The 58,630-nt window shown below is 47.3% G+C and overlaps 1 protein-coding gene across 1 annotated transcript; it reads left to right on the top strand.

The window, feature by feature from the left end:
- Positions 1 to 9,607: 9,607 nt before the first annotated feature.
- LOC8039939 (cytochrome P450 3A24) lies at positions 9,608 to 53,335 on the top strand (the record flags this gene model as incomplete). The annotated part of the gene is given in 11 exon segments (XM_040208595.2): positions 9,608 to 9,898; positions 15,641 to 15,737; positions 16,390 to 16,442; positions 17,082 to 17,178; positions 25,888 to 26,004; positions 35,229 to 35,317; positions 45,657 to 45,802; positions 46,022 to 46,149; positions 46,329 to 46,473; positions 52,159 to 52,319; positions 53,244 to 53,335. Coding segments are annotated over 11 exon segments (1,199 nt in total), but the record flags the coding sequence as incomplete, so codon positions are not given.
- Positions 53,336 to 58,630: the final 5,295 nt, after the last annotated feature.

The following is a 58,630-nucleotide window of genomic DNA, read 5'->3' on the forward strand; positions in this document are numbered from 1 at the left end:
CAATAAGACAATATCTAGTGCGCTCCAGATTGTTTGGGCTCATTAGATATTGCTACAAATGTGTTCTGGTGATGACCTACACGTGCCTTCTTAAGATACTCGATTAATTTATTTTTTGTTTGTATTTAGTTTGGTTTGGTCCCTAACCCGGATGAACTTCTCCATGGGTTGTTTCCTTCTATAATTTTTTTATACAGCTCTCGAGTAACCCACAGTTAGCGGGACTTTCTGTGTATCCTTACAGGCCAAAGAGGGAATAGCTACGTGTTATTTTACGCATAATATGTTATAGCACAAATTTGGTTCGTCGAGGTTTGCCAGGCTCTGGAAAAAGCCTGTAAAGGCCTTTTACATCGTTTCGGAACAGTTCAGCAAGCTGTAGTTTACCGGCGAGAATATTTATTTTTCTGGGTTGGTTTTCGGGTTTCACTGTGTGGAAGTCAATGAATTTCTATGTTTTGTCTTTTCCTATATTGCTTCATAGTGTTGACTTGTCTCAATTTTGAATGTCCTGGCTAGATTTGTCGGTCCTGATCATTTCCACTTTTTGTTTGAGGATAAAAACATGATAAGAGTTTCGCTTCACCTTTTTAGTACCTTGTCATACTGCTTGGAAATATGCTGAACAGATTCGTCTATCTTGCCAACCGTTTCCTTTATCAACATCAAAGCATTTACTTTGCTCTTAATTGTAGGTATTTCTGCAAGTTTTTTAAAATTTATTTTCTGTTAATATTTATTGAAAGGCAGCCTCTTGGTCGGGATTGCGCCTTCCAGCCCTCACGGCCCGCGAGCGCTCAAAGTTTCGCATGTTTGACATTTACAATTATTCTTTTACACGTCTATTTTTGCTTTGTAGGTTGTTTTGGAAGCGCCCGAACATGAACCTAAATAATAACCATAGTTACACACCGAGCATGTTAGAAACAAGCTATTATCAACGAGTGACTTATTACAATACAAGAGCAAATCGGATTCAGTCATTACAAAAGCAGAAAACAGACCAATAGCAACAGGAGCAATGGCTATTACGAAAGAGGGAATAGAAAGCGGGAATAGCCAGCAGTAGGAACTATGCCAACCTGGAAATTTCGAATTCAGAAGTTAGTACCAGGACGCTGTCTCCGCTTCCCTCGCCGCTGAGCAATTGCTCAAATGAAATGGCACATGGAGCGCGTCTCGTTTCGGTTTTCCCTTCGCAGGTTCAGCAATGAAAACATGGGATCCATTCGGCCGTACACTTACCTGCCTTTCGGCGCCGGTCCGAGGAACTGCGTGGGGATGAGGTTCGCCATCCAGATGGTCAAGCTGTGCCTCGCTCACGCCGTGCACAACGTACGGTTTGTGCGCACTGCCAAGACCCAGGTGTGTGTTACTATGGCTTTTGGTCAAAATTAAGTGCCCATTGAGACGAAATGTCCATCGAGTCAAAATGTCCAATTGGTCACGTGAGACGCGTGTCAAAATGTCCATTGAAAACGAAATGTCTAATCGGGTTGAATTATCCATTGAGACGATATGCCCAATAGGGTAAAAATGTCCACCGAGTCAAAATGTTCATCGGGTCGAAATTACGACCGAGTAAGAATGCCAATCGGTTCCTTTTGTTCTTGTTTACGAGTTTTGGAAACCCGACAAACTGTCCACTCTAAAAACGCCCGTGCGTCTTCTTTCCCACACAACACTCGGAGAGCCAATCACCGCAGCTTACGGAGGCAGCTCAGCGAGTGACAATGCAGAAACATACGTTTAGACCAAGAAACGCAGTCCGAGTTGTAATATTAAGCAATCCAAAACATCGCGTTTGCATTGCTTAATGTCACAACTCAGGCTGCGTTTTTTGGCCTAAACATATGCTTCGGCATCGTCATTCGCTGAGCTGCCTCCGCAAGTTGCGGTGATTGGCTGGCCGAGTGTTGTGCTGAAAAATAAACCCACGGCCTTTTTTTAATTTTTTTTTAGAGTATTCGAAACCCAGAAAACAAAAGTGACTGACTGCTGCGAAACCACAAAGTGTGCGAGAAATAAGGGGTCTTTGAAACTTTATATTTCCACATACACGTTCTATGCCAGCCTTTTCTAGGTGTTTGACCAGTTGACCCAGTGACGAAGTGCCCTATGATGAATTCCTTTATTAGACCAATAGCCCTCCCACGAGTGCCTTTTACGCATTGTCTTTTAACAAACGGCCCGCCTCCTCCGGTCCGCCAAGTACGTAGAAGGTATGACGTGACTTGAGGCAACAATGTGCCTTTGTTCTGGAGCTCTATTTTAAAAGTGTTTGTTACAAACGTTGTAATGTGCAGCTCGTTCACTTTCAGCAGTAGCTAGCACAGTAACGTTCCAAATGTCAAAGTTAGCACAGTGGTGATAAAATTGTTGCCCGTCATTAGGAGCCAGAAAAGTATTTTCGAGTTAGTTCTTCTTTATTCGTATTCACTTATTCTTGACATTATCTTATCTAAATGACAAAAATTTTACAATAATTCTGTAGCATGTTTAGCTCTATCAAACCGCAGGTATACGACTAATATACAGCTCGTTTGCTGCTGTTTTTCTGAGCGCTAACATAATTAAAATTTACTAGAAATTCAGTTAATGTTGAAAACACTGAGAAAAGAGACTGTGGTTACTCTACGTGAGAGTACTTTCGCGAGTCCGAAATTTGGTGAATTTCTCCAGCTAATTTTTGAAATTAAGAGTGGTATACTTTATATTCTTTAGCGTGAGGTGAATGATTCGCAGGACTAGTTGTTCGTAATTGTTTTCAAAATGCTATATATTTGTGAAACTAAAGTCCGCAAACGCGCCCTATTTATTTTTTTTTTAGCTCGCTTACATTTTATATAATTTTAACACTTTTTCTTTGAGCGTTCGGCATCTTGTTCTTCCCACTGTGCACGTTCTGGAGGAGGTTGAGCGGTTCGTAATGTTTCTTTTATTTTTTTTTTTAATAGAAAATGCTCTTCTCTCCTAGACATTCGGTACAGCAAAATATGGTTTCTCCCAAGAATAAAAAAAGCCCCTCAGGTACGGGCAAGTGGTCAGATTATGACCGTTTGTGCAAGAACACGCGTGTATATAGCTTACATATGTATACAAGTCGGTATTAGCACCAGTGGTAAAATATGAGTCAACGAGGAAACCCGTTTAACTAGTCAAAATGTACATCGGGACGAAATGTCCATCAAGGCAAAATGTCCATCCATGCTATGGTCCATGTCAAAACGTCCATCGAGCCGAAATATCCGTAGAGTCCAATTGGTGAATACTGGTCATTTTGCTTCGATAGACGTTTCGTCTCGATGGACTTTGTGACCTGGGTTCTGTTGCTATTCCGGACCATGAACTGTGTCTTCGACTGGTGCGTGTAGTGTCCTACCCCGCCCATACATTAAATATGGTCCCGAAGTGGCAACAAATGACGTTGCGGAAACCGGCGTGTCATGCTGTCGGATGTCGCCATCCTGGTGGTGTGAGCTAGAGACTTCCTAGAAAGAAAGTACGAATGCACACGCGAATGTCGCTGTCATCGCGGAGTCACAACACCTGACTGCTGGGGCTTCCGCGGCCTGTCAAGCTTGAGAGTGACCTGCAGCCGAACAGGCGTCTGCGAAGTACAAAACGTTTGCCAAACTTTGTGTTCAAGAACAAAAAAAAAACTTTTTCATGTAGCGTACGTGTAACAAGCGTTACATACATAACTTTCGTTGTGGTATTCTGCTTGCGTTCCAGTAAGCGATACACAGTTAGCAACCTTTAGAATTTAACATCTGGTCTTTCTAAACACACCAATCGAGATATCGACATGAGATCGTAAGGTTTATATTTAAAAAAGCGTTTTGCGGTTTTTAAGGAAGCGGGTCTTTTTTACTTCATCTTATTTTCGGGCTATTCTGCGGTTTTCACTGACCAGGACATAAATTACCACGCGAAATATTACTTTACCTAATTAAGGCACTACTTAACCTTCCTCTGGTTTGTTCTATTTTTCTTGCGTATAGGTACCAATGGTTTTCCAAAGGGGCATCGGCCTGCTCAACGCAGAAGACTGGACAATCGGAATTCGGCAGCGTTAACTCGCAGACGCGACGCAGGCTGTCCTTACAACTAAATGCCAGCTTCTGGATCGCTCTTTAGCCATCGATCTACTCCTATACATTTAGAAATGCATGTCGGGTGTCCGATCCTTGTCTGTATCAATAAAAGGGCTCGGAGCATTTAGTTCCGCATCATTGACAGGAATGCCTATATGTCATACTCCGTTTAGTGACTGGCAGCCTTAGGAACACTGGGCGAGTACTATTATAGTCATGTGATTCGTTCTTCGGTGTTCTTATAGGCTGACTACTTAATCTCATTGGCTCCGTACCGAAAATGTGATGCTCAGACCAGAAATACCCTGCGTATCTTAAGAGGTCATTGACTATACGCCGAGCGAGTGTTCAAAAGCGCGTTTTCGGTGCATCGGAACGCAAGGGGGGGGGGGGGGGGGGGGGGGGGGGGGTTCGTAGCACTTATAGTTTCTTTTCGGGGGTAAAGAAATGCACGAGGTGAGCGATGAGCGTACAAACTAGCACTCCCTATGGTCTTCGGAACTTCTGATTGACAAAATTCTGACAGACAATTCTGACTGACTGTTTGGCCAGTGGCATTTTCTCTGTAATGTAAATATACGCGCCTATGCGTGACGTGGTCAGATGTCCAACACTACTTCATGTTCCTCGCCTCTGTATTATGTTGTAAGTACCGGTGAGTTTCAGTGGTATAGCTTTGCCTGCTCAAGAGAGACAACGTTGCATACAGAACTCAGCAGCGTTGGCTTGGTGATGCCGCAGGGAGTGAATGAAAGTTCAAGGTCTTGATATCCGTGATGCTTTGTATCCTCAAGTCTACGACGCCAATTCTCTACTTCATGACTAAAAATAAAGCCGGGTATTTTTTTAGGCTACAAGGCAATGACCGTCCCCTGGCTTCTTTTTTTTTTTTTTTCAATGTCGCATTTAACGTTTCCAGCTTTTTTGGATGTCCAACAACAACTGAACAAAAACATCAATATGTTCCTGGAAATATTTTAGACGACAGATAAAGTATTGGTAAGAGGCAATTGAACATTTGGGCGCGTATAGCTTTTATTTTACAGCTCTGTAGTTTCTTTTCCTTGAATCCTATAGGTCAGTTTAAAAATGATCAATTTTTGCTTTTCTTAACAAAATATCGTCCGATGACAAAATATCGTCCGACGTCTGATACCCAGGCAGTTACTGCCTGGGTATCAGAACGCAAATCAAATAAGATGTTTATATTTCCTTGCAAAGTTTTTATTCCACTGAGTGTAATGTTCGGCGAGTTCCCGGGACAGCGGGGCATTGACGAGTGCACGCAAGCTTGCCCAGTGTTCATCTGTTTTAATCTCGTGCGACGTGCTCTTTATATACCAGGTGTGCAGGGTTCGCCACCTGGCTGTCTATCACAGTGTCCCTGGAAGTTGGCAATGAAAAACCAGGAGGTCTTATATTTCTGGGAGGTTCTATATTTCAATGTCAGTTGCATGGCGCGTTTACAATGGTCGTAAAAAAACATATTTTGTAATGTCCACAAAACTTGAAAGTATAAAACAGAGAGGACGAGGACGGGAACAGGACATCTTTCATTTAGCAACAACATAGAATGGCACAACAATAAAACCGCCCCCCAAGGGTCTCAACGTTCTCAAAGAGGGAAAGGAAATACTAGTTATAAAGGAAAGGGAATACACTAAAAGAAAAGTTTAAAAAGCGCATCAGTAATCTAGTTATTTTCGATTACTTAGAATTAACCTTGGTCATTGTCAGTGATAATGCGGAATTATTCTTGTTTGCAGTCCAAAAAGGAATTGTACTATAAATATAAAAGTTTAAAAAGCTGTAGCGTCACGACGAGGTGTCAATATTCTAGTCATCTCTGGTGTTAAGAATTCGACCTCTGTCTTTGTCAATGATAATGAAGGTGCAGAAATGTTGTTGTTAACAGTCCCCATGGCAAATGACTCGATGATTTCTCTCCCAAATCTGTTATTGTGCCCGCCCAGTATATTAGTATTAGAAAAATGAGGTGTACAGTCATCGCATGTGCGGCTGTGAACGACAATGGGGTGATACGACTCAGTTGAAGCCTTTGATGCTTCCAAGTTATGTTCTCTGAGTCGGTGGTTGACGCATCTCCCAGTCTGTCCAATGTACTGACTGCCACAGCTTAGTGGAATTGAATAAACCTTCTTTTCTTCGCATTCTACGAACTTTTTTGCATGTTTTACATTGCACCCTCGGGGACTGTCGCTCCCATTAACCTTTTTGCTCATCTGTTTGAGGCGCATACGACAAGAAAAAACCACCCTCGTGTCAAACTTGGACGCGATAGACCTTAAACGGTGCGCGGAATTGTGCATGTAGGGAATCACAGCGAAACGACCTTTCTTTTTTGAAACAACTGGCGGAAGTTGTGGTTTGATAATGAACCTCTCAAGGGTAGAGCGAAGTAGGTCAGCAGGAAAGCCTGCTTTTTCTAACCTCTGCTGCTGCAACTTAAGGCTACTTTCCGAGAAATGCTTGCACGACTTGGAGAATGAGGACTTGAAAAGTGACCTTACTATTCCATGCTTAACGGACTTGGAGTGAGCACTGGTGAAAGGGAGGACTGGCTTCTCCGACCTCTGCTGGAAGGCCCAACAAACACCTGAGGAATGAGGATGCAATCGCAAATCCAGAAATTGTAATCCTTCCACTGAAGGATTTTCCCGGGTAAAAGTAAGCCCTGCCGCACAGTCTTTGAAAACTTCAAAGATGCTGTCAGCGGACGCAGCGTCTGGATAAATGACCAAGTAATCGTCAACATACCTAAAAACTAGGCAACCCTGGAAGGACTTTTTCAACTGATCGTTGATAGCCCTGTCAACAAAGAGAAGAAATATTTCACTAAGGACAGGTGCAAGGCAAGAGCCTATACAAACTCCCTTCTTTTGTCTGTAAATATTTCCTTCGTATTCTACCAAAGTGGACTGTAAATAAATATCTATCAGGTCGATGAAGCCCTCAACCGAAACACCGGAGGAATTTTGAAAGTCGCAAATTCCGTGTTCATGGATTGCATTAGTCACAGAATCTAAGATGAGTTTTGGTTCTAGGCTGTAATACATATCTTCAATGTCGAAAGACATAACTGAGTGCGGGATGGAACAAAAATGAAGCGAATCGAAGCGGGGGATTAATTCAAGGGAGAATGAGGACTTTTCAAGTCCTCATTCTCCAAGTCGTGCAAGCATTTCTCGGAAAGTAGCCTTAAGTTGCAGCAGCAGAGGTTAGAAAAAGCAGGCTTTCCTGCTGACCTACTTCGCTCTACCCTTGAGAGGTTCATTATCAAACCACAACTTCCGCCAGTTGTTTCAAAAAAGAAAGGTCGTTTCGCTGTGATTCCCTACATGCACAATTCCGCGCACCGTTTAAGGTCTATCGCGTCCAAGTTTGACACGAGGGTGGTTTTTTCTTGTCGTATGCGCCTCAAACAGATGTGCAAAAAGGTTAATGGGAGCGACAGTCCCCGAGGGTGCAATGTAAAACATGCAAAAAAGTTCGTAGAATGCGAAGAAAAGAAGGTTTATTCAATTCCACTAAGCTGTGGCAGTCAGTACATTGGACAGACTGGGAGATGCGTCAACCACCGACTCAGAGAACATAACTTGGAAGCATCAAAGGCTTCAACTGAGTCGTATCACCCCATTGTCGTTCACAGCCGCACATGCGATGACTGTACACCTCATTTTTCTAATACTAATATACTGGGCGGGCACAATAACAGATTTGGGAGAGAAATCATCGAGTCATTTGCCATGGGGACTGTTAACAACAACATTTCTGCACCCTCATTATCATTGACAAAGACAGAGGTCGAATTCTTAACACCAGAGATGACTAGAATATTGACACCTCGTCGTGACGCTACAGCTTTTTAAACTTTTATATTTATAGTACAATTCCTTTTTGGACTGCAAACAAGAATAATTCCGCATTATCACTGACAATGACCAAGGTTAATTCTAAGTAATCGAAAATAACTAGATTACTGATGCGCTTTTTAAACTTTTCTTTTAGTGTATTCCCTTTCCTTTATAACTAGTATTTCCTTTCCCTCTTTGAGAACGTTGAGACCCTTGGGGGGCGGTTTTATTGTTGTGCCATTCTATGTTGTTGCTAAATGAAAGATGTCCTGTTCCCGTCCTCGTCCTCTCTGTTTTATACTTTCAAGTTTTGTATCTATTAACCAACACGCTCGTTTTCAACTGTTTGTAATGTCATTATTCATTTTCGCAGACATGCATGTCGCGACGTCTATAAATGTCTGCAAGACATCTCCGCCAACTACCTCATGAAGAAAAGAAGCGAGTATCCCGCCCCCTTCTTTTTCCCCGGTTTGGGAAAGAAGGAGTGTCGCTTGTTGTTTTTGTTAACTTACTGAGAGCTTAAGAAACGCCGGGCGTGGCCTATTACCTTCCTACTTCGTAATTGGCCCTTCGACGTTCTTAACGGCCAATGCTGCAACGTGATTGGCTGTGGAGAGATCATTCGATGCTTGGGACTCGCCACGCCCCGCTTCTTTCAAACTGTCGACGACAATAATCACACAGTCAATTTTTTAAATAAAAATATAAATAATGTTTTCACGTTAAATAAAAAAAAAAAAGAAAACGTAATGAATCGTTTAACGTCATTTTTGTAATTAATTTTTTTAAATTAATTAATATCTCTTGCCTGACACTTTTTGATATGAAACAATGAAGCATTGTTTCGGACAAGCAAATTTGCCGCCGAGAAGATATCTGTTTTTTTCTTTATAGATTCTGTTCATAAAAAATAAAAAAGCGGCCTGTGTGAAGAAAAAAGAAAAGCGCGCTGGTGTACCCTTTTAAAGCGAGTGTGGGAGGCGATATTTTATTTATTAGAAATGTGTTAATAAAGAAGCGGTGTGATCCTGAATAATGAAGAAATAAAGTAAAAATCGCATGATGGGTGTATCCTTTCAAGGTAAGATTGGCAGACAATGTTTTGTATATAATAAAAGAATGAAAAAAAGAAGGGGACGCCCGCGATGCTTCACATTTGTCATCAAAGTTCTTCAAAACGCGGGACACTGAAAGCTATCTGATAGACGCGCGATTTTCTGTTTTCCTCAATTATTTCCAAGGGCAACTCACTCACGAGTCGCGTCGCTAGGCGACGACACACTCAGCCCACGCTCCGTCCACTGTCCTTGACGGACGACCCAGATAGGAGGGTCCGTGCCGCGTTCGTTCGCTCGACATCCGAATACAACGGTGTGTGTACATCGACAACTCCCGCTGGACAAAAATAGCCCAAGGCGCTGTCTCGCCGGGCCGTTGGGATCGCGTTCAGGGTATACGTCAGAGCAACTCCGCACACACTGTATTAAGCCGTCAGGTTCAATCGTTAGGCATAAAGAGCCTGGATTTAAGGGAGGAAGCAACTAAAATCACGAAAAGCGCTTGTAATTTAATGGCGGACACCTCCTTGCTGGTGCGCATGCGTGGGTTTTCACATGGCAAGGAGGATGGCTGGGGTAGAGGGTGAGCCAAGCCTAGAGATGCCTGCCGACGATCGACGCCTTCGGTCCCCTCCTTGCAACTTGTATTGCACACGCTGCCCATGAGCCACGTGACCTCGATTCGAGCAGTTGGAGAAACGCTCTAAAATGTAGGCACACTAGTCGGCCCGGTCATCAAGAAGCGGCGGCGTCGCTCACGCAACTCGCACGACTCGTTGACAGCAGTAATCATGGGCCTTCTAGGATTCCTTGGATTGCCGGACTGGATTATTTTATTGGCCACTGCTCTAGTCCTGCTGTACATGTGAGTATTTTCGCGCCTCTCTACTTGTGCGGATAGAGTTGGCATTCGACACACACCATTTTCCAAAGTGTTCGCCTTCGGCGTGCTGTCGTATTTTCGTCTGCTAGGTAGAGAACGCATTCTAGTGATAATAGTATGCCTGCGTTTGTTAAGCTGCCACTGTCAAAGCAAAGGACGTTTCGTGAAATGAGACCCCGCCCACCGCAACGAACATTGGCATTCATTTGAGATAACCGCTTGGAAAAAGAAAAAAAAGATAAGGAAGGGAACTGCCGGCTTAGTGAGGTGCACGTATTTCTGGCGAAAGCGCGGCGGTCGTGCCGTTAGGGAGTCTTCGTAGATCGTTTTCCCACCTCCGCTACGCTCTCCGGAACGAAGATGCCACTACTGCGCATGCGCGGCACTAGCCTTCTCTGCGGAGTTTTGGATCTCGTAGCCGGTTGCGGAAAACGTTGCGGGACTGCGGAAACGATCCACGAAAACTCCTTAGTGCGAACTCTTCGTTTGTGATCACGTTAATGCCCCTGAACTTGGCTTGAGGGCAGACGTCTGGAAAGCGTATTTCGATGAGGCCCATTTTCGTAGCCTCGTCATCTATTTACTTATTTGCTTTACCCTCAGGGCCCGAAGGCATTACAGGGGGGGAGAGAGAGAGAGAAAAAATTTTGGATCAAAACAATGTACAGATATTTACACTCAACAGAAAAATGATTGGTTAGAGCAGACCTAAAAAGTACACTGTTTGTGATGGATTCAATTAGTCCGGGAAGGTGGTTCCAGTTGAGGGACGTGCGAGGAAGGAAAGAAGAATGGAATGTAGATGTGATAGCGATAGGTACCTCAACTTTGTGCTGATTATCATGACGAGCAGAAATATAAAAGGAACGGTGATTAATTTCTCGCGAAGCACAGAGTTAGAAGAGTATATTTTGTGAAATAAAGAGAGGCGTGAAAAGCTTACGTCGCACGAAGATCGGCAGAAGTGACAAAGTTGATTTCATAGAAGTGACCCCAAATTTATAATGATAATTAGAAAGAATACAACGAGCGGATCTATTTTTAATGGCTCCAACGCGGTGATAAGATTGGCTTGTCTGGAATCCCAGACAAAGGCTGCATATTATAACTTCAATCAAACTAGAGTTTTATAAAAAAAAATTAGCTTGAGAGAAACAGGTGCTAATGAAAGGTTAGGCCTGAGGTATCCTAACATACGGTGTGGCGTTCCACTTCCACCGCCCGCCGCAGGTGATCGACCATACGACTCGTTCCGTGGACTCAGGCATAGTTTAGTACAATGACTGGCTGACAGGAGCCCGGAAGAACAAAACAGTCAATGCCCATGGCCCGGCTTGGCCGTCCTATTCCTAGTCGGTTAACGGGAATCGCCCCCCCCCCCCCCCCCCGTTAGTTTCGGCACTCGCCGCCGCGTGGCGGGCCAAGCACCCCACAACGGTTAGCATTAGAGGTGATATGCTGAACATGTGTTTTCCATGAGAGATTAGAAGTTATACGTGCTCTTAAGTATTTGTAAGAAGAAACCGTGTCCAGCTGAGCCCGATTAAGAAAGTAGTTGTGAGTTTCATGTGACTGGGGAGATACAGGCATTCTTCTTTAATTTGCTAGTATTAAGAGTCACAGACCATATTTCACACCACTGGTTGATAGCATTAATGGCAGACCGAAGCATGCTGTTATCATGATCATTAATATCTCATTGGCTTAGCCTTGAGCAGTAGATCGTCGTGACTGATATTCCCAGCTCTATGCACGGAAATGTCGCGCGGAAATGTTAAGCGTTATTATTTTTTTTCAGAGGGCACAGAAATATAGCGCGACAAGAAAAACAAAAGAACGAGAAAAAATATTAGTCGACTTTGTTTCAGAAGGAAGTAAATACACAAGGAAAGAAGAATTCAAGATTAGCCGAAAGCACACGTCAGAAGGACCATCATGACCCTCGTCGTTCTTAAATGGCTGAACATTCTGTTCTTTCGAAAATGCACACCATCTCGTTGCCCTTTTCTCGTGCGCATTATCGACCTTTGGCTATTTCTGGATGGGCTGCATCTGTTCTCGCATTGTTTATATTCATTTTTTTTCCTCTTAATTAATCTTTCCAGTAAAACAGAGGAAGGGAGAGTGAGGGAACGAAAGTGAGAGAGATAAAACAAATATAAAGGTAGTAAAAAAAATTTTTTTTTTTTTTTTTGCATTAGGTAGTTTTGGAAACGGGAGTGGGACTTGAGGCAGACAAACGCAGATGTCGGCTTACACTGAAAGCCATAATAGCTCGACAGTATACCCTGATGACAACGATGATGACGACGTAGTTTTTCCCTTCGAGGCGGCCGAGCTCGAAAACACTTTGTTGCAGCGATGACTTCAAGAATGCGCGCTGTCTAATCGTAGCAGCTGCACACAACATCCTGCTTATCGCTCGCGTCGAAAAGATAATTGCTTCGTGAATTTGTGGCCAACGGCGGTCATCTTCATCCCTCGCTACCCCTTCACATCATGCACAACGTACCACGGCGTCGCGGACGGTTTTCGCAAGTCATAGCTGTACCTCGCTTGAACGAATTATGGAGCACGAGCTTGTTTTGACTGTCTATCAAAATTATCTAGACTTAATGCGCAGGCCGTGGCGATGAGAGTACAGTAAAACCTCGTTATAACAAAACGGGATATAACAAACTAATGGATATAACAAAGCAATTATAATTCCCCTTGCTTGCTAATAGTGGGAAGAAATGGACATTGGCTATAACAAACTAATGGTTATAACGAAATAATTACGACCACTCCTTCAACTTTGTTATAACGAGGTTTTACTGTATGTGGAGGATAGGAGACGGAAAAACCGCGCGGGGGCGTTTTCGCGTGGAAAGTCTCGCATCTGCCCCACGAGTGGTACACCTTTAGCGCACCCCTGTGCTTCCCACGTGCTGTAGGTATTCTTTAATCGCTGATCTAGTTGTTTTTGATGACGCTGAGCATGTTTCTGATTAGAACCATTCGTTTATTTTCAACTGCTAAACGTTAATGAGCACGTTATAGTTAATTATCCATCGTACCGTAACGATTAATTGTTATATTATGTTCCTCTGGCCGTACAACTCATTGACACAGACAGCATTAGTGTATAGCTAGCACTGTTTATTTTTCTTGTTTTTTTTTTAAAGAAAACGGTGTTTTTTTTAAAAGATTCATAAACAGCCTATATTAATAGCAGTAGAGTAACGCATTTTCGCGGCTCTATACAGAATTCTCTGATCATACAAACATTAAGATGTTAAAAAAATGTCACACGCGCGTTTTACATCCAATACCAGGCAAGCACTGTCCTACTTAACAGCTAGCGCGTAGATCACCTCCGAAGGCCACCATCGTTGCGTCAGTAACATCTCGTGTTTTAATGCATTCTGTGTTGGGGTCTTTTCTATCTGGCACCCCCTCGCATCTGCGCCCATGTTTACAAAGAAGGCACGTGTCCTGTCTACCTATACCCGTTTTCACCTTAAGAAAAAAAAGAGTTTTGCGCAATGTTCATACGTGGCGCGAGGTATTTCTTACGAGATTTGCTTGTCCGAGGAAGCAGCGGTGCTCTTGGTGCTTGAAACATGCACTTTTTGATAAGATAACGCATGTATTTAATCTAAAATGCACCTTTGTATTGTTTGGTTTGGTTGCAAGCGCCACCAGACGCCCCGCAGCAACAGTCTCTACCGGCGAATGCAGTAGCCTGAGGGGTTGGGGTTGGGTTGTGTGCACGTTCCTAGCCGACCGTCGGAGGCAGACGATACAGTCTGCCTCCGACGGGCGACGAGTCTCCCAGCTGTAGATGAGAAATATAGCAAGTGCAGTGCAACCCCTAGCCTGGGGTCTTTAACGTGCATCACGCAGTAGTGATACACGACCGCACGCCGGTACGATGCTCATACAGGTCGAAACGCCCCCAATAGCCTGAGGAGCGAAACCAGCGCGCGAAAAATCTCGGAGGACATGATTGGACACGAGAACTGCGTGAGCGCTCGACTTCAGCTCATAACAATGAATGTCTCCGGACATTGGAATAGTGTTTCGTGTCCAACCACTACGGTGATGAGAATAGCCGAACTCTAACAATGCCTGGAGCTCAGGGCATGTTTTTTTACTTTGCCAACCTCAGAGTGGGGATAAACGTTAGCGGCATAGGATTGGAACCATGCAGGCCTCGGGGCCGCTTGGTCTGGCCCCGAGTCGAGGGGATAAACAGTGCTCGTATTTGTCCATTTCTTTTTTTTTTTTTTGCGACTGCCATTGTTTATAAAGAGAAACCAAGGCAAGTTTATTCACTTATTAACGTGCAGTGTGTGATTCTAAGTAGTATTTAGCGAAAGTAGAGAATTCGTTTCACCACTTATTTATAAACGCTAGTTAACATGCTGTATAATCCAGACTCCTCGTCAAAGGAGATGCACGCGTAGTTTTTATCATCAAATGCAAGCAATAGATAAGCAAGGTTCATGCACGATTACAAAGCCAAGGTACAAATTGCATTATGGTCAACGTAACGTAAGAAATCATAATTTATTATTTTCATGTAAATGTTTTCGGAGCCACCGCTCTCCCCGTGAGCCAACATTAGACGTTTCCTTTTGTTTACGTTGTTCGTAGCAGATGTTGCTTTCAAGTTTTGCGAATCAGAGTATTTTCGATGCGTGTATTTCTCGCCGCATCTTTTTGTTTTGTTGTTTATTTTTGTTTGCTTTACCTTTCCCCCTTTATAATGTTTCGGCGCTTGAGGGTACGTACAATCAATAGATCAATCAACCAATAAATACCTCGTTTAACCATTCGTGCTAATTAAGTAAACGCTACGAGCAAAATCATTTATCATAGATTCGGAACTAGGGTCCGCGGACTCTACGTGTTTTAAAGTGGAAAATTTACGCAGCACGGACAATCTACAGTTGCGATTCATACTATATTTTTTTCCTAAATCGGTCATTATAATTAGACTTAGTTTGAGAAAGACACATTATATCAATAATGATTTATGTAGGAATTTTTTTTTGTGAACTATAAAAGCAGGGTTAAGGTGCCTTGTATGGAATGTTTAACGTGCGGACTATACTTCGTTTCACCTTATGTCCGAGCGCGGACGATGTTATGAGCCGAAGGGCCAATCCAACAGCGCAAAAAGCGCAACGTCATGGCGTGGTCTCTGCGCTTGGTAGGACACGCCGGCAGAGGAGCACGCACAGAGAGACGGCGAATACCGGTTGGTCCTATCAACTGTAGAGAGCACGCCATGACGTTGTGCCTCTTTTGCTGTTTGATTGGCCCTTCGGCTCATAACATCGGCTGCGTTCGGACCGAAGCTGAAACAAAGTATAGACATCACACTGACTAGTCACCGGGTGCAAGCTGTCCAAGTAGAAACATTTTCTTTTTGCGAACCTTAATTTGTTTTTGCGGACTATAGCCTGGAAAATATGTAGTTTTACTCAAGCTGATATCATTGCATGGGCCCACTTGGGACCCAGGCAGGCTGAAAGCATGGCTTTCCCGTGAATTTTACTTCGGTGTCCTTTCTAGTGGAACGTAGCGTGATAGAATATGAAATTTTGATACATATTAAAGATGAAAGCACGCACCGTGTCAGTGCTCGGTGTTGTTGTTGTTGTTTTTTCTTCTTTTTTTTTCTTTTCCTGTTGTGTTTGTTGTTTTCTCATAGTACAATGTTTCTTGCATCAGGTACGTCACCCGAAACACCGATTACTGGAAGAAGCAAAATGTCGTACACATTCCATTCTTCCAGAGCATCCGAGTAATGCTGAAGGTTTTACGCATGGCAAGTACAACTCATGTTTTGCCGAGAGTGCCCTTGTGTTCTGCCCGAAGCTGTGATCTCCCACTGCTCGCACATCCTACAAAAGGACTCGAGTGCATGTTCTATACACCAACAGAGTGTTTAGAAAGAAGCCCGCCTTGCCCGCATCAGGTGTGGGCATTGCGCTTGCGCAGAAACCAAATTCGGAAGGAGGGAAGCGTCTGCGCATGCGCAGTACCGACAGCAGCGCCACCAGTGGTGTGACGTCAGAGAGTTGGGTTGGTCTATTAACATGTATACTGTAAACAAGTGTGCAACAATTTTTTTTTTTTTATGACAAGTGTCACACAAGGAGGGAACGTATGCCTCCGACAGTTCCTGAAGACTCTATTTTGTCGATATATTAGCAGCTTGAGCGCGGCTTCGGGGTGCATAATTCTTCGTAGCGACCAATGTCGACAACGTACAATTACGGGGGATAGGTTTGAGCAACGCATTTCCTGGAATCTCGGATAAGGGAAATATTCTTGTTGTGAAAATGAATATTGTTATTAGTATTAACCTATCAAGCCACGTCGTGCATTTCTAAAGCTGTCAGTGGCCAATGCTCATTTTGGAGACGGTGACGCCACAGAGATTCTGACATTCGTTCGTTCTCCCGTTTTACGCGCAGCCTGTTCCCCAGTGGGACATGGAAAATCTGGAAGATTACGGAAGGGTCTTTGGGTAGGTATTGCACCCGTTCGCCACGCAAAGATGTGCCCGCCTGCCCTTGTATAAGCGCGGCTTTTTGGGCCAAAATGTGGTTTTTGCCAGGAAATTTAGGGTCTTTATGTTGTTTGTCCTGTCCGTCCTCTTCGTGTTCTCTTTCGTATATTTTTGAATTTATTACCAACGCGCTCAATCTAAGTTTGAGCCAAGTATATAAAGCCATATTCGACCTTCTTTGGTTGGAGCCTAAATATGTTGGTCCTGATTCGCCAAACAAGTTGCGCTTCACTGCGGGTAGTTTGACTGTCGTTTGACATCTTGCGGTCTAAACCGCCAAACAAGTGCAAAGGTTAGGTTTACCTTCTGGTTGTTTGACAATGGTCAAGCAAGTGCTAGATTTATGCTTCAATGCTGGTTTTTTTTGTTAGTTCATAACGTGGTATCTTTGGCTCGAGTATGGAACTTCGGCAATGATGTGGCGAGTCAGTGAGAGGCCAGAGAAGAGCCAAAGAAAAGTACTCACTAACGACTTGGAGCGAAATCGCGTTAGGCCCAAGTTAGGCCCCCATAGCATATTGCCAAGCTTGTGTCAGGTTGGGCGTTTCTCCTGTGTGCTACCTGGAAGCTTCGCTGTCTCTTGATACACGATTACAGCGCTTTCGAAGGATTGAAGCCGGCACTCATGGTATCCGACCCGGAGATTGTGAAGCAGATACTTGTCAAAGACTTTTCCCAGCTCGCCAATAGACGAGTAAGTGTAAAACCTGGTGACTCTTATTTATCTTTTTTCCCGCGTGAGTGTAATGTTTCTATCTCAGCTCTATACTTTGAGGAATCTGGAGTGTCTACTTTCCCGCGAAACATTTTTATCTAAGGAGGGGCTGTGCAAATCACGAAGCTGATAATATTTTTCGGTCTAAAGAGACAGTCTGCGCCATGGCAGTGTGCAATGTTGAAACGTCAGGCACAGTGCCACAGCGCAGGCTCTTGTTTCTTACTTCTTTTTTTAGCTCTTAATACATTTTTACCTTCTGCGTCCGTCGATTGCTTCGGTTGGCTGTTCCTATTGCCTTACTGAGAGATATGGACGCTCCTAATATCCCAAATGTAGGGCTGAAATAAACGCGAATTTTGCGTTTAATTGTTTTGTTAATATTTATGTCTTAATATATCCTCTATTTTCATTTTTCAAAATTGTCCGTGTGTTCAGCCACAAAAAAAAATTTAAGATATAAAACAAATTGCAATTTGGAATGGCAGAAACAGAGAGGCAATTATAACTTTTAAAACTTTCAGAAAAAAAAAAAGTATTTAGAGAGAGAGGGTGTTGAAGAGTAATCGATCGATATGAATTACGTCTTATTTCCTAGAAACGTGCATATATCTCCCGTTTCAAAAGACCTTTTTCCCGAATCGAAACGCCCCTGGTGGCACGGCGGCACGAAATGAATTCTGGGTAGCAGTTGACCACTTAGTTTTAATTTCAGTTTCAGGTTTTGTCGTGATCATCGTGTCGTGACGGAATACGCTGCTTGCGTCTTCATTGCTGCGAATTCCTACAAGTGTACTGTAGGCGTTGCAGCGCACGATGGTTTGAAACTCTCGAATAATTTGCGCGCGAATCCGCGTGAGGCTGGCAGTGTCGCGGGCGCAAGAGCAATTAACTGTGCGAAGTGACTTTTCTTACTCGTTTCTCGCGTGTGAACAAGTCTTCACGCAGCGGCAACTGTACTTTTGCTAGAGCCTGAGATACCTCGAGAAAATAAACACTGCGACAAACGCGCCGCAGTGAAAGGCTCATCTGAATTAAAGGCTCATCTGGTTGTTCACTTACGTATAATATTTCTTACCGCGCTGATATTGAGTTGATAGAAAAATGGCCGGGCACTCCACGTCTTTCGTTCAAGCGCATGACTACAGTTCTGAGGCCTTATTCACATGGTGAGGTTTCACTTGCGACTTTGCGGTTGCGACGCTGCTATATATAGACCTTTTCATTCCAGTAGTTGCCTGACCGGCGGGTAGAGGGCGCGGGCGCACTCGGCGCCATTAGGTTGCTTCATTTTGGTCGGTTTCGGTTTCAACGTACACGCGATTGTGATGCTGTTTCATGCCACTTTCGAATAATTTTGCGATATGAATTTCCTTCTAGTAGCACACAGCGAATGAAACAATAGTATTGAGCCACTTGGCAAACCACGAAGTGGTCTCAAGCTTAAATTGCGATCTTTTTTTACTAACACTATATGCGTCTAATTCCGTCCATCATTAATTTCGGCCAGGTTCGGCGGTGAAACAACTGCGCTGATGCACAGGGAAAAGTACCATTCTCCACGGCCGTACCCGCGGACACTAATTTCAAGAAGAAAAAAAAAAAGTAAAGAGCAGAACAAGCTCCGCCTGCAGCGTGCTCTGGTTGCCAGCCGCCGTGCTTTGGCTGTGCGTGCACCGAGCGGTACGGAAGTAGATAGCTCCCGCTCAAGTCAGATATTGAACTGTTCATCTTATATTGCAACAGACTATATTGCATGAGTGCTTAGTGAAAAATCAGGTCGACAACATGATTACCAATCTGCTGAATCACCAAGAACAGATGAACTGACAAGTTTACTGTTCGATGTTTGGTTTCCGTACACCAATTTTTTCTAACTTCGAGACTGGAAACGTGTTTTATAATGACTATAAAAGTTTAATATAATCACGTAGATAATATAAAAAAAGTGATATTGTCTCGGCCTGTTTTATTTAAAGAAATTAAGCGCTCGAGAAATATTTTGATAGACCAGCCTAGGCTGACTAGAAAATTTCTTTAACTAGAGAACTCATTTACAGAATTTCAAAATATTGGCCTTATGAAATGAACTTCTTTGTTATATGGACATTTGCTTACGACGTTCTCAAGGTATGAGGATGGTGAGATAAGTGAATGCCAGACTTCAAATAAAGTCTGATATTCATCTTCCGTAAAATTTGCCGAATGAAATTGAAGAGCGCAAAAGAAATGATTTCCGATAAGTTTGGCTGAAGTCGAACGCCAGGCGCCATTCAATGGACCTTTGTAGAAAGCTGTTCACTGATTTGAAAGGATGCGCTTTGCACATTTTGACGTCGCCACCTACTGAAAGTAACTCCCTATTCGAAGTCGACAACCGGCTGCACTCGGGTGATTTTCATGCAGAAGGATTCTTTTCGGCGTCACATTTAATGAGTCATAGGCACTATCAACCTGTCTGTGGCAGTTTCTTACGCGGGGAGTTCAAATATTTGCGCTGAAATAAATTAATTGAAACCGCATGGTTATATCAAAAATGACTTAAGCAACTGAAAGACAATGGATATGGGACCAAGCATGATATACAATTTCGTGGAATTAATAAATGAACCGATAAAGCGAATGCTTATATCACAGACGCGATTAAGAACGTAAAACAAATATAGGTGCGATATTGCGAACAAACAAGTTGCCTAATGTTAAGGTACCATTATTTCTAGCATTAAAAATAATTAAAACTAAATGTTTGTTCCCGCGCCTTGTCCACTAGTTCCCTAGTGTAATCAAAAGAAACTGTTTTCGATCTGTTGGAACTACAAAACACAATGTTTTCAGGAAAAACACGTGGCTAATTACGCTGAGTGTTTTTGTTTTCTTCCTTGACACCAATGCGCACTCATATATATAATAACATTGGGCTTCCTATTGCAAATGTTCCGCCCTTATTAGTAACCAAACCTCAGTTCTCATAAGTTATTGGTATTTGAACCTTCGAGGCTCTCTTCCAGTCATATATGTATTAAATGTGCGCAAGTGCTAACGCTGATTCCTGTTCCTATAAAACATTTTCACACGTATCCCGCACGCCGACGGTAAAACATATTCAAAACGTGTTACAAAATCAACTACAGAAATTGCACGCATAATGATGTAATGCAATTGCATGGTAAGTATAAGTATCGGACGACACTTTGTACGACGAAACCGTCCGATCCGACGTGCGGACTGCCGGAATGACCTTGGGGGGAGAGGGTGTTCGTAGCATCGGAGAGCGTTGAAAACCCTCGCCTCCGACCGTCGTATTGCGCGGTCGGACGTCGGATCGGACGGTTTCGTCGTACATGTGTTTCGCGCAAGAGACGCGGTGAAACGCGACGAAAAACACGGATTCAACGCATCCACCAAGGCGCGGACGGGAGAGCGGAGCAACAAGTTGAAGCAACCTAATGGCGGCCGCATCACGTGATTCCAAGATGGCAGCGCCCATGCGGCGGAGGGTGAAAAGGCCTATACACGAACTCATCTCTGTTACGTCACGGCGCGGTGGTGGCGCGTCGGACGCACTTCCGGTCCGGGGCTGTGGGCGGAAGTGCCCATTTGAGACGTGTATTCCTGCGTTGTTTTGAAAGAAGCCAGACAAAAACCTGCCTTTTCGTCAAAACGCTGCGACTGGGGCTGTACCAAGAGAGTCGAGAAAGGTTTGAAGGTCAGTTTTTATGCGCTCGGTTCGTCCGAGAACGCGGATATGTGCCGTGAAAAGGGAAAACCAGACGCCGTCGGGCCACGATTGCTTGGGCGGGAAGCATTTTGGGTTAAATTCACGGATACTACTGGCCATCAAATTTATTTGTTTTGTTCCAAAATGAAGGCCGGAAAACCGTCAAGTGGTGCGGACCACCTGCAGACTACGTTCAGTGCGCCTTCAAGTTCAAACGGTCGCCTGATCGTTCGAACTGTCGTCTGCTCTTTCAAACGTTTCTACTTGTCGTCTGCTCTTTTAGAGGACACCGGCACGTAGACCAAACGTGGCCCGGTACTTGCGATAACAATTAAGTGCAGGCCTCAAAAGACTTAAGTTTGAAGGTTGGTAAGCAGGCTCGACGTAAACAGTAGATACAAGGAGATGTTGATCATTGTTACCAGTGGCCAACACCGACTTGTTATGTGTGATTCACTTGGTTAGATTCTGCTTGCGATTTTCAGTATAGACGTCGACCATCTCAGCTACGGTTCACGCTTTTGCAGTCCGAGTGACGTTGCTACTGAAAATTGCGAGCGAAATCTCATCATGTGAATCAGGCTTTTGCGTGCGTTCTGCGGCGTCCACGCGGAATGAATCGCCACATGTCAGATTATTCACGCGAAGTTCTGCGGTGTAACTAGCCTCGTTAATTTCGCTGACGCCGCTCAAGTAGTCAAACATCGTTAGGAGGACGTAGAATCAACAATTCCAACGCGAAAAAGAGCGCGGGGACTCACACCGGCGCCGACAACATCGCATTTCAATGGTGTGTTTATGGGCGACGGCGAGCTTTTTGCCCACACCCCCATCGCGCATGCGCGGCGCCGGTGGCGTCCGCTAGGGGCGCTCCGGGCGCTCCGGTTTGTTTGTAAACATGAGTTGGTGTATAGTCGGTTACAAGTCAAGAAGGTAGGAGAAGCTCCTCCCACAAGTGTGATGCGCCTGTTTCAAATCTCTCCGCAGTCGAAAGAAGAGTTCACTGGAAACGCTCCTTGTTCCGCTTCAATGGATTCCCACTTGTCTCAGATCCCACTTTTTAAGAAAGCGACCTTTGTATTCATCGGAGAGGGAACCGAGCCCCTGAAAGCAGCCTTTGTATCCATCGGGGGGGAAGCTAATCCCCGAAAGTCGTATTTGTTTCCGTCGGAGGGGGGAACTCTAATCTCCCTCTCGTGGCTTCCACAATGCTAAGTCAAAGTCGAAAGATAAAGCAAATATGTACAAAAGGGCAAGACCCTCCTCGCGCGTTGGCCGCGACGTCACGGAAACGGTGGGACGCTATTGGATGCGGAGGTGGCGGAGGGATATCTGATTCCCTTTGAGGGGCATTTGCCGCTACCTTCTTAACCTGTAACTGACTATAGTGCGCGAGAAAAAAAAAAAAAAAAAGACTGGGGGAAGCTGCGGTTTCCTGCGCAAAGGCGGATCCAGACCTCCATTTTAGGGGGGTGCGGTTCCTCGGTGTAAAACGGGAGGGGGGGGGGGGGGGGGTTGTTTATATTTTTTGTCGAGTTATCGTTTTTACTAAACTCTGACAACATAATATAGATTCTTGAGAGCTTTTGTACCGGTTTACCTGTCGGGGATGAACTCTTTGAATTAAAACCTTTCGGGTGACCACGCTAGAGGTAAGTATCCAGAAAATTGTGGTGACACTATCCTTTCTGAAACTTGGGTTTCAGACCGACACTACGTGAGCAGTCGATTTAGGGCAGCTTAAAGACATTGCCTTGGAAATGGCCCGGCGACTTCGACGCTGCTCGCGGCGTGAAAACACTGTTGACGCAGCGAGCGAAACGAACGCTGCCATGCAAGTTCGTCGGTTGTTTGCCGTATATTTGGAATGTCCAGAGCTCAGCACATGCGGCATTGCCAACCCAAACTCGTGTTTTCACGTGTTCTTGATGTAATTCGAGAGAACGAAAGCGAATAATTGTTGAATATTTTTGAAAGCATGTTGCAGTTCGGCAACTATAACATTTGAACTTAGACAAGACCTTCAACCAGCAATGGATCGTTCAAAATTATATTCAATTGCGCTTCGTCTGGATATTTTCTGTATCAAAGGAACGCTTACTTGTTTCTGGGTAGTTAGCTCATTCGTCAGGGTCGAGAGGACGGGTGCAGAGATATAATAGGGCAGAACGGTTGTAAGGTCGGCGAATCTCAACTGGGCTAAAGGCCGATCACGACTGGAGCATGGATGTTTGGGAGTCGGTGTTCACTCGAACGGGCACAGGCACTGTCTATTTAATTTATGTATAGCCGCATCTTTGAAAGGGCCTCGTTTTCCCCAAGTCCGTTCGACACACACATATTCGCTCCTGCAAAGCCGCGCGAAAGCTCTGCCGTCAATCCACCGAAGCCGCGTTTAACTGGAAAAGACGGCGCCAAGGGGAGAGAAGGGGTAGCGGGCGCCTTTCCTAAAATATGTCCCGCGGCCCCGCCACCCTAAGTTGAAACGGCATTGTATACAAATAAATGCTTGAGGACCCCGTGTAAGCAGCCTCCAGCCTTTAGAATGCTCGTACCGTTTATCTTCCTTTTATTAGCTTCCCGCCACGAGAAGTCGTACCGCAGGCAGTATGAAGCCCATTAGAGGAAACATCTCCCCCTTCTGGCGCTGGTCGGCTTCTTTCTGTATTCCGCGCTGCGGCTCTGATCCTCAGCGAGGGATGGAGGCGAGGGCGAAAGCGGGCTTATGTTTGAGCCAAGGTCGTGGGGGAGTCCGGAGCGTCTTCAGGAGAAGCTCAGACCCAGACTACACTGTACCCAGAGCATTTGCTTCATCTCTCAGTTGAGAAGAAAAGCAATTGGTCTCCTGGTTGTACAAGCTGCATCCCCCCCCCCCCCCCCCCCCCCCCCTGGAACGTCTCCTCCCGGTACGTCCCCTCCGCACTTCCCTTGGCAATAGGCACACCGTGCCAATAAGATACCTTTGGTGAGCCCGTGGGCGACAGCATCTCAAAGCAAGCCAAAAAGCACATGCCAAAAGACAAGACCACGAAGAAACCATCAAACGAAAAGTGATGAAAAGGCGGCCGCTATAGAGGAAGGATAATCCGCTACCCTTGAGGAAGGCTGCTTGACGTCTGCGTTTGGGAGCTTTCAGGGCACGAATTTTTCGCAGACAACCCCCAAAGAGAGAGAGGGAGACAGAGAGAGAGAGAAAGGGGACTAGATATGTTGAAAGTATTTTTCCCCCGTGCTCGACGTACTGGCCCTGTCTGCAAGTGTGCCTGTAGTCGAGGACCCTGATATTTGGTGCGCCTCCCCACTGTCTCTCCACTTCAAAACTTGTGGCTCCGTCCCTCTCGGGAAGACGTACCGTGACCTTGACGGAGATAAACCCCACTTTGGAAGCGCCCAGCAGGCGCGTCCACCCACCGCTGTTTTAATCTTTTGTTTCTCGCGTCGATTGCTTACGTTTTTTCTTCGAGCTGACGAAGAACCCCGGGGGGGGGGGGGGGGGGGGGGGGTTGCCTGGCGAGGCGTTTTGGGGGGGCGATCGCCCCCCCCCCCCCCCCCCCCCCCTTGGATCCGCCACTGTCCCTGCGTCACACCTGCAAATTTGCAAGCAAAATTGCGCCTTGTGAATCGGACTTACCTGGTCCCGTATTTCTTTTTTTTCGTTTCCTTTTGCGCCTTTTTACGCCAATCCGCTGTTTGAAAATAGGGCCGCGTATACCCATGCCAGGGGTGGGCACTTCGTGTACGCAGAAACCAGACTCACGTCAGGTGAGGAATGTACGCGCACGCTGTGGCGACGGCAGTGCCGGTGCAGCGGTGTTACATCGAAGCCGCGTGTAATTGTCTAGAGTCTATACTCTAAAGGCCCGTTCACACTCTTGCGACCGAGTGCGACCGAGTACGACTGAGAGAGACGAGTTCTCTTAAAACTTGCTAAATGTTTTTAAAATGAGAGAACAAACTGGCATTGTGGCGCCATCTATGCGGTGACCCTGGAACTGCATTTCACAAGAGCGAAAATGTTGCGGGATTTCCGAGGTCAAATGTGCGTAATACCCATAGAAAGGCTCGTTTATAACATTGACAAAAGTTTTTCGAGCCAAGAAAGAAAGGATAATGCGCGAGAAATAAAAAAAAATATGCCGGACCGCCGAGTTTACACTGCTTCCCAATAGATGGCACCAGTGTGTTTTCTGGTTTAAGAAGTTGTAAGGAACCTAGGTTTAAGAGGTCGCAAGAGTGTGAACGGGCCTTAAGCTTGCACGTGACGTCAGTCAGTAGTACGCCCTTCTTTCTGCTGACCAGAAGCGTCGGACTAATGCAGCCGAAAGCTACGTTCGCGCGTGCCCTTCCCCTTATTATGTCTGACCAAGTGACGTCAGTGAAGCTATCTATATGCGAACTCTGCACGTATATACCTTGCTTGCTATGTTGGTGTTAGTCGCGCCGTAGCAAGGCCATGAGGGACAGAAAGGGAGAGTCAGCAACGGGACGCGTAGCCAACACCAGCTAAAGACCATGCATAGTGCAAAAAATTTTCGGCGTCACCCAGGCGAAGAAGGGCCGTGGATTAAGCACGACTGCTCCGCCAGCCTTTGGCTCGAACTCGTGTCCAATTAGCGAGGGCGCGAGTCTAAGCCGAATGCAAAAGCAGTACTCGCGTCCAATCTCCGCCCAGCATAAGCCTCCATAGGGTGACGCAGAAACTTCAGCATTTAGCGCAGCTGATGGATTGACAACATACGGCGCAAACGACCAATGGCGTACCGCCGCGCGGCGTGCACGGATAAGCGATGTGCTGTCCCTCCTCTTCCACTCTAGCCCCCTACCCCCTACACCTTTCCGTTGTGTTAGAACAGGGGCTGCGTAGTAGGAACTGCGTATGGGTGCTATCGCACCTTCATTGGATCTAATCAAATGTCGAAGGTGGTGTGAATCTTTTCTTTAATAAATCTCTCAGTGTGTTTTATCAACAGGAAATTTGTTTTAATGACGACGTTCTGGACAACATGATGTCCTCCGCAACCGTGGAACGGTGGAGGAAGATTCGGCCCGCGGTCAGCCCCGCATTTTCTACCGGAAAGTTGCGCAAGGTAAGCGGAGTTCATTGCAGCGAACGACGGCAAGCCGAGCTCATTGCAACCGTTAAGCATGGAGCTCGTGGCGAGTCTTGACGGTCTTAATATCGCCCCACTGCCAATGAAAGTGCAGAATTTACAGATGAGAACGTCGAACAATCAATCACAAAACAAGAAGCGTGGAAATAAGCTACGCCTGCTTAAAGGAGCTGTGCAACAATTTTTGTACTGTGCACAAATACCGCTTAAAACGGATCCCTAACGTTAATGACCTATGAAACACGCGTTCGTTTTTCACCCCACGCAATAGAAGTCCCAGAAAAAAATTTAAGAAAAACGAGCAGCGTTCACCCCCTCAACTCGCAGCCAGAACAAGCGGCCACGTGATCTGGAGCCGATTATATGCCGCCAGTGTTGATCATAGCCACGCGCTGGGGTTGGCAAAGCACAGGACACGCGCTGAGTTCCAGACATTGTTATGACTCGGCTGTTGTCGTCGTTGCAGCGATTGGACACGGGTCACAACCCGAATGCTTCTCGAGCTAGCAATTGTCACGAGCCCAAGTCGAGTGCCCACGCAATGCTCGGGTCCAATCTATGAACCGCATTCAAATATCGTCACTTGGGTGTACTGCGATCCCCGAGTTACGTCATCAAATTTTGCAAAGGAGAGATTGAATGAAAATGACCTCTTTTGTCCTTGAAATTACACCGCAACAAAGGAGTTTCTTGGCCAATGGCGTTGCGCGTGAGTATCCTTGAGTCCCGGCTGTGCCAGTAAGCAGAGAGAAAAACATTCCAATTGAATATCGTTGCACAGCTCCTTTAAGCTGTCTATGAGTGCAGGTCTAGCGTCTCTATTTTCATTCTATACAAAAAAAATACATATATATATACATATATCAGATGAAGGTAGGATAACCGTAGTAAGTACACCTATGTGTATTGCTATATGGTAATGCCAGCTTAAGAAACATGCGCTCTAAGAAACCCGGAGCGTCTACTTTCCCGCAAAACACTCGGGAAGAACCGACCGGTGCTATTTACGGGGCGGGCGAGGTGGGGGAGGATGGCGAATGACGAGGCTGATTATGTATATTGTGACGGCGCCAACCGGCACGAGCGGAGAGCGTTGTTGCCGATTAGACCTAAATAAAACGGTCTGCGCTCTGGCACTGAGCGTGACGTTTCACCCTATATTTAGTGCCACAGCGCAGTCTGTCTTCGTTTCGGTACAAGCGTATTTTCAGCAAATTTGTTTTCAGTCTCGTCGTGCTCTCTCCTTAGATTGCATCGATTGGCTCTCTCTCCAGGAATTTGCGGAAATGTAGAAGCTCCAAAATCTTCCGAAGGCGCGGTCAGACTGCTAATACATCATACAGTCTCCAGACTGTTCTCGTATGATCGGTTGTACAAAAAAAATCGGCGGAGACACTTAAGGCTGTAGGAATGCTTTCGCATTCCTACACGCAGCGCATTCTTACAAGCAGCGCGCCACGTCTTCCTTTTTTACACTGCGCTCCGGCGGTGACATCTCGCTCCCCCTCTGCGCAGGCGCGGTGTACCCGGCCGGCTTCACGACGGCTTCCGTGACGAAGCATCCGCGTTGCTCTGCTTTTCTTTGTGTTTTATTTCTGAGGCGCGTCCGCTTTGACCTTGAGCGCCCTCGCAGGCTTCCGTGACAAAGCATCTGCGTTGCTGTGCTTTTCTTCGTGTTTTACTCTTGAAGCGCGAGACACATGGACGACAGAATCGTCCGATCCGACTTCCGATCCGACAGTCCGAACGCCTGACACACGCTTCCGACCTTGCATGCGACACGACGATCCGTTCGGCTCCGCCCAGGAGATCCAAGCACTCCAGCGGAGGTCCGCGTTCGCAGATCTCTGGTCCCAGATTGACGGTTTAGCTCACACGAGCAAACTTAGAAGCTCGTTCTCGTTAGCGCGTGCATTCTTTGCCGGGGCCATCTTCCTCGAATGGGTCGGCGGGATCCACGCGTCCGGCTTCTCGTCGCCCGTCACGTTTCCGATTACGAGACGGAATGTCCAACGAGCCTGAATGTCCAACGAGACGGAAGATCCAATAATGGATATTCAGGCACGTTGGACATTCAGGCTCGTTGGACATTTCGTCTCGGTTGGATCTTCCGTCTCGTTGGACATTCAGGCTCGTTGGACATTCCGTCTCGGTTGGATCTTCCGTCTCGTTGGACATTCAGGCTCGTTGGACATTCCGTCTCGGTTGGATCTTTCGTCTCGATGGACATTCAGGCTCGTTGTACATTCCGTCTCGGTTGGATCTTTCGTCTCGTTGGACATTTAGGCACGTTGGACATTCAGTCTCGCCTGTCACGTGCTAGAATAATTTGCCCTCTTAAATCTACAGACTTGTGTGTATATTTAGTCCGCGTTCCTGCAGGCATTGCCGTAGCGACATCATACTAAAATGTCGTGCCACAAAAGCCGACGTTGACGGACCGACAAAAAAACAGAGCAGACACAAATATTATAAATTGATCTATAGGAAGACTTGATGGTTAGTTAGCTGAGTGCCGATGCGCAGCTATGTACTAATCGGTTAAAGGTGTTGATTGTACGACGCCAAACGCTCCTTTGATATTAACAGTCCAAATGTTTGGAATATTCTGATGACATAAGTCAGCCAATTTGAAATATATAATAGGGATGCAATTTACGGGTGTTCTAGTGGATCGCAATTGGGGGACGTCTATAAAGGCCGCGCTTCAGAACCCAGGAATTTCTAGTTCAGTACTCATCCCTGCCCGCTTCGATCTATAGATGAGCTACATACGGAGATCGGCATTGCAAACACTTGACCGCCCGCCAGCGCCACTGACTATGCGCAGAGTCAATATTTAATTTTTTTAAATGAGCTTTGGGAGCTGTGGGTGCGATGCATAAGAGTTTCCACAAGCGTTATTTCCCACTAATAAAAAAAATATAGATATCTTTTTTTTTTTAATAAAATCTACATCTAACGCGCCTGTAAATGCATGGGGGTGGTGGCTGGTGTGACCCGACAATTCCTGAGTAAATGCGGAATAATTGTGTGAATTTGAGAATTTTTTATTTTTGTTCGCTTGAACAGACAACTACTCACTGTACACTTTAGTCGTCAGTAGTTTACATACGCATCCATTCTCTACCAATAGGTTTGTATGTCAGTGAGTAGAACGATAATACTAGTATCACACAGTACGCAACTTTTTTTTCCTTTTTTTTGCATGTGACATGCACAGTGGTTTTCAGAAGCCCGTGCAATTTAACTGCCTTCTGGAAGCACTCCAAAACTCGCCATTCTGTCGAGGTAGTTCGTGACGTCTCGGTAGGTGGGAGCTTGACTGCTGATAAAGGACGCGAACGCATCTATCTCGGCGTGCAGCAGAAGGTTCACACCCGGATGTACTAATAGCCTGCATCATGTGTGAATATAACAATAGATCGTTCCACGTGGCTTTCTATTCTTGTAGGGGAAGCGTATTGCGCAACGAATCCGGTCACTTCGTAGAAATTCCATCGGTCTCTGGACAACTGGAAGAAGGACAATTCGTCCCGATTCGAAGAATGGGGCAAAAGTCCGCGTTTGTCAAATTGTCGAAAAGAGTTGATTAGGGTTGGGTGTGTAGATTGCCGGTGACGGTGATGGTCAATAGTTAGGAATCCCGGACAAAAGCTCACCGGACAAAAGCTCACCGGACAAAAGCTCACCGGACAGAAGCTCACCGGACAAAAGCTCACCCATTTTTTCACAGACCCGGACAAAAGCTCACCAGGAGAAAATTTCATGTTGGTCTTAACACGTGTGCGGACAACTTAGATGCATGCGTACGACACTAAAATACAACGATAAATTAAATTAAAAAAACCCATGCATTCGTAATGAAGTGACATTGTGCCTAACCTTTATGTGCGCGTTTAGCGTGACATAAGCACAATGAAAACGCGAGGTCGACAAAGGGTGACTTCGCTTCTTCGGTCACTCTTCGGGTTCAAAACCTTCGGTTCACGAAGTTTCTTGGACGTGGCACACGGGTGCTCCGGCATACCTTGAGTGAAGGAAGCTTGATCTTATCAGCTTCACTCAGTTTCAGTGACCTAAATGTTGGTCCCAAATCGTTGCTTCTCTGCCTGTAATAGCTTATCTGTCGACACCTTTACATGGAATGGGATGCCAGTTCTCATAAAAATGGTGGAATGTCCATCGCGTCCGTACTTTATAACAGCCCGTGTTTCACCCGGGGTAGCAAAAAAAAAAAATGAGGTGAGCTTTTGTCCGGGTTTGTGAAAAAACGGGTGAGCTTTTGTCCGGTGAGCTTTTGTCCGGTGAGCTTCTGCCCGGTGAGCTTTTGTCCAATGAGCTTTTGTCCGGTTACCAACAGTTAGACCTTCTTTTAAAAAAAGAGAGGATGACAAATGCAGCTCTCAGAATTGGCAAGGGTCCGATTGTGAATCGTACCCGGGTTATTCAAGATGATAAATGTCGGGTTCTTCGTGAGTATACGTTCACTCGCAACTCTAGCATTATGGATTTTGGGAAGACCGAGCGAGGGGCTGACCTCCTGATGCAGTGGTCATATGTGCACTTGTAATGTACGCATATGAATAAATAACGGTCGCACTGTCGCAGCGGCTCTGTGACAGAGATAGAACCAGTTGAAATCCGATCGCAGCCTTGGTATGCTACATGGGCGCGTATCGGTGCGATTGCTGCATGCCACGTGACCAGGAAAGGCAGAAACGATGGCAACCAACCCAAAAAAGTATTGTAATAATTATTAATATTACCTACTTGTTGCTTAATACATGGTTCAATGCGACAGCAATCGCTTTGGTGGCCGAAGCATGCGAAACTAATCGTCGCGATAAGCGTCAATGTGCCGAATCCTCCGCACAATCACCAATTGAGGAGATTAGCTGCACAAAGGCTTAATGGAAGGAACGTCGTATTGGCTTAATAGAAGGAACGCTGATTTCTTCTCGGTCTGGGGACCGAGAAGTCTAATCAGAAATGTCTGAAACTTTCACGTTCGTTCTGTAAAAAAGAAGAAAACAAAAACTACAATTTAGAGTAATTACACATACTACACCGACTTCACCTAATAATAATTATAATACTAAAAATTCAATCAGGCGCTTTTCTCCCATGCGAGGGACATCATCTTTGCGGGACTAGGAACACGAATAAGAAAAATCAGCAACTCGTACAATACGGAAAAAACGGTGGCTGAGGACGCTCGTGGGTCCCACATTTGTTTCCGCTCCAGAGGTACGACCTTCTAAAATCAAACGCGTGACAGGTTGTCAATGGTCAACGAGTTCGGTCTTTGATCTTGTGGCATGTGTGACCTTTTAAACGTCTTTTTTTTTAATTATAGAAATCATCTTTATATCTAGATATATAAAACGAACAATAAATGAATTGTTTTTGGGATTTTATGAAGTCTACAAAATATACGAGCATAATTTTAATTTCATTTTGGGGACTTCACAGAGGCAACATCATTGAGACAAGCTCAGCGGCATACCAAAATAGCCGTGCATCAAAAATCCCGGTACTGAAAAGCCCGGTGCTGAAGCGATCACATACCGAAATGATCGCGTACCGACATCTCCGCACCGAAATGTCCGGTTCCCCATTTCATCGAACGCATTTTTCACCGCCGTAACTATCAGTAATCCTACAATTCAACAAAGAAATGTCTTCTAAATTCTTTACAAGGTTCATTCTATATCCGTTGGATATTCAGACTCGTTGGACATTCAGGCTCGTTGGACATTCCGTCTCGGTTGGATCTTTCGTCTCGATGGATATTCAGGCACGTTGGACATTCCCTCTCGATTGGACCTTTCGTCTCTTTGGACATTTAGACTCGATGGACATTCCGTCTCGATTGGATCTTTCGTCTCGTTGTACATTCCGTCTCGCCTGTCACGTGACCGATTGGACATTCAGGCTCGTTAGACATTCAGTCTCGTTGGACATTCAGGCCATAAGCGACGTTTCCTGATTCGTCCCGACAGACCCAGTACGTCATCATGACGTTCGCGCTAGCTGTGCTGTCATTGGATGGACGCATCCGACAATCCGTCCGCCGTGCGAAACTATCTGGCGCGTTGGACGCACGTCGGATCGCCGATCCGACGCCTGACGCGACCAAATTTTTCGGATCAGGCAGTCGTATTGCCGGATCGGACGTCGGATCGGACGGATTTTTCGCGCATGTGTCTCGCGCTTGAGGCACGTGCCTGATGACGTGTTGGTGTGACCATCTTTCGGGCACAACGCCGCCGCCTTTTCGCATATGGGACAAGTAAGGCTTCCGCCTTAAAAACTGTCTGCGTAGACCTTCGACAAACAGAAACAAACGACAGCGACAAGCCTCGAACCCATGTAGCATGTTCGCGATGGTACCTTTGGCAGGCGTTTAGTCGTTCGGTGCTCGTGAAGTAAGCGCGAGTGATTGCAAGCCTCTCACAGGTACCCATGCGTGCAGGACGCTTGGGATTGAGCAAAGCCTTCTTTATTCTACAAAGCTTGTCAAATCGCGAAAGACTCTGGTTTGGGGCTTGTCGCTGTCATTTGTTTCTGTTTTTTCGCTCTAGGGGGACTCGGTCATAACGCGAGCAGCGAACACCGTGTCTTTTTAATTGGGAGAGCGAGTCGTCTGCTTCTTTTGCTGGAGTTGCGGTGACGTCAGAACGATGCCGAGCTCTGATTGGCGTTGATCGAAATGATAGCGGGTAGATCTCAACGCTACAGACGCTTTACAGCAGTTGTGCATGGGCGCCGCCATAACTGACCTTCAGTTTCTGTTTCCGCTTATTCCATTTTCTTCACTTCGTCATTACCATAGCAGTCCAGGTTTTTGCCATCTTAGATTCCATTGTGTCCTTCTTCCCAGCATTGGCCTTTCTGGATGCTCGTCAACACCCGTTCCAATGGCTCGGTATCTCCGTAAGACAAGAGAAGGTCAGCAATGGCGGCTGTATTCTGGCGCGTGTGTAAAGCCTCTATACTTCGTTTCGGCTTAAAAAGGGACACTGACAGGGTAGTTATGCTCGCCAAGGTTTTCTTTATACATGACATATGAACGCCAGACTGCACATAACGCAATTTGCGGCTCGAAATCTGTTTGCTTCCCGGCCGGAAACTGCCGATGGGGAACTGGCTCATTTGAGTCACGCTCATTCTGTTCTCCATAGTCACGTGCCGTTTTCTATGGTTTAGACACAACCACCCAAGGGAATCAAACTCGTAGGTCATCGAAGCCACAGTCAATACTAAAAATAAGCTAAAAATATGATACCCACATTTTGTGGCTTATAAAAAGTTGCAAGTACGTTCATTGAAGAAAAATAGAAAATTAGCACAGGCACGAGATCGGGTAACTTTCTCTTCCTCTATATTCCTTCTTTCTTCCGAGTCTAGTTTGAGTTTCGGTATCGAGCAGTTGCCTTTCCTTTTTTTTTTTTTTTTTGTCTTTATTAAAAATATACGTGACGCTACATAAAATATTGATTGGGTAGTCTTCTGACATCATAATAAATCCTCCTCCTCTCCCATTTTGAGTGTACGCAGGCTCTCCTCCTCCCCCATTTCCGGGGAGAGGAGGGGAGCCTGCGTACACTCAAAATGGGAGAGGGGACGCGGGCCTCTACCTTCCACTGCATTGCCAAGAAAAGTTGTCGCGGAGTATAGCAAAACATTTTTTTTTGTGTGTGTGTGTGTGTAGGGGGGGGGGGGGGGGGGTATTAGTGTTCCTTAAATTGCAGACGCAAGCGACGCTACGAGCTAGAGAAACCAATCAAATGGCGTCAAAAGCGCGAGGTACTGGCCCTTTTCTGTTTATGATTGGTTCAGTGATGATAGTACACGCATGAGGAAACAAAACGAAGACCATGATGGTGCGCTTATGATGCTGTCTGATTGGTTTCATCAGCCCGTTGCCTGAGCTGCGTCTGGACTAAAGGGGAAAGGAAGTACAGATGCCTCAAAATCTAACCACTGTTTTTGTTTGTTCGTTTGTTTGTTCTTACTCGGCCAATAAGAGCTCGGCGCTCTGACATCGTCGCAACCCCTGAGAAAGAAGCAGACGAACTTGCGCTCCGCGTACGTTCGACGAGCATGTCAGCGGCTTTCGTGTGCCCCTGGTAGCTCACAATGTTTGCGCTTTCTGCTTTACGACACGTACTTCGGCCTTCTTGTCGGCTAATGCCACAAATTCATTGGCTGCGCAGCCATATGCTCAGATGGAGCCAAAAGTTCGCAGAGCGCGTTGATTGGGCGACGGCGACAAAAGCGCGAAGTCATCGTCGCAATAGTCCAATCTCTGTGCTCCGTCCACTTCGGCCCCAACTTTGTGTTTGACGAGTTTAGAGCCCCAGGACTTGCCACTCCTTTTGTTTCGTATAATGCCAGTCGCCATAGAGTTACACTTTTCAATCTGCGAATCGCTCTTGGTCGATTTGCTATGCGATGTGGGTCTATAGCCGGGAACACATTTGCGAAAAAACGAACCGAAAATCGTAGAGAAATCGGAGGCTGCGAAAATCGTAGCTTGCGATTTTCGGAAGACGAGCCACATGAGGTGGAATGCAGGGCGCGGAAATCGCAATGCACTGCGGTTTTCGTGCTCCGACTTCAGGAGGCTGTGCGGTAGTCTGGCGAACTGGCGTCCCATATTTCGCGCCTCTTAAAAACTTCAGCTATTAAAACCTCGTTGAATGCCACGCGAGCCTTTGTACCACCACCCTTTGATAGAGACAGAAGGGGTTTTCTACGAAGGTTGAGATGAGAACGCAGGGATGGCATATTGCCTGCGCTGCTTCCGAAGCTGCGCGAGCCGCCATGTTGCGAGCCGGTCGTATCGTTTCGTTCTGTCCTGTTCCGGGCTTTCGCTCACCGAGCTCCTCCACCCCGAATTCAAAGGCGCCGTGCGAAAATATCTGGCGCTGCAGATCTTTCGAACCGCTCCCGATTTTCGGAAAAGGGGAAGGGCAAGGGAAAGGAGCCTAGCTGCCGTGCGGTTTTCGCACAAAATTCGGCTTTTTTTTCGCAAATGTGTTCCCGGCTTAAAGCGGAGACGTCTCCGTTCAACTTTATTCATTTAGATTTCATTATTTCATATCAAGAGACGATCTCTGTATCCACCACCTTCGTCTCTTTTTTTTTTTTTTTTTCTTCTCTCAATAACGCTGTTTTGTTCCCTATTGCAGATGAATGGCCTTATTCAAGACTGTGCGAAGCTGACTTGCGAACACTTACGCAAAGCGGCCGAGAACAATGAAGATCTGGACGTTAAACAGTAAGCGTGGACGGGAACTGGCCCATATATACAATAGGGAATGGAATGCAGTTGACGTGTATACGTTTACGGAATATACGAGAATTCTCGAGTGTTCTAATATTCGAACTGCACTATATATATATCGACACTTGCAAGAGTAAGAAACGCAGTATGTGGCGTGACCCGAGCATTTTTTTTTTTGTATCACTCCACAAGCAAGAAGGCTGCGGTATTATCTGATAATATAACACCGCAGTCCTCTTGCCTCTTGTCTCTTGAATGTGGTATTATCTGATAAGATAATACCACATTCTCTGATAAGATGATAAAAACAAATTGCGAAGAAGCAGAAACGCGAATGTTATGGGACACGCCCTGTGTTTCCTAAGCTGTCCGCGTTCATATATAAAGCAGTCCTCGGTCCCTGTCCGTGATTTCGGTAGTCATCTCAGGTATCGATAAATATAAGAGCTAAGCTCGGAGCAACGTTACTAAAACTCTCAATTGGGTAACTTACCCTTGAAACCTGGGCCGCTGGCGTCCACCGAGACCGAGCTAAATACGATAACATTGCCACCCTTTAGAGACGAGCGGAAACGTGAAAGTTGCTTTACATAGCTACTGCGAGATGGCCCTGCGAGATGGCGCCACCGGCCCTTGCCTGACTCGACGTGTAACCTTGCATTTCCCGGAGTGAACGCTGCGGGAGAAATGGCGGCGTTGCGATCGCCATTAGCTCGGTTCTCGAGTACGGATCGGAGCCACTTTTTTAAAGCAGGCTCTACGGCATTTTTCCAACTGAGCTGTTCTAGTAACGTTGGCTCGGAGGGAAAAAAAAAATTACTTTTTCGAAAAGGGGATGCTAGAAGGCAACTTTCCTCGAGCCGCGGTAACGCTGCTCTAATACATCGTGCAAAAGACAGTCTGCGGACACTGTCTGAGGCGTGTTTGTCTTTCTAGACTTAGATTAGGTGGCGCAAGCTACCGCCCGTTACAAAGGGCATAGCCATTGACATCTATCCATCCATCGATCCTTCCTTTCACGACGGCCCTGTCAAGATTGGTCCTGAAAACACTCTGTACAGACCGGTTCGAAGCGCACGAACGCAAAGAAAAATGTTTTCAACGTGTCTGCGTGAGTCCGCAGATAATTCTACCATGTCTGCAGCGAGCGCCCTGTTTTTCTGTATGATGAACGAGCAGACTGGCCGCGGTTTTGGGCTGCCCCCTTGACACCGTGGTGAGAGCCCATGGTGAAAGGAAAGGTATCCCTTTCAACCAGCCCCTTGACCGTTTTGGACGAGCCTAGATCGTCAACGTGGAGACGTCCCCATACCGCTCAGGACGAACACAGCTCGTCTGCTTTTTTCGGTTCGTACACTCAAACTTTCTGAACGAACCAGGTTCGCTTCCATTTCGTTTATGGCTTGAAACGTGATTTTGAAGGCAACAAATGTAACTTTATTTTGAAGACAACAATTAAGCAGTTCAGAGTGAGGAATTTCCCCAAAACTCAAAACGGTTAACGGGCTATAGCATGCACCCGTTTACTTGAAAGCGCGGAACGAGTGGACAGCCGTTAGTTCAAAGTGATTTGTAAAAGGGCCTTCGGTTTCGGTCGAAATCCCATCCGTTTGGACCTTTTACTGGCAGCGCGTGCTAAGGATATGTGATTATCACGGCGCTGAAGGGGCCTTTTCAGCCGACCGCTTTGCTCCTCCCTGCTGGTACCGCGCGGTGTGAAAATCGCGATCGGCTTCACGGTAAAGGGGCTTTCTCAGACCTTCCCGACGTGAAAAAATAAAGTCAAGGCTCTAATCCCTCTCGTATAAAGCAAAACTAGAACTAGTGACACGCCGCAGAGCCAGCCTCGTAATGCTGTTCTACGACGATCATCCAGATGACAGCCATTTTGATAGGCGCCAGTGCGGCCCCTATAGGCCTTTGCAAAAATTTCCTTCTGCGCGCTGCCATCTTTGTCTGCTGGGCTGTGGAACGCATTAGAGCATGAGCTGTTGGTCTGCTGTGCGGGCATGCGTCCACAGCCCAGTGACTCGGCATTTTCCGCCCGGGCGCTTCGTTCGAGACTGCCGCTGGAAAGGTGTATAGGTCGTGAAAGTTGGGAATACAGCTTTTCTCTGCTGCCACTATGCGCCGAGCGACTGATGGAGAGGAGGCGACTAGAGCGCGCGGGTACATCAGAACGCCGTACCCCGATTCGAATAATTAGTGGGTAGACCTAAAGCTAGCATGGCCTTTGTCTCCACTGCACTCGTCGTACGCGTTCGAATGCGAGAGCCAAACGCCCGGACGCCTGTTCTCTGCTAGTCAAAGGCTCCAAATGTTACGAGTCCCACTGGCAGTGCAGTGTGACCGGTAAGCCAGGAATCAATACATTTGAGGACTTTTTTTTATTTTTTATGTCACTTTTTACAGTGTGAACTACGAGCAGTGGGAGCGATTTGATTTTGATAAACCTCAAGGCAACAGATTGTAAGTCCCTCATCTTGAAAACAAGATGAGCACCTTGAAAACACAGTATGTTGTAGTGTCCCATACCTGAGAGAAAAAAACGACTGTGGAGGAGGCGATATATTAAACCTGTCATTATAGTTTTGTTAGTTTAATTGAAACTTTTGTGAATATTGCCACGCTCGTCGGCGAGCGACCGCGCGCGTGGCCGAGTGGTTACCGTGTTTGACTGTCGCGCAGAAAGTCTGGGTTCGAATCCAGTTAGTGGAATGCTCTTTTATTTGTTCTTTCTTTGCGTTCTCGTGAGTTCGAGAACATTCTCGTCAGATCGAGTTCCGAATGTTCCAGTCGCCGAACAATCTAGGCCGATTGTTCCAGAACCCAACGCGGTACATAAGGGACTCCGCGTGCTGATCTGCAGTCAGTTTTCGCCCAGCGTTCGACTCTGCTGCTACGCCGACTCCGACGCCCGCGACGCTCCGTTATTATCTCTTGTACCCTTTTATTTTTGGCACAAGTTCGCCACATTAAACGTTTATTTCTTTCTGTTTATTATTGTTTATTGGTCACTACCCGTGACATTTTGGTGGAGGTGCGGGGTACCGCATGCCCGTGCAGCGTTCCCCTCCCAGGACCCGCAGTGCAAGCCCGACTCCAAGCTCGCTGAGAAGACCACTCAGCGCGGAACCTGAAACTCGGACCAGCCGCCGCACCAACGGTGAGGATCCGGAGTACGGTTTGCTGCTGGACAAACCCAAGCCGAAGAAGACGACGATGGACAACCAGTCGCAGGCCCCCACCGCTCCTGCCGTCGTCTACCTACCCGTCGCTCCTCGGACACCGGCTCCCTTCCACGGCGAAAGCCACGAAGACATCGACGACTGGGTCCAACAGTACGAACGAGTGGCCCGTCATAACGGATGGACACCGGAACAGTGTCTGCAAAACGCTTACTTCGCCTTGGAAGCCACCGCCCGGAACTGGTTCGAGAACCACGAAGCTTCGATCACTTCCTGGGAGCAACTCAAGGCTGAGTTGCGAAGAACATTCATGAGCCAACACCGAAGAGAACGCGCGGAAGAGCTTCTTCAAGCGAGGATTCAAGGCCCTAACGAGAGCATCGTTAGCTTCGTGGAAGATGTCCTGCGACTGAGCAACCGCGCCGATCCCGAAGCATCCGAAGCAAAGAAGCTCAGAGTCTTGATGCGTGGCGTCAAGGAAAGCATTTTCGGTGGTCTTGTGCGGAGCCCGCCTACCACCGTCGAAGGCTTCATGACGGAGGCCACTAACGTCGAACGTGCCCTTCTAGCACGAGCCACCCACTATCACCGAGTTCCCGGCGTCGGTTCCTTTTCGCCTTCCGGCTGCAACACCACGGAGATCCGCGAGATGATCCGAGACGTCGTCCGGGAAGAGATCAAGAAACTTCTACCTGCCGCCGCAAGCCCAGCTTCGCCCTCAATCGCCGAGATTGTCAGGGAAGAAGTCCAGCAAGCGCTGCAGCCTGAGGTTCTCGTCAGCACCGCTCCGGAACCACCCACGTTGAGTTACGCCGCAGTGGCCCGACGGCCACCGCCTCCTCGTCGCACCTATGTCACGCCGCCCGACGTCAGTCTCCTGCGCCGCAGCACGACCGACGCCACAACGACCAGGTCCAGTACGCCTGCCCGGAGCCCCGCGCACCCCGCAAGACCGACGTGTGGCGAACGCCCGACCGACGCCCTCTGTGCTTTCATTGCGGGGAAGCGGACCACACCTACCGCCGATGCCCATACCGACGACTCGGGCTACGCGGGTTCCACCCGAACGACCCGCGCCCCCGTCATGGTGAACGCCCTATCGAGATCGACGAGTACCTGCGACGACCTCAGTCCCCCGAGCCTGCGTCCCGCCGAGAGTTCCGGTCGCCGTCACCGCGACGTCCAGCTTCGCCGATGCACCGACCACGACGTGAAAGCCTGTCCCCCCTTGCTCCTCGCCGGGGAAACTAGGCGCGGCAACCCCTGGGGGTGGAGTTGCCGATGACGACCGACGCCAAGATCCTCCACGAACGTCGGGGGACCCCCACTCGAACGCTACCAGAGACCAAAACGACGCCGCTGCAGTGGTGTCCAATAACCTAAACGTCGTCATCGACGGCCACGACGCATCTGCACTCGTGGACACCGGAGCAGACTACTCAGTCTTGAGTGGGAGGCTCTCCCGCCGCCTTCGAAAAGTCACGACGCCGTGGGATGGACCTCAAATACGAACCGCCGGAGGGCACCTCATCACACCCATCGGGAGATGCACTGCTCGCGTCGAAATCCGCGGTGAAACGTGCCCTGTGAAGTTCATCGTTCTACAAGACTGTTCCAGAGACGTTATTCTCGGCATGGACTTTCTGTGTGAATACGGCGCCGTCATCGACCTTGGTGAGAACAGATTGACGCTGCGCAAGCCTGTTCCGTCTTCAGAGAAACCTCAAACAGCGTCAGCCGCCGTCCGAGTCGCTGCCGACCCCGTGAACCTGCCGCCGCGATCAAGTGTTGTCGTACCCGTAGTGGCCGATGTAGCTACCTGCGGCGAAGTTATTCTTGAAAGCAAGCTTCAACTACTCCTAGAAAGAGGAATAGGTGTCGCAAGAGGAGTGGCTGAACTTCAGAATGGGCGGACTGTGGCCCTCGTGACGAACTTCCGAAACGAAACGCAACACCTCACGAAAGGTGCAGCCGTGGGCCACGTCGAGGAAATTCGGAACTCCGCCGAAATCGCCACGATTGCTGAAGAATCATTCCCACCTCAGCAGCACATTACGGCGCCAGCACAGCTCGACATTGACCGCAAGCTTCCAGGCCCGAAACGACGGCAGCTAAGTGACCTTCTCGCCGAATACAGTGACTGCTTCGCGACGTCGTCGAGGGTGCGTCAAACCACTATTGCGAAACACCGCATCGTTACCGAGGACGACGCGCGCCCTGTGCATCGATCGCCGTACAGAGTCTCCGTTAAAGAAAGGGAGGTGATCCAGGAGCAAGTGCAAGAGATGCTGAATGACGACATAATCCAACCCTCAAGCAGTCCGTGGGCCTCTCCAGTTGTACTGGTTAAGAAGAAGGACGGAACGCTTAGATTCTGCGTGGACTACCGGCAGCTGAACGCAGTGACGAAGAAAGACGTCTATCCACTCCCCCGCATCGACGACACGTTAGACCGGCTGCGCCACTCCCGATACTTTTCATCCATGGACCTGAAGAGCGGCTACTGGCAGATCGAAGTCGACGAACGGGACCGAGAGAAAACAGCTTTCGTCACGCCAGATGGGCTGTACGATTTCAAGGTGATGCCCTTCGGACTGTGCACGGCTCCAGCAACTTTCCAGCGTGTCATGGACACCGTACTGGCAGGACTGAAGTGGCAGAGCTGTCTCGTCTACCTCGACGACGTCGTAGTGTTTTCCAGCGACTTCGACGAGCACTTGCGACGACTCCGAGCAGTTCTCCAAGCCATACGGACCGCCGGACTCACCCTGAAGCCGTCAAAGTGTCGGTTCGCCTATGACGAACTGAAGTTCCTAGGTCACGTGGTTAGTAACAAAGGCGTTCGCCCCGACCCAGAGAAGACTCGCGCCGTCGCAGCATTTCCAGTACCGACAGACAAGAAGGCCGTGCGAAGGTTTCTTGGACTATGTGCCTACTATCGGCGCTTCATCCGGGATTTTTCAAGGATTTCCGCACCACTCACAAACCTCACAAAGGACGCCGAGAAGTTCGAATGGGCCGAGAAGCAGCAGCAGGCATTCGACGAGCTGAAGCGACGACTGCAGACTCCTCCTGTTCTAGGACATTTCGATCAAGATGCGGAAACCGAAATTCACACGGACGCAAGTAACGCTGGACTTGGCGCGGTACTGGTTCAAGTGCAAGACGGCACCGAGCGAGTTATCGCCTACGCAAGTCGGACATTGTCCAAGGCGGAGAAAAATTACTCCACGACTGAGAAAGAATGCCTTGCTGTCGTTTAGGCAATCACGAAGTTTCGTCCGTATTTGTACGGGAGCTCGTTCCGTATAGTCACGGACCACCACTCGCTCTGCTGGCTTGCGAACCTCAAGGACCCGTCAGGACGCCTCGCTCGATGGAGTCTACGACTACAAGAGTTCAACATGACTGTGGTCTACAAGTCAGGCCGCAAGCACAGCGACGCCGACTGCCTGTCCAGAGCCCCCACCGAAACACCTTCCGGCAGTAGCAACGACGAAGACGACGAGTGCTTCCTAGGTGCAGTGAACACCGACGACATGTCACGACGTCAAAGAGACGACCCTGAGTTGCGCGCACTAATCGAGCACCTCGAAGGACGAGGGGGTGCTGTCCCCCGTGTCTTCTCGAGAGCCCTGCCGACTTTCGTCCTCCGACAAGGTGTACTTTACAAGGAGAACTTCGGAGACAACAGCACACCATGGCTGCTGGTAATCCCCACCGACCTTAGAGCGGAGATCTTTCAAGCCTGTCACGACGACCCGACGTCCGGACACCTTGGTTACAGCCGTACGCTGGCCCGAATTCGTGAAAGGTATTACTGGCCCAAGCTGCCGAAGACCGTTCACTTCTACACACGGTCCTGCCACGAGTGCCAGCGACGCAAGAAACCACCGACGAAGCCGGCAGGTCTCCTGCATCCGATCGCTCCCCCGACCGTACCGTTCCAGCAGATCGGAATGGATCTACTTGGTCCTTTCCCACCGTCGACGCAAGGAAACAGATGGATTATTGTCGCCACAGATTATCTCACACGGTACGCCGAAACGAAAGCCCTTCCTGTAGGGACTGCTGTGGAAGTCGCCAAGTTCTTTATCGAATCCATCGTCCTCCGGCACGGCGCTCCCGAAGTTTTGATCTCAGACCGTGGATCATCGTTCATGGCCCAGCTGACGCAAGAAATCCTTCGTCTCAGCCACACCAGCCATCGGCGCACAACGGCGTACCACCCGCAGACCAACGGGCTGACGGAGAGACTCAACAAGACCATCGCCGACATGATCTCTATGTACGTCGACGTGGAGCACAAGACCTGGGACGAGGTGTTGCCATACGTCACATTTGCCTACAACACGGCCGTGCAAGAGACCACAGGGGTGACACCCTTCCAACTGGTTCATGGTCGTAAAGTAACGACAATGCTGGACGCGATGTTACCCCACGAACCGGCTGTCGACGGAAGCGACGACGCCCAGGTGGTTGCCCAACGGGCAGAAGAAGTCCGCCAGCTCGCCAGACACCGTATTCAAGCCCAACAACGTGTCGACACTGGCCGCTACAACCTTCGTCGTCGGGACGTCCACTTCCAGCCCGGAGACAGGGTGTGGGTGTGGACACCGATCCGCCGCCGTGGTCTCAGTGAGAAACTCCTGAAGCGCTACTTCGGACCCTACAAAGTACTTCGTCGACTCGGGGATCTGAACTACGAGGTGATGCCCGACGGAATACGGACTTCATCACGCCGCGCTCCACGACCGGAAGTCGTCCACGTCGTGCGCCTCAAGCCGTACTACGCGCGATAAGACTGCGAACTGTGATCTTGTGCACCGCTTGATACGATTGTGTTTCGCGAGCCTCCGTATGTTCCCTTTTTTTGTTTGTTTCGCTCTGTTTTGTTGCCTTTTACGTGGCATCGAGACGATGCCTTTTTAAAGGGGGGAGTAATGCCACGCTCGTCGGCGAGCGACCGCGCGCGTGGCCGAGTGGTTACCGTGCTTGACTGTCGCGCAGAAAGTCTGGGTTCGAATCCAGTTAGTGGAATACTCTTTTATTTGTTCTTTCATTGTGTTCTCGTGAGTTCGAGAACATTCTCGTCAGATCGAGTTCCGAATGTTCCAGTCGCCGAACAATCTAGGCCGATTGTTCCAGAACCCAACGCGCGTACATAAGGGACTCCGCGTGCTGATCTGCAGTCAGTTTTCGCCCAGCGTTCGACTCTGCTGCTACGCCGACTCCGACGCCCGCGACGCTCCGTTATTATCTTTTGTACCCTTTTATTTTTGGCACAAGTTCGCCACATTAAACGTTTATTTCTTTCTGTTTATTATTGTTTATTGGTCACTGCCCGTGACAATATTAATGCTGATGAAGCAAACCAAATGCCTCAGGCACACGGTATACGAGAAAGGTTTCGACTGGCAGAACGTTTACTGCCTATTACCAATAACTGTAGGTATGGACCCATGTTCTACACTATGGGGACCGCTCCCGTCGAACACCACTATATTGGAAGTACAACTGTCCAAACACCGGTATGCCAACTCTATTCGCAAAAAAAAAAAAAAAAAACTCACACCGCAGTTAGTCTTAACCGTTAAGCATTAGTGGAAGTCTACCTCACAAACTCAACGACGCTGATGGTCGGCACAAAAGGAGGAAAGGTAAATTAAGGATGAAGTATTCATTGGCGGTCGTACCTGACTCCGCGACTGCTAAGCGCGTGTTAATGGCCAACTTCCGTAGTTCTTTTGCAGATTATATCTCCCACCATCAAGACTGCTGGTCTTAGCAGCCTACGAATGTGAGCCCGTTCCGAGCATGCGCAGTGAACAGCGCACTCCACTGTGGCGTCCAGTGAAGACTTATGAGCTCATTCCTACATTTGTGTTTCAGTGTGCTAAACAGCTTGAAACTGAAGAACACCAAGTTGTTCTTGACACGTTTTATTTACATTTGAATGAGATAAGCCGCCGTCTCGCTTGACTGTACTCATCCGAGACGTAGCCGTGGGGAGAGGGAGACGGGACAAGAAGGGCAGAGAGAAGGAGAGGGACAGATAGTCGCGTGTGCAAGGATAGGCTCGCTGCCCGCAAGAAGGCAAGCTGCGAGTCGAACATATGTTTTCTGTGGTCGGTTGGCTGTATAGGGTGAGGGCTTGTCCAGTTTTCGTAGGCCAAGGAGGAAGTGCATTTATGTGTGCGGTCCTGTGTATCGATGTCTATAGCAGCGCCAGATGTTGTGAGGGCATACGTCGCCGGCACTCTTCACTGGGGGCAGAGCGGGCAGAAAACAAAAAGGGAACACATTTGCACAGCTGGCGCCATCTATGCGGTGGAAACTTTCGTTCTGCGTCTAGATTTTTATCATTTTTACGCATTCTTCTTTCACCGCGGGCTTGAAATAATTATGACGATGTTATAAGCGGCCATTTTTTTTATAGACACCATGTAGATTTGATCTTGCTAATTCTGCGAAAACCTTTAGTCTAGCTATACGGTGCAGTTCAAGGGCTAGCTGGAAGATGGCGCCAGCGTGCCAGCGTGTTTAAAATCCTTGTAAGTGCTTTTTCATGTCATAAGTGGTTGCGAAAGAAAACACCGCGCTCGAGCACACTCTAACGCAAATGAGTAAACACGCCTCATTATTTTGAAGTAAATTTTGCAGAGTTTCCTCCGAGCGCGAGGACGAGGGTGACAGGACTTGAGACCCGCTCCCACACTTGTAGTTGCTTAGGACCAAGATCTTGTGATCTCTTAGGACGAGTGAACGCACTGGCACGCTGGCGCCATCTATGACGTGGCCCTGGAACTGTACTTTACTAGAACGAAGGTTTCGCGGTATTTTCGAAATTAAATGTGTGCATATCACCTATCAAACTTTATCGATTAAAACATTGTAGAAATTTGTTTTGAGCCAAGAAAGAAAGGATGATGCGCGAAAATAATAGGAAATATATCGAAACTGCAAGTGTTTGAAAATAACTTTCCGTGTTTGAGTTGATTACTTGTGATTGCCGTCCAGAAGGGTGTGGGTGCATAGAAAAGGATAAACCTACAGTCTATCAATATAGTCTAGACATGTAAAGGCATTTCAAGAGAGCTACTCGTACAACCCTTTTTTGTTTTCTACAATGCTTCCTTTTATAGGTTCTTCGGCCACTACACACTGGACGTCATCGCCAGGTGCGCGTTTGGAACAAAACTTGACTCGCACACCAATCAGACCGATGAATTCGTAACGAAAGCAAGAAAGGCGTTCGCGACCAAAATTAATGCATACGTAGTGTTTCTATGTAAGTATACGCCTATATAAGAAATTCGTCAAACACGAAGTTGGAGCCTAAAGTTTGCGGGGCGCGCCGTTTGGACTTGTGCGGCAAAAGCGCGGCGTCCTTTTCACACGAGTCCCATCTGCACGCTCCCTAAACTTGGACCCCAAATTTGTGTTTGACGGGTCCAGCGCCTCAGGTGAATTTCAAGGTTATTTTGTGAACTTTCCGTTTACGTTTCAGTTTTCCTTATGAGCCTGTTTCCACGGCTATTCAAAGTATTCGGCACAAAAGTTTTCCCGGGAGAGATATTTCATTATTTCAAGAATACCTGCGCAAGCATTATCAAAAAGCGCAAAGAAGCTAATATCGTAAGTACATCTTTACGTATCATATAATACCACGGTCGATATCTGTCTGGTGCTGGTATCATAGCATATCCTTAACCTAAAAAAAAAAAAAAAAAAAAAAGCATTTCGAAGACTGTTTTAATATATGTCTGATACTTGACGATTCAGATTACCACGCTATTGTTTCGTGAACATTTCAGAGGCATCAGGACTTTCTCCAGCTCATGGTAGATGCCCAAGAGTCGGGTATCGCGGAAGTCAGCAGCGACGGTGGCCAAGACATGGAGAACAGTCTCTACAACCTTGGGAGCGAGCAGAAGTCGGAGACCTCGTTCGTCACAAAATGTTCGTTCACATTTTATATGGCTACATGCCAACAAGCTGCTTTATAAACAAGGCCGCGTTTGCCCATATAAGCTACTGCGCATGCGTAGTGCTGACAGCAGCGCCACCGCAGCCGTGGTACGTCAGAGACGCGAGTCGGTCTATGGTCAAAGACAGCTTCAAAGACGCAAAGGCCTGCAGCGAGTCCCGGGAGGAATTTTATTCTTCTTCCACAGTCGATCTCATTGCAACATCAGCTACTGGGAACGCCGAGAACCCACTCACGAAGCGAGAATGATCATAAAAGTCCACGCCCCAAGTGTCATACTGTGCTTTGAGTCATTGAGTAACTTTGGCTCACATTGTTTGTTATAAAACGTACATACGGCGTAGTCGCGGTAGATTATAGTCGCGACAGCTTAAGAGACGCGGGAAGCCTTCTATGATGTTCAGATGTTTGGCTTCGTAATTCGTTATTCGGCGTTCTTATTTGCCACTTTGGCTAGGGAGCGACAAGATACTCGGGATCGACGTGCCACGTCCTGTGTGTCCTAATTGTGATTATGTCGTGAACAAGTCGTACGGGTTATCAAAAATTGAGGCAGCTTTGTTCATTCGACCAAACGCGATAAAATGCGATAGCTCTATAGAAACATTCTAATGTCACATTCGTTTGGGGCGCACCGCACCGCACCGCGCTGCACCGACGGACGCGTCACGTTCACCTGGTCGTGTCGGTGCGGCTGCACTACGTTCGCCTGGGACTTCATGCGGCGCGCGGCACCGGTGCGTTGCTGCACCAGCTGCACCGTCGGAAGGAGACCAAGCAGGTCCTGGCACTGCGACCTTGAGTTAACGCTCTCCGCTTCCTTCGGCATATCCTCTCTCTCTCTCGCCTCGTCGGTGGTCTTCCCTCCTCGTCTCGCGAAACATGGCGGCCCGCAGCTCGAGAGAACGTGATGTCGGTGCTGCTATCTTTCCCTCAAGCCCTCTGCTCTGGCTACGATTCCAGCATTGACTACGGGCGTCGGTTTTTCCCTTTTCGGGAAGTGCGTGTGTGCGGTGCTGCGTTGCATCGGCCGCCGAGCAACCAGTCCACCACGCCGGGCACGTGAAGCTTTCGTCGTTCGTCGGATTCAAGACGTCGGTGAGTCTTCGGACTTCGTTGGAACTTTTCCCTGGACTTTGAGTCCCGCAGAGGGGACTTTCCTTTTTCGGAACTTTCGTGTTCTTTGCACCGGCGAACTTGTTTCCCGGCTACAGTTTGTGTCGCGAGCGGCGAGTTGTTTCGCGTTGTGTCGGGAATGGAGTGCTGTCTTGTTTTTTTCGCGGCCCCGCTGCCCGAAGGTTCGTGAGTGTTGTTGGAGTAACGCGTGTTCGCATTTCGTTCTGATGGTTTTGTCGTGTTGTCGCCGTGCGCGGCTTTTTATCGCCTAATTAAATTTCTTGTTTTTCGTTTAACCCCTGCGTGCCCTCACACCTGTTGATTTTCACACCGGACCTGTCTGTACCCATCGTTTGTCACCAGTCCGTCAATAAAATCGCATATGTGTAAACGCTCTCTTTCATAGTCCATGTGTTTTTGTTTTTACGTTGGCGGGCGAATTTTCGGTGTAACAAGTACATACTTGAACCATCCACTTAAAAGACAATTTGTTACTTTCATTCCTCGCTAGATGGCGCGAGCCGCCGCCCCACTCTTGTGGACATTTTTTACCGTCCAGCCGTTCATGTTTTGCCCTTGCAGTGACCGGACCGAGCGCGTCGCACGGCGGGATGCTTCGCGTTCGCCTGGTAGTGCGTCATGTGGTGCACCTACACAGTGGCGTGGCCTTGGGGGCGACATTTTCTCGGTGCCGTGCGCGCCCCAGACGAATGTGACATTAGTGAAGTAAATAATTGGGAAAGGAAATGTTACGGTGATGAAATGGTTGTAATATGTCGCACACACATCGAGGACAACGTCAAGGAAGACGTTAGGTCACGTCAGCTTCAGCTACCGGCGCTTACGAGCTTGCTTCACTACAGGCACGGGCTCTGCGCGACCTCGATAACACGAGCGACACGAGCGTGGTTGGGTTCTCTCTCTATCTGTCGTTCTCACTACCTCTAGTGCGCGCGAACAGAGCTTACGCAACCGCCGCTTACGAGCTTACGCGACCGGAACTTACGCTTATGCACCACCACTTCACCAACAGGTGTTACATGACCTTGAGGACAGGACCTTGAGCGTGGTAGGGCCTACAAAGCTACCGCTTTAAAATTAGTTTAAAAACATGCTTGGGAGACCGACAGTTAGAAGGACCTTTAATTGGTCAAACGGAGTTACTAACAACAATCCGCAGGGCCACCTCTGAATACCGGTCAAGAAATACTCCCTCCTACAAAGATCAGAAACCTCATTCGTGATTTTAGTTGTAGTCGAAACTCTAGAGCCAAGAATTTTTATTCTTCATTGCGAATTAAGCCCCTTACAAATGCCAACTAAATTCTGACACTTCGTTAAATATACTTTACTTTTCTACATAGCGACGAAATTTGCATTCTTTCTGTAGATACCTCATTGTTTCCGACTTCCATTTGTGAAACGTTACTGTCAGGAAAGTTCTAAATTATTTTGTGTCCGTATTTTTAAAGTTTTTTTTGTATTCCCACACTCTACGGTACTCGTGGTCCCTCTAGGAGTTATATTTAAATACAGGGTTTGTAAATGTACATAACGGGGTATCATGAGTACAAAACCAACATAAGCATTATCATTTCGTTTTTTTACGTTTTACACATACAGGATGCTTCCAACCACATACCTTTACCGCTTAGGTCTCATATGAATCATTGGCTGACGAACGATAATAGGATGTTTGACACTAACCACGCCCTCCACTTAAGCAAGTCGAGGTCACACTGCTCCAGTGTTGGACAAAATACTCGATAAAAGTATTAAAATTAATAAATTCCTGCTTTATAAAGTATTTAAAATACTACTCAAGTTACTGTCACAGTAAGGTGTCTTGAGTAGAGTAAAAATACTTAGATATGTAATTCAATTACTTTTGAAGATACTTCCGCATTGCGTAATTTGTATCGACGTCGGTGACAAGGACAATTATACAGCTCCATAAATTGGGGTTACCAGACTGGTTTATTAGCACGAAACAACACAAAATGGAAAAAGAAAAAAAAAAGTATCGTAGGGCTTTTTTATGCAGTCCAACTATAAGGAGCAGGATATTGTCACGAATGACAAATGATGAGGCGGCGAATAACTGAAGAAGCTAAACGTTTAATGAGGCGAACTTGTGCCCAAAACAAACTATAGAAAGGCTATCATCGCAGGCGTCGATGTCGGCGAAAGAGCAGGATCGAGCGCTGGTGCGAGACTGACACCGGACCGCCACTCGGAGCACCTTTTGCACCCGCGTGGGTTTCTGGAACATTCGGCATAGAAAGTTCGGCGCATAGAACATTCGTAACTCCATCAGACGACAAGGTTCTCGAACTTACGAAAATGTCAAGTTGAAAGAATAAATAGAAGAGTCTGCTCTTTGGTGTCGAACCCGGAGCCTCCGCGCGAGAGTCTAACGCGGTAACCATTCGGCCACGCGCTCGCCCGGCAACACGCGTGGCAGGATCACTGATAGATGTTACAAAACATTTCTGGGACAACAAGGAAGAGGCCGCTTTAGCTATTGGGAAGGAAATCAGACCGTGGCGTCCCAAGCAGTTAACTTTAGAACTACATGGATGGGGACAACAAATACAATGACTCAGCGCTCGGCTGACTTAACCGAACGCGGCGTCAGCGTTCGGGTGGAGTTCGTGTTCTCCGGTGAAAGGGAGGAGGCGCTCTTTTGTTACCACTACGGCTTACCTAAACAATGCAGCATGCATCGTGCCCAGCTCAGCACAAAAGCCGTATTGGGTCAAGCTCGCATCCTCTGACGACTGCTTTCGAGAGAGATCCGGCACTTAACGTCACTTCACTAATTGTTGGTATTTTTTCATTACACTGTGCCCCGCGCTCTATTAAAAAATACGACATGAACATGCCCACAAGGCCTGTGGGCAATGGGCATGTGCACAAGCCTTGTGTTGGCTAAACACCGAGGTGTGGGGTGACAAACGGCTCAAAGCACCTAGCCAATAATGACATCGCTGAATATCACGTCCTGTGGCGCACCTTAGACACATCGCTTAACTACAATCCATATTTCCTATATGGGGAGTTCACTATAACGAACTTGGGATACGAATATGAGTGAATGGATAACAAAGAGAACCCAGATAATAGCCACGGCAGTGGTCGCACCTTCTTCAGTAGGTGACGTTCAGAAAGGCACTCAACGTTGGGGGACACTTTGTTGGCATTTTGAAAGGTTATCCAGCTCGTAGTTCGTTTCCTGCACTGTTCTCTGCTTACCGATGTTGGCTTACAGACAGTGTTCGCGAGAGAAATAGGTGATGGACTGACGACAAAAATAAAAGAAACAAAAGAAAACCTCGACATATTGCCCTAGCGGGGTCAAGTATACAAAAAGCAATACTAAAATGTCGTGTTTTTTTTTTTTTTTTTTTGCGTGTGTCCACTTCCCATTTTCTTCTATTTGTGATTTGCTTGCCACTCAAGTCTGCATTGTTGTCGTAGGTCGTTTCCCTGTATGCGTTGCGCTCAGAGTGGCATCTTTACTTCCGTAAAACCGCTCCTTTTGTGTGAGGATTTTTTTGGGGGAAACTCTATGGAAACAAAAGGCGCCTTTGGGAAGGCGAGGGGAGAACCTTCATTGTACGAACTTTGGGGTGAAATATGAGTCACAATCGGAAAAAAGCGATGTTTCCACGAGCTCAATCAAAGTCACCGTAGCTAATCGGAGCTAGCAACAGGATTTGGTTGCTCAAAAGAATGTTCACATTTGCCCGTGCCACGCCCACGCCACTTCATACCGAAAAACTCGGAAAATGGCGGAATGTCAAAAATGTATTGCAGGTAATGAGTACAAAATATTCGGAATTGTAATTAAAATAGAGTATCAAATACTCTCGATAAAAAGTGTTTGCGAGATACCAAGATACTTCAAAAAGTATTTAAAATACAATATCTTGAGTAGGGTATTTGAGATAGGCACACGTGTGCACTGCTTATACACCATAAAAAAGACAGCCTGCAGACTATGTTTGACATGTGTTTCTGCTTTGCATGACGGTCCTGTATCATTGGTCATACAGAAACGGTCTGCGGACATGTTTAAAGCCTACAGGTGCACAAAAGAAAATTTGCTTCAAACATCTGTGAAGCGTGCCTTCCGATAATTATGTCATCATGTTTGCCATCATGTTGTTTTTTGTTCAATTTACGAGCAGGGTGAAGTTGAGCTGCCAGTGAATAGGAAAAGCGCAAATTCGTCTGCTTTTTGCATAGGGGTTCCGATGACGTCAGAAGGCCGAACTCTTATTGACTGATGGAAACAATATAGTGGGTAGACCTCAAGGCATCTAGCATTGAGATCTACCCACTATCCTTTCGATCAAAGCCAATCAGAACTCGGCCTGAGTCTGACGTCACAGCAATTCATGCGCAAAAAGCAGACGACTTGCACTCCGCATATGATAGTTGTTGTCGCAACCTTCAATCTGGGATCGAGAAACAATAAAAAAAATCGGCCGATGGCCCGCTCGAGCTAACCGCGTGCCGCGATCGGTAACTTTCAGCCCTGACAGAAGACGAAGCCTTGGCGCAGTGTGTGTTGTTCTTCACGGCTGGTCTGGAAACAACGTCGACCACGATCGCCTTCGCCGTGTATCAGCTGGCCGTGTGTCCCGACATTCAAGACAGGCTGAGACAGGAGGTCGACGACTGTTTCGCCAAACATGTGAGTTCACATGCAACATTTCCTAAAAGACAAGGCCGTCGTGATGACGTGTTAAGTCATCGCCAGTGAGTTCCCGATCCTTCCCAAGAGGCATACACGTTTTTTTTTTTTTTACGAGAGAATACACGGCAAAGCGGCAGATGCGTGCTTCTTTGCGTCGGCTCGTTTTAGCGCCATGGCAACTAAAAAGGCAAGGCCTGCGCATGACGTGATTTCGGGCAAGCGCATTCCAGCTCGGAGCACGTGGAGCGAAAGCTCGCGCTGCAGAACCCAGGATCCTGGCTTCGAGCCCCACCCCTGCCCGTTTCGATCCGGATGAGCATCGTACCGGCGTGCGGTCGAGTATCACTACTGCGTGGTGCACGTTAAAGACCCCAGGCTAGCGGTTGTACTGCACTGGCTTAATTACCCATCTACAGCTGAGAGACAAGTCGCTCGTTCAGGCTAACTTCCGGCTGTGTAAGCATACACACAACATTATTGTTATACCGCCTCATCTCAAAGGCAGACCGACCTTGGCTGTATAAACACGAACGTAAAACTAAAATGGTTGGTTCTTTTTTTTTTTTTTTTTTTTTTGTCTGTAGCAAAAATTTTTAAAATCCTGATACCTCGGCAGTTTTTTAAGACTTATGTCGTCAGGTAAATTATTTTGCCGAAAAATAAATCAGTAATCGTACGTTCACTGAAACAAGAGCTGGCGAGCTAACGCAATTTTAGGTTTCTTTTCACTAATAATCTCTTCATGACTATGATACTTGCTTTAAGCATGCCTACAGGCTTTATTCTAATCCCAGTGAACACGTAACGCTTAAACAGCACATAAGACATTTAAACCAAAATGCAGGGATATGTTTTTTTTTTTTTTTTTAAATCACTTGTATTTAAGCTTTATAATGTAATTCATTCAATTTCCTTGTACAGGGTCCAGAACCAAGCCTCGACGCGGTGTCCAAGCTCAAATACTTGCACTGCGTCGTTTCAGAAACACTGCGCATGTATCCCCCAGCATTAAGGTACGTTATTATTTCTGTGTGTGTGTGTGTGAAAGCTTTAATTCTGTTCCAACGCCGAACATATCGCATCATTTTTTCGAAGACAAAGTAAGCAAGTAGGTGAGCTCGTTTAAGTCGCACATATTAAAAACCGTATTTGAGGCGCATTGTATATATATATGACCCCTTGTTATATATACCCTTGTTACACGGGCACACTTAACTGCAGTTACGCTAAGCGACAGTTAGCGCACAATATGTATTTGCCGACAACACTCTGCGGCTATGCAGTCAAAGCCATGGGCGAACGTGCGCTTGAGCATCTTGATCATCCCTTCTTATGGAGTAGCTGTCCGAGAGTATAGTGCGGTATCTGTGGTGCCGCGTAACAGCAGTTAAGCTGAGTTAACCGCGGTTAAGTGTGCCCGTGTAACAGGGGTATTACACGGGCACGCTTAACTGCACTTACACTAAGCCACAGTTAGCGCACAGCAGTTTCAGACAAGATTCTGCGGCTATGCAGTCAAATGGGCGGCCGTGCGCTGGAACATCGTGAGCACCCATCGAAGCAGTGCAGGCGCGCTCTTCACTTCTTCTGAAATAGCTGTCCATGAGTATAGTGCGGTGACTGTAGTGCCGCGTAACAGCAGTTAAAGCTGAGTTAAACCGTGTAACAGGGGTATATGTTGTCCTCTTTCTCTCACCCCTCGTCTCCAGTTTCAATAGTGTGTGTTACCAGTCTTGTTCTTCTCTCTTGTTTTCTCTGAAATCCGACCTGCACAATTTAATCTCATCCTAACGCCTTTTTTTCATTTTTTTTTTTTATTGCTGTTACGCGGCAGTAAGACGTGTTTTCAGGACGCCATAAAATAACATAACGGAACGGAGAAGGTGAAAGAGTTCCACCCCAGTGGCGTAGCCAGGATTTTGTTTCGAAAGGTCCAAAAGCATAAATCCCCCACCCCCCCCCCCCCCCCCCCCCCCCCAAATGGCGGAGCAGGAGGAGCTCGGCGGTACGGACCCTCACGCAAAGATTAGCGAGGCGCAGTGAAGATAAAACGGGTAAAGCTGCATTGTCATTTTTTCAAAACGGAGCAGGCTTCATGTGCAGGGACACGGGCGTGGTGGCTCACTGGTCTACTGTCGTCGTAGTTGCGGCCCACCAGCTTTAAAGGCTTCCTCACAGCACACAACTTCCCCCACTTTTAAAGGTAGCACTGCATTACCAACGCGTGAAGGCCACACAGCTAACACCAGTGTCCTGCTCTGTTCCATGGGCGCCACCATGTTTGTTTATCCGGACGCAATGGGGCACGTTAAAAGGGGGGGGGGGGGGGGGGGGGGGGGGGGGGGGTGGGGGTGACTGTGCTTTTTGCGAGATTCCGTTGAAATCCGACCTGCACAACTTAATCTTATCAACGTCTTTCTTTTTTTCTTTTTTTTTTTTTTTTTACAAGCATTTACGAAATTTTGTATGTTGGTCTTCCGGAATGCGGATTTGGTGAATTTTTTGAAACCCTCCAACGACAAAACCCGGATTTTTTCCCTCTCCCCGTTCATAAGACACTGATAAATAATTTTACAATTTTTCAGTCCTTCGAGAAAATGTATTACACGTTGGTGTTTCTGATCCTGGCCACATAAAAATGTCAGCCTGAAACTCAACCGAACAATAAACCAAAATAACAAAAGGTGTGACTGTCAGCATTTTAGAAGCAAAGCGTAATCTCAACCTAATGAAATCGCCCCCCCCCCCCCTTTCCCCCTCCTCTTTTTCATGACAAAGGTATACACAAAGTGTGATGCAGCGTCGCGGCAACCTCCGGCACCATGAACAAGACAGCGCCTGGAACGCGTCTCCCATCGGTGTCTCTAGCGTCCTATTCCGCCCATGCATCGAAAATGGTCCCAAAGTGGCGACAAATGACGTCCCAAAAGGCGGAGTGTCATGCTGTCGGATGTCGCGATCCTGGCGGTTTGGACGTAGAAGTGCTGGGGAAAAGCAGGAACAATAGGCATCCCAGCTTCTGACTGCCGAAGCTTCCGCATGGACCGTCACACTGGTGAACGACCTGCAGAAGAACAGGCGTCTGCCACCACCGCTGAGACACCGCCAGGATCGCGGCCGGCGACAGAGTGACACTTCTATGACGTCATCAAGCGGAAATCGAGGGACCACTTTTGTCTTTTGTGTGAACACGGTAAACACGCCAGTCGGAGACGCGTTTCAGGTGCCATAACATAACGAAACGGAGAAAGTGAAAGAGCTCCACCCAGTGGCGTAGCCAGGATTTTATTTCGGGAGGTCCAAAGGCATGAATTGCGTATGCCTGGGAGTGGCAGCTGCATTGTTCAAACGTGAGCTTTTATTCTGGTGCGCGCCGCTATAACCTAGTGTCTGAAGCAAGAAATACTGGGTAGGCCAGGAAGCCGTCAATCGCATAACATGCAAGTACGGCGGAAGCTGCGGCCTGGCGAGCCAATCGGAACGTGACCTACGTATCACCGAAGTGCACTTTTACTGTGAAGAAGTATCAAGCTTTTCGCTGCGTCATGCTCCAATATGCGTGAGTCCGCGCTCGTATACGGATATCGAAGCCGCCGGCACGCAATGGGGGCTTTAGCGTTCACTTTTTGCCCAAATTACACCGAGGCAGGGTATAACCCTTGAGCTCTCACTCTACTGACGCCACCTGGTTGTTACCGGGCAGGCTATACTGTCACAAGAAATTAAGCAGCAAACAAAATCTCGATTTTGAAAAATTAGAGCAACCGCCCTCGCACAAACACTAGGGGCCCATATATAGGGCGAGGGTAATTCTGAACAATAACGAAACCAAAACCTATTATCCATTAAAGGTTTAACAAATGCGTGCTACAGAACAAGATGCCGTAGGAAAGAAAGTCTTATTTTTGCTAGGCTGCTTTATCTTGCAGTGTGGTCGAAAGGCAGCAGCGGCATATCCTTGGGGCGGTGAGAAGTCGTCAGTCCCGAACTCGTCGTTCCGACACTCGGAAAAATGACATCACACACCAACCATAACACACGGAAACTACACGCCGAACGTGGAAACGAACTTGAATATCATTGCACTGCGTAGTAAAATTATACAAAGGATCTTCGGAGTTTCTGGCGTTCCGTGCAATGAAAATATTAACCTAATAACGAATTGCATCGGATGTCACCTAGACATGCAAAGCAGAGAGCAAGACGGACTTCATCGCATCCATGAGCGACCATGAAAACTTCACCGAAAATTGGGAAATTTTAGGCGTCCAATGAAAGAGTGAGAAACATGAAACACCCGTCACGTCTGCGCTACAGGCGGTCGCCCTCTGTCCGCAGGCCTTGTTCCCAAACGTCTATCGTCTCCTCAAAATCCTAGCGACTCTGCGCGTAACAACGGCGGAAACTGAGCTCTCGTTCTCCACTACGACGGTTGAAAACACACCTGAGAGCGTCCACTTCAAATGAGCGACTGCTTGGTCTAGGGCTTTTGCGACATTGAAGTTCAAGCGGAGGACATCCTGGATATTCTTTGCCGTGAACGCAGGCGGCTGCATCTTAATATGTAGGCGCTTAGTATAGATGAAATGGTCAAGAGAGACTGTAAATTGCTTCTGAAATACCTAGTCACAGTTACTTCTTTATTCGCAGGTAATGTATAGTCCAAAGTACGTATTTCTGATCAGTATAAAAGGTCTGCCTGAGCGCAGCGGCACGTGTTGCTTAGAGTGGAATTGTTTTTACAATTAATTTAATATTCCTTACATTACTGACATTGTTTTATATTATCACCATGTGTGCGTTCTATAATGTCCACTTTAGCTTGATTTTAACTATGTATTTCAATGAGGATAGTTCGTTATACTTTGCCTTGAAAGTGCCATCTTTCACCACACAAATGTTTCGAAATATGCGTTCTCTATATATACGAGATCAAGTTCCACATCTCCTCAAATAAGCATGAATGAAGAAATATCTATTTTATTTATTTAAGCATTGTCTACCCCAGAAACATTCCTCCCGAAAGCATAAGTTGGAGATAGTCCGCGCTCTCCCTTTGCTCCGTGCCCCCTGCAAGACTGACTGCGTGAGCAGGGTAGCGAGCGGGACCAATGGGCACCGGGGGGAGGGGTTCGACTTTTCAACTCCCCCCCCCCCCCCCCCCCCCCCTTGTCTACGCCACTGGTTCCACCGCTCTGCGGCTTTCTCGTGAACTAAACATATTCAGGAAACGCACCAAAATGTGTGTGTGTGTGTATGTGTGTGTGTTTGTGCGTGCGCGCGTGCGTGTGTGAGGGGGGGAGCGCGCGCGCTCGGCAAACTTCTGCTCGCTCGTTTAAAGCGCGTCGCTGGCGTCGCTCTATGTTCGATCCCATGACGTGACCCGCGGGAGTAACTCGGATCTACTCGAGTAAGACGTCCGGCTGGCACTCCTGGTAAAAACCAGCGATGAGTCGAGCCTTGCGTCAGCGCTCGGCTGGCACTCGGGGTTCAACCAGCGATAAGACAAGCGTCGCGTGAGCGTTCGAATGGTATTCGCGTTTTCTCATTTGATCAAGTATACGGTTCACTCACGCGCATATTTTCAATTGTAACCAGTTTAGTATACCGACTGAGACTTTAGCGTCACTAAACAAAATTTTAAGTAGATTGACTAATAATTAACGCTGGAATGTATCTCCGTAGAAGCACCCAGAAAATATAGATTAAATTCAGACCTTCATATCTTTATTTATGACTGCAGTAAAATAGGTTCGCCTTCTCACTAGTGCTACTCCTTGCACTTATTAGAGTCACCGATAGCTTAATTAGCAAAACCGTGCCGCGAGTCTTGATCAGCTTATTATTGCAGCCAATGAGACTGCTGCATCAGCCGATAAGATTGCCGAAGAACCAATTGCAGACCAGAGCATGTAAGCATAATAGACAATAAAAATGAGTCGCTTCAGACTTTCTTATTCAAACCACGTAAACAAAAAACATACATCTGTTGTTGTTATTGTTTTTATATTTGCAGTTATGGTGCTTTTATGTCTTCTACAAACGGACCGCAGCAACGCACCGTATTTGTTCGAGTAAATAGGCGCGCTGTTTATGAACAAAGCCTGTGGGTCTGCTTTCCCCCGCGGAGCACGGGGATATCGAATCACTGCGGCGATCGGCAGAAAAATGGCAGCGGTTTACGGGACACAGATAACTTCTTCGCGCGAAAATGTTATCTGGTCAGATCACATTTTGAGGAATCATCGTGTTCTCGACATCGTTATTCGTTGCATTGTTTTTCATGGAGAACGCGATGATTGGTTGTA

Source organism: Ixodes scapularis, unplaced genomic scaffold (assembly GCF_016920785.2).
Source record: "Ixodes scapularis isolate PalLabHiFi unplaced genomic scaffold, ASM1692078v2 PGA_scaffold5__190_contigs__length_132052651, whole genome shotgun sequence".
Taxonomy (NCBI): Eukaryota; Metazoa; Arthropoda; class Arachnida; order Ixodida; family Ixodidae; genus Ixodes; species Ixodes scapularis.